The sequence below is a fragment of the Thermobia domestica genome, chromosome 18 (assembly GCF_964235325.1).
Source record: "Thermobia domestica chromosome 18, izTheDome1.hap1.1, whole genome shotgun sequence".
In the NCBI taxonomy this organism is placed as follows: Eukaryota; Metazoa; Arthropoda; class Insecta; order Zygentoma; family Lepismatidae; genus Thermobia; species Thermobia domestica.
In genome coordinates, this window is record NC_137471.1 from 147,883,516 (window position 1) to 147,955,604 (window position 72,089).

At 35.7% G+C, this 72,089-nt stretch overlaps 2 protein-coding genes across 2 annotated transcripts; both read right to left on the reverse strand.

The window, feature by feature from the left end:
* Window positions 1-6,273: 6,273 nt before the first annotated feature.
* LOC145674974 (uncharacterized protein F54H12.2-like) lies at window positions 6,274-8,730 on the reverse strand. The gene is made up of 2 exons (XM_081745292.1): window positions 7,115-8,730; window positions 6,274-6,437 (listed from the first exon to the last, which is right to left on the reverse strand). The coding sequence occupies exon 1, from the start codon at window positions 8,425-8,427 to the stop codon at window positions 7,117-7,119; it is 1,311 nt and encodes a 436-aa protein (XP_081601418.1). The 5' UTR covers window positions 8,428-8,730; the 3' UTR covers window positions 6,274-6,437; window positions 7,115-7,116.
* Window positions 8,731-29,876: 21,146 nt separating this feature from the next.
* Window positions 29,877-43,044, reverse strand: LOC145675715 (uncharacterized). The gene is made up of 2 exons (XM_081746338.1): window positions 42,507-43,044; window positions 29,877-33,730 (listed from the first exon to the last, which is right to left on the reverse strand). The coding sequence occupies exons 1-2, from the start codon at window positions 42,869-42,871 to the stop codon at window positions 32,617-32,619; spliced, it is 1,479 nt and encodes a 492-aa protein (XP_081602464.1). The 5' UTR covers window positions 42,872-43,044; the 3' UTR covers window positions 29,877-32,616.
* Window positions 43,045-72,089: the final 29,045 nt, after the last annotated feature.

A 72,089-nucleotide genomic window follows, 5' to 3' on the forward strand; every position in this document is an offset into this window, starting at 1 on the left:
ACCATAGCGTGACAAGCAGACAAGTGATCGCTCCGGCCACATTTTTTTAATACCAAAGTTACAACAAATGCAGAGACATTTTTGTTTTCAGTGTAGTATAAGAAAATGAATGCATTCAGAGACGCAGGCGTGGAATTGCTAGTGAAAAATGTTTAACATTGTGGCCAGTATTTGAAGCTTGATTCATACACATAATCCCTAACGGCTGAGCTATACGGATAACTTATATTTTGCAGTATTATTATATTTTAATTAGTTTATTTGAATCTGTGAATAATTTTTCGAGTTAATTTTATATTCACCATCTGTTTGCAGTAAATTGAACAGAATATCAACAACTCTGCAGTATGGAAATGGAAAGTAGAATTCACATTAAGGGCGGTGGGATACTGTTATGACTCTTCATAACATTGTTCTGCTTTTATTTCAATTGTTTCATATTGTTCACAATGTGTAAAAACTCACGGAGCTCCTGTTCTACTGTGTTTTACAGGACTATAAAAGCTTTATATTTTACAGGACTATGAAGTGCTTTATATTTTTCAGGGTTAAAATTTTGTATTGATTTTAAGGTTAAGATTTTATGTCGAACCCAGAAATGTGTCCCAGTATAAACCGTTGAACCACTTAAGTTTGACGCGAAACAAATCCATTCCACAAAGCTAAATTATTTCCCTTATATAAAACTGTACATTTTTCGTTTTTCTTCAAATGATAGAGAAAGGTAGTAACATAATTTTATGGATTATTAAATAGACCCTCTACTGTACTTTTAGAGATCTGTTATGTTGCAGCCGAAATAATTTTTCAAATTTCAATTAGCAAATTACTATAGGAAATTAAGGAATTACCATTTTGTATTGCATTGATAATCCTTTTCTATACTATTAATAATTAATATTTCCAATTATTCATTCTGAATCATTCTAAACAATGCTTTTATCTTTCTGAATAAGACACCGTCCTCAGATTCATATTGAAAATAAGTACGTCACTTTATGTGGTTTTATAAACTAGAGAAAAATTTAGTTTTGTACATAAACGTTTATTTCAGATCGCTAAGTTAAGTGGTTCAAAAATTATAAAGCGAGAACAATTCTGAATTGGGCATAAAATTTTAACCTTCAGAAAGGTTAAACACAATTTTAACCCTGGAAACTTTGTCAATATATGGACAACAAAGCAAAAGAGGTTATAACAAATTGAGTCATGGTTATTTCAACTAATAAAGGAGGTTATATTAGACGAGATACTCGGTTACTAGAATTAACTTATCCTATTACATTAACCGAGTAAACGGGTTATTTCAATTAACTGAACAGGTTAAATTAACCGATCTACTCGGTTAAACATTTGCCCTACCTTATTACATTAATCGAGTAAATATATTATCTTAACTAATTTAATTTGTTATATTAACTGATCTACTTGGCTCTACTTTGTCCTAGCGTATTACTTTAACCCAGTAAATGGGTTACCTTCAGTAATTGAATATGTTATATTAACTAAAATACTCGGTTACTGCAGTTGATGCACCCTGTTTCATTAACCGAGCAGTCGGTTATTCCAACATACTAACTAGGTTACCGTTTACAGGCTATGATTGATAGTGGTAACTACGTGATCGGTTAGCGTACCCCTGTGAGTTATTACACTGTAACCTAGCAATATTAACCTGTAACGCAAGGTTGCTATCACCTTCTCTCGTTAACCTCTTTGGCTTGGCTGCTTGGACACACGTCTCTGTTTTCCATATATTGACAAACTAACTTGGTTAGTGTCCACCTTTTTCTTGTTTACTAGAAACTTTTTTTTGCGTGTAGGCTCGGTTTGAATCTCTCCGCCACCATATACTTTTTATTACAGTATTTTTATTTATAATTTTTACTTCATTAATTTTTATTTAAATCTCATTTTCCATTGGGAGTGTGACCCCTGTATTTTAGAAAATTTAGAAAATCATTGACTTTTAAAATTCTTTTTACAATAGTTGATGGGAAAACGACAACCTGAAAAGACCGTATTCCGACGGATTGCTGCGGCTTTTTTTTTTTTTCGAAGAAAGCGTTTGCAACTATCAAATTTCGATTGCATAGAACAGTGTTGTTCCTGGTAGTCGTGATATTGAAAAATGTGCTTTCAGTGGGAAAATGTACTGACTGTTATATGTTTTTCAGTCAGGCCCACAGACATTTTAATTGAATTATTCCTAACGTTCATTATTAGCTGCTCACTTGTTATTTTTAGGTCATTTTTAAGCATTTGTAAGTCATTCACAGATACTTTCCCTCTATATAGCACTTAAATCGTACTGAGAATTGTAGAAATGTACTGCGTATGTACCGAGTGCAACATTACTGATGGGAATCCGCCATGATTCTCATTGCAGTGCTACGCATCTTTTCTGCTCTCTGTCGATTGGTCGGAAAGGCAACTTAGCACCTGCGGCGCCGGCGCATTTTATGCGCTTTTCCGGCTGTTTGCCCACTGCTCGAAAGGATCTTTTTTCGATGTCAGCTTCTCAATTCTCCCAGTCGGCATCCGACCTCTTGCCGCAGTCGAAAAGTAGTCCTTTGTCGACTGGATATCAACCCTTCAGGAAGGCAACATTGTCACCACCTTTTACAGTAGCTTTGCCTAAGTTTGTCTCCGTGCTATGATTTCTCATGAAGGGCATAATTTCTAGTTCTGAAAGTATATAACACTTCCATGTCTCATTCAATTTCTTCTTTTTTGTCTGAGACTGCTGCAAAAAAGCAAAAAGGAACAAATTTTATACTGGGACACACAAAAAATGCAAGTATTTTATACTTCAAGAACTTGAAAGGGTGCTCCTTGTCGAGAAATCATAGCACGGAGGAAGACTTAGGCAAGACTAATGTAAAAGCTGATGAAAATTTTGCCTTCCTGAAGCGTTGATTTCCAGTAGGCAAAGGGCCACTTTTCGACGACGGCATGAAGTCGGATGCCGTCTGTGGGAGAATCGGGAAGCCGACGTTGAAAAGAGGATCTTTCCAGCAGTCGGCAAACAGCCGGAAAAGTGCATAAAATGCGCCGGGGCCGCCGTCGAATAGTTGCCTTGCCGAGCAGTCGGCAAACAGCCGGGAATGCGCATTAAATGGACCGGCGCCGCCGTCGGAAAGTTGCCTTGCCGAGCAGTCGGCAAACAGCCGGTAATGAGCATTAAACTCGCCGGCGCTGCCGTCGGAAAGTTGCCTTGCCGAGCAGTCGGCAAACAGCCATAAAGGTGCAATAAATGCGCCGGCACCGCCGTCGAAAAGAGGCCGGCATAAGGAGTTGGCAGAGGGTCGGAGAGAGGTCTTTCCGACTGGTTTGCCGACTCTGGCGGTCGGCAACAGTCGGCAAACGGCATTTTTTTACGATTTTCGACCGCTTGCCGCCTCGGCAAAAGGTCGGCAATTTTGAACAAGTAGATCATCGTGCCGCAGCGGACGGGTGCCGGCTGCCTACCGGCGGCCTGCCACCGTCGACGGCTGGCAATCCCTCTTGTCGACCGCGGCATCCTGATGGGGTACAGTCTACACATCCTTTTTTTCCCACTTTTGACCTTGACAAGCAGAAGTACCAGGCATTCCGAGTTTACAATCATAAACGGATCGTGTACAGAATACGTTTTCAGTTCTTCGAATGACTGTGCGCGCGAAGAACAAGGGTGATGATCGAACAACTGTATACGGCAGCCAGAAACACCCGGTTGCAATTTTAAATGTAAAATACAAATATAGAGCCTTGACAATGCCGGACAATATATATTCATTCGGAAATATACGCCACAGTCCCCTAGAGTAGATATGAGGCACTATGGCTGAAATTTGATCCCTCCCGTTCTTAGAATTCGGTATCATTTCCTGGAATTGGTAGGCAAGTTTCGACAAGCCTTTAGTTGCTATGGTCATAGCCTTTTACGGCTACCACAGAAGCCCGTGGGAAAATTTTGGTTTATTTGACCCCCCGTCAACCCCTCCTCCTCTTTAGTTGCTATGTTCATAGCCTTTTACGGTTACCACAGAAGCCCGTGGGAAAATGTTGGTTTGCTGTTGCTATGCTCATAGTCTTGGACGCCTACCAGCTGTAAAAACAAGATAAAACATGCCTTTTTCGTGTTCTTGTCGTTTATTGGCTAATAATTTGAATCCCCAAACCCCTCACCCCTCCTGCGAAGAGCGTAAACGGAACGTATGTGCTTGTGTAGATCATTCTGTTAGCAGCTGTTGCAAAGGAAGAAACGTCAAAAATTTTAAAGATGTCATCGTCAATGAGTTTATTAGATAAACTTAATAAGCCATCAATGGTACCCTTTACAAAAATGCGAGATTTGGAGATTGGAGTACCATTTCGTATTGTAAACTGTGAGATAATTACAACGGTATATGGTAGGAAGGCCTGTGTGACATTTGAAGGAGGTGAAAAAGTGATTTTACCTGGACGTTGTACTGAAAAATTGGAAGCAGATAATGGTGCATTATTAACGTATTTACAAAGTGGAAATGTCTGTTTAATATATAAAGGAATGAAGATTAATGTATCTGGCCGTAACATGCATGATCTTGAATTTACTGAACTGGTTTACTCATCGTAAGTGTATGGTGACATGTACAAACAAGATGAAACATGAATTTTCCTCTTCGCCCCTCCTCTTCATGCATGCGCAGTCATCTGTATGCATAGTGTCGTTATTCTTTACTGACCAGTGACTGGAGTAACATGTCTTTGAGTGCTTGTGCGTCAACTATGGATACCAAGAAAGAGTACTTGTTAAATGTTGAATATGGACTTAATTCAATGAAAACCAAATTAATTTGCATTGGACTGGATAGTGATACATTTGAACCAGTGATTCGTGTTGGCAAAGGACTTGTGTTTGGAGTGGAGTTAAATTTGGCAGAGTGGGAGAAACTTGTACATTTAACCCCATTTGTTACGGACTATTTAAATTCTCAAGTGGAAATTACATTTATAAAATCTCTTGGTCGAAAAAACGAACTGGTGGTACGAAAACTAATGGGTGAAAAATTAGTGCTGTTAGAGAAGAAAGGAACACTTCATGCTCCTCGAAACACTGTGTACTTATCTTCAAGTGATTGGCTTTATTTCTTGGAAATATTACCGTGTATTGAACATGCTGTGAAAAACAGTAAAGTTTGTAGTGTTGTGCTACGTGAATATTTTGACTTGTGTACAGATACTATTCGTAATCATGTACAATCGCAGTGTCTTACATGCAGAGGACTTGCCGGAATCCATACCTGTGTAGATGAACAGAGTATTATTAATGGTATGAACATTAGTTTTCCAAGTGTCTCTCTTGATAAGAACAGTAATGTGAACATTGATGGTGAACGATTAAAATTGGAAATGAAAGTATTTTGCAAACAAAAACTTATAGATTCAATAATGGCTGATTTATTTGATAGTGTATCGACACAGCCATGGTGGGGGGAAACCGAAACTCAACCTTCGGAGGGTATCAATGAAGTGAACGACTCTTCATAAAGAAGGAGAAATTGATTTGTTTTTTTTCATGTATGCTAAACAACGTAATAACAAATGTAATAAAAATATATATAGTGGAAAGTGAAATGTTTTATTTGTGTGTGTGTTTTGTGTTCGTTTCATACACCTCAATATGATAGGATTTTAAAGTTTTTTATAAGAAAAAAAATCCTAACATATTTTTTCCTCGTATATTATAAGTGATACGTATAATAATAATAATAATAATAATAATGAATTCAAATTCTTGAAATGAATGTTAAAATAAAAATTAGTATTTGAAATTATTATTATTATACAACATTGTCTTAAGTATGATAGGACTTTTTTTTAATTTTTAAAAAAGGAACTAATATAATTAATATTAAAATTTTAAAAACAAAAGTCCTATCATAATAATAATAATATTGAATTCACATACTTGATTTAATTTACGAAAGAATAACTGATTAAGTATTTGAATTCATTATTATTATTATGTAGTTATATGATTACATCATTGAATTAAAAAATCAGTTTTAGAATTTTTTTTTTAAATCACTATGAAATTCTTTAATTCAATGACTTAAAAATATGTTTTATGATATGTGTATTTAATTACATAACTGATCATAAAACATATTTATTTATTAGGAAACGGAGAAAATAAGAAATAAAACATTTGTTTTCAAAGAGAAAAAATAATACAAATTGTTTATTGTTGATGAAACTATTTACACAATTAAAACGCCGGTAAGTATAGTACATTTTAAAAAAAGAACGTTAGATTTTGTTTCCACTGTCCATGTGTTGATAACTTCACAACTGTCATATACTGTTCACTAATAATACTACTGCTGTTGATGTTGGTGATGAAACGTAGATACAAGTCAATCTGTACATTGAAGATGATGTCCATACACACGATGACGATCTTTTACTCTCTGAAATGAAAAAAATGAAAAAAACAAACTTAAAATTTATTTTATCTATAATCATGAACAAATAATAATACATACAAACACATTATAATAAAGAAGAAGAAGAAGAAGAAATGGCTACCTGCAATAATATGAAAAGAAAAGCAATCAAAACAAACGAAGAAGAAGAATGAAGACATGATTACCTGTAAAAGTAAATACAGCAAACGACGATCATTTTTTTCTGGAGTTGATGAGAAAGTGTAATGAAATTCATTTAATGACTTTCCTTTAGCTTTGAAGCATAGGAAAAGATATGAATAATGCCCACATAGGGATGATTTCACACTTTGAATTTGTTTATTATTAAATGTATAAGAAGTGGAATTTCTACGTAGAAATTGAATATGATGCATTACATATGGAGGAAATCCAAATGTATCGAAGTAGTGGGCACGGCCACCAGTATGAATATATACGGAAATCCAGTGTGTGCCAAGTTTGTTCGAGGGATCTGTATTTATGATGATAGCTGCAGGTAGTGGAACATGTGCTGGTAATTCATTGGCTGCATATACGCCAACGAAATGATTGTGAAATAAAGAATTTGTTTGCAAAGCATTTAATAAATCTAGTGTAGAGGACATCATGTATAAAAATGCAGACATGTACATATATGATATGATATTTAAATAACGTACCTTTAAAAATCCATGATGATGTTCCTCTGATGATCCACTTCTAAGAGAGATTGGAATTCTCCATACACAATGCAGGAGATAGGTGCTGGTAGAGGCTTCGTAAAATGAACTTCCAGACGAACACACCCATGACGTATAAGATTCCAATGCTGCACAGCGCTGGCTTCTCCATCTTGAGTAATGTCGATAACAAAGATAGTGTATCCTTGAGGAAAGTCAAGGCGAGGAATATTGTTGCCATGATTTGAAAAGTGAATGCCTGATCCACAGAATAAGGTATGATATGAGGAAACATAGAGGTTGTTTTCGAAAATTGGTTGTAATGGTTTTGAAGGTACAGGTTTTCCATCAATGTATAGAGAGAAGAAATTGATGTCAAAATGTTTGAAATGAAATGGATTTGAAGTTATTGTTCCTGTATAGGCATCATTTTGTGTAAACGCCACAATCACTCGAGTTGGTAATACTCCCATAAATAAATTATCTATTGTTTTTGATTGAAGATCCTTTGGAATGACGAACGACTTCATTTGCACTCTTGTGAGAGGATATTTGGCTGTTGTTGATTGTAGAAGCTTGTTATGTGCTAGTTTTATTGTAGGACTAACATTAATCTTTTTAATATGTAAAGCAGCGTCTAAAATGTTCACTTTAGCTTCAACAGACGCATCACTAGCGATGAGACAAAAGTTTGGCTTTGCAGGAATTAACTTGAGACGTAATTCTACTCCTTGGATTAAAAATTTATCTTGATTAAAAATATCACAATGAAGATGTCCAAGCATGTCGAATTTTGCACTTTTTTTTGTTAATTCATAACGTTGTTGAAATCCTTTATTACCACTAGATGTTGCATCCATATGTCCAGCAGTATCTTGAAACCAGAATGCACATTGAAGATGAGTATTTTTAGCAGAATCATCATAATTTAACAGTTTTTCAATGTATGATCGATATGGATGATTATGAGATGGAAATGAAATCAGTTTGTTATTTAAATACATTTCCACTTCACTGAACATAGAATTTAAAAAGTCATTAATAGGAGCCACAGCTTTATCACTTTCACCAAATGCTGATCCATCAGGCTTAACGATTTGAGCTTCGATGTAAAGAAGAGTATGTGGTAGATCTATGTATTCATCACTTGTTCCTGGGATGACAAACTCTATAGGAGCATTATCAGCTAGTGAACTGATTGGTTTGTATGTAACAACATGATTATCCAATATACTGGTTTGCGTTGGTTTTGTAGAAAAAATATCTAGTTCACTTTTTACACACTCGCAGGATTGATGATGTAAGAAAGCCATAATGGTGATGATTTAATCAAAGATATCGTGTGATAACTTCCTCTTCTTATAAGACTGATTTTTCTTTGTTTTCTGTGTACGTTTCCTCTTGCCCTTCTCCTTCTTCTTCTTGCGCTTGATGATGTGTAATGGTGAAGGGTTAAAGATGGAATGATGTGTAATTCTTCTTTTCCTTCGTTGATATCCAGATCCTAGCATAGATTTCAGTTTATTTTTTGCTTTGTCTTGCAAGACGGATCTCGCTTCACCCATTCGTTGATGAAAGGATTCGTTAATAGGTTGATTGTCGATGATGACATCAGTAATAACGTTTGCTCCAGATTTTAATAATTCCTTTCCTACTGTTTTAGCTCCTTGTTTTACTAGTGGCATGACAGAACGAAATAATCCTCCAAGGAAACTTCCAATACCATGTCCAACTTGATAAGGGGAGCCAACATAAACGTTTCCAGTTCCAGAAAGAGCTTGTTTTTGATAATATTGTAAATATGGATTATTCATATTTGTCGATGTTGACGCACTGGTCGAAAACGTAGTTTAACGCATACAGTTCCGAAAGTGAATGCCAATGGAGAGCCTGTACTATCTCTTATATCTATTTTGATGTGTTCAAAATGCATCTTCTCTATAGGCACATAATGTGGAGGATTAAAAATTTCTATAACACTACTTCCAAATGTATGATTCACAGGATTCATATTTATGATACGTAATAATGGTGCTACTGTATCTCCAACAAATACAGATTGAATTATATCACAATACACATACATTGTAGATGGAAGTCCTAAACGTAAATTTGGAATGCTTTGACCTTGTTGCATATCCTTTAAATCAACGCTTGGATCAAACCCCAACATCGCACTAACACTTGGTGATAATGCAACGTCTACATCTATGTCTTTATGAAGACGTCGTATAAAACAGGTATTACTCTCACGAGTATAAGAAATATGTAAATTTGTGAATCTGTTGTACGTATTTATTATCTTTATCAATTCTGATATGTCAGTGTAATAACGTACAGGAATAGTTATAAATTTCCATTCATCACTTTTTGCAGGTTTGTAAAAAATTTTATTATTTTCGTCATTAATATTTAATATTGAATGAGGATAATGAATTTCAACAATAGCCACTTCCCACTTTTCATGGAATTCCATTCTTTGATGAAGTTTCGTAGTGTATGATGTTAAGGTGTTGTCAGGAAAATATTCCATAGAACTATTACTGGGAAGCGTAACGTAAAAATCTCCATCAGGTTCCATTGTACTTCTCGATCTTCTTTACGGATGATGCAGGTATCCAGGAATCGAAAGAAGAAGGATATCCTTTCCAACGAACAAGATATTCTTTTCTGCTGCCTTTTCTTCTTGTACGTATGATTTTATCTATGTAAAATGTCTTTGATAACGTCACAGGTTGTAATTCCTCTCTGTAAAATAATCCATCCAGTGGTTCCTTGTTTAAATCTTCAATTTCATAAACAGATGGATCTCTTGGTATTATCTTCTTCACTTTAAATATTTCCCAAGTCCAATTTTGCATATATCCTTTATCAAATGTACGTTTAGTTTTACTAATTCGTACTGTATCACCAATCTTAAGATGTTTTAAGAAATTTGGATTCTTCTTCTTCTTCTTCTTCTTTATTTTATTATCATATTGATTATGCCATACTTGTAATAGGTTATTTTGAGAAACATTTGCAGGTGACATCTTTATGCTTGAATGATAACCTTCATTGTATGATTTCACAAGAAGAGGTAATACATTTAAATAATTATACGTTTGATACTTTGTAAAATACTTCCACATTTTTTCTTTTAGAGTTCTGTTAAAACGTTCTACAATACTAGCTTTTATATCAGGATTTTTAGTTGTAATATGTTTTATTTTGTTGTCCACTAAGTACTTCTGTATTGTTTTATTAGTAAACTCACTTCCTTTATCTGTTTGAAATGTAATTGGTTTTCTGTCTTTGAACACAATTTGCAATGCTTTTAAGACATCATTTGTACTTTTAGATTTTAATGGCACAGCCCATGCATATCGACTGAACACATCTATCACTGTAAGAATATAACGATATCCATCATTAAATTTATGAAGAGATTGAAGATCATTAATATCACTTTCCCACTCATCATCAATGTTATTCACTACATAGAAATCTCTTTTAAAACGACGACGTACAGGTTTGTGTAACGTATATGTTGTTTGTTGCAGTAACCATCTTCTTATACAGTGTATAGGAATTTTCGTTTTTGTAGCTATCCACAATTTTTTAACAGTTGAAAACGAGGCAGGATGTGAAGGGTTGTAGTAAATCTTGCTTAACTGTTTGTTTACGGTTTCCACCTTGACCATACTGGACGTTTACAGGCACGTTTCCTTTTCCTTATAGGAGATATTACTTTTTCCTTTTCTTCTTCTTCTTCTGCTTCTTCTTCGTCGTCTTCTGCAAACGATTTCAGAGGTATTTTTTCCCTTGACGATGATGCTGTTGGTGATGCTTTAGTTCGTCGTAAAATATATGACAAACGTTTTGGATTTCCAATAAGTTCTTAAGGTGTGTTATTAGAAGATAAATAATTACAAAATTTCTCCCATCCCGGTGGATTTGTGTGTTTCCGGGGTCGCGACACATCAGAAATTAAATCTACAATGTGAGATCCTTCTAGTTTATCACCTCTGATGTAAACAGTTCCTTTATTATCCCACGTGATATTATCATCATGTTTCATTCTATGTAGTAGTAATTCAGCTCTTTTACGAAACATTTTGGGTATAGATAATAATATTTCTTCTTCTACTTCAGGCTTCTCTGATTTAGTTGACGTAATTGAAAGTGTTACAGGTTCTTCTTGTTTTCGTATTAAATGTAAATATTTTTGAAGAATATTATTATACTAATTCCACTTTTCTTCATCACTAAGCGATGATAACTGTAAAATCTCTTGCATTTCTTGATCCAAATTAGATTCACGTTTCTCCAGGGCTGATGATGATGATGATGTTGGTGTTTGTATACGATTCAGAACTTCAGGTGGAACTAAAATCATCTTCTTTGCATGTTCCATTGTACTAACGGAATAGTAAACTTGATAATACACCAGTTAAAATAGGAGCTAATAATGCCGGTAGGAATCCACCCTGCTGCTGTACTAATAAATGCTTCTTCTTCTTTTGGATGGAGTTTCCTTTCTTCACAAGATATCGAAGCGTCCTCTTGTATCGCTTTAATCTTGCTTTCTGTGTCTTTGTAAGAGGTACATTCCCTTTTAATACATTATAACAACATTCACAAATACTTCGAATCACTGAAGAGTCTGCATTGGCCAATATAGCTTTACGTAATTTAGGATTTGCTTTGCTCAGCGTACGAAGAAGATCTCCGTGTTTTACTCTTGGAGACATATTGTCAGAATGAAGAAACACAGTTTAAAACAAACATTATAAACACATCTTCTTCTTCTATTTCGATGGAACATAAACGTAATGATAAATATCATCAGGAAAGATATTTGTTTGAAAACGAAGTTCATCTGGCGTATCCTGTTTTAAATCAATAAAGAAATATCCATATGGTAACTTTGCTGCGTCGTTGAAACTTTCTTGAAGAAATTTTGGATTCTCAGGAGTTAATTGATAACTCAAATGTTTAATTTGTGATTTATCTCTTGGATTTTTAAATAATACGAGATAAGAACAATTTAAGCTCATATCTCTGCTTCCTTTTCCCTGATGAAATATGTTTTGTGTAATAAATAGTACACTAAGATTTCTATGATGAGAACCCTTTGTAAAGAAATCAACTATATTGCGGTTCACTTCACACATTTGATCATCAATAATAATAAGATGTGGTCCAGTTTCAGGTAAAAAGTCTTTTGTTCGAGGTAATCCTTCAATAAATTGTACTTTTGTCGAAATTTCTCTGTATGCATTTTGCCATTCTGCATAGTACCAATAAATATGACGAAACGATGTATTAACCATACGTGGTAAATTGGACAGGAATCGTATTACAAAGGAAGTTTTTCCACATCCACTTGGTCCGGCAACAATACATGAAAAGGGATGTTTCCACGTCGTGTCCATGTTAAAGAGTATGATCATTCTTTCCTTATACGTATATTTATAAAGGGCCTTATTACATTTCTCTTCTTCTTTTGTTGGAAGTAGTGTAGCCATATGGAAAAGTATCATATGAATTTGGAATTCTACGTCGTTTAATATAATTTATCTTATAAATTTTTGTTTCGGGCATGCTGACGATAGTATGGTCTTTCCTGCGGCAAATTTTTTTCTCATTGGTAATTTTGACTTCCGTGGGACGAGATTCTTCTTCTTCTTCTTCTGCATCCTCTTCATTATCTACTATCATTTTCTTCATTACATCAAAATTTAGGTGTTTTGAAGATTCATAGTTTAATGAAAAGCCCCGTATCTTGCATACTTGAAACTCCTTCTTCGTGCTGGGATCAAAAATACGTAAGCTGTAATTCTTCGGGCCCGCCGATACATATTCTGAAATATAGGCTTCTTTACCATATTCGAGGACTTCATTTGTTAAATCGCCTAAAAAGTCACCAGTTGGAATTGTACTTTCACCAGGTTTTTGCGTATAAATGACGGAATCAGTATCAAAATATAATACTCTTTCTTGTAGTTGATCTAAATATTTGTACAATTCTAATCTTGCTTGTGCTGTTGTGTATGCGGCTATGACAACATTTACTGTTGGTAGTGAAACAGGAACGTCATCGGTGTATTGCCAATATACATATAACATGTCATCATTTACTGGGAATATTTGATGAACATCTATATCATGAGATGATAATTTCTCATATAATTCCTTGGGTTCATTAATAATGCTGACATGACCCATGTTCTCACGTTGACCAAATTTTCCCCAAAATGAATTTAACATTAATTTAGCTAAACTTCTAAGTGCTGGATTATGTTTAATTTTGTTCTCATCGAGACGTATTCCTTCCTTTTCATAAAATCGCTGAATGTACTTCTTCTTTAATTCATCTGTTTCACACCATGCTGGCCATCCACTAGCTTCTGTTTTTGCTTTCAGGAAGGTGTTTATGTATTCTGCAAATAAGCCACCACTTTTTGTTTTTTCATCATATTGAACAACGTCATATGCCCATATTTCATGAATATCTATTATTTTGTATCCTTTTTCTAATGCCTTTCTTACTTCATCTGCTACCCATGTTCCATGTAGAACTCGATCTTCATCATTGTGATTACAAGGTGCTTGGTTTAATTCATCACAACATGTACGGCAGAGTGGAAACATCAATCTATCATTTGATTTATAAGGGAGGACAGGATGAAACAGTTGTTTTGGAGGCAAAATACTGAGCTTAACTAATCCTTCTACTTCTTCAATGGTGGGAATATTTGAATCTCCAGGCAGGTAGATAGTAGGATGACGAATTGGAAACTTCTTGGTCTTAGAGATAAAAGGATAAAGGGAAATAACATCTTTGTATTTTATGGTCTCTCCTTCAGATTCTTGTGCTTTATGATACAAACGTATGGCATTCACACGTCCTCCATAAAAAGCGTCACGAGGATTTAATGGTGATTTCTTTGTATACGGATGATTACTAACATACTTCTTCATCTCTTCATTTCCTGCCAATTGCTTTTTAAATTCACAACCCCATATTTCATGCACTTCACAGCCAAAATCTTTTAATTTTTGGATTTTCTTCTTTGTTGCTTCATATCGAAATTCCATGGTATCTGTAGCATTGTTATAGATGGGTTTATCTCTGTCGTTAGGGTAGCAGTAGATACAACCATGTGTGAAATCGCCTTCATACTCCCAGACGTGTATTTTTCCTGTGTTGGGATCTGTCCATACACCATCTACTTTCATTGATGCTATTCGTTTTTCCTTACTACGTGCAGCATTGGTAATTTGGATGTTTCTGGTTTTTTCTTCCCAAGCTATCCATTGTACTGCTTCAACTGATTGTACATCTCTCCATCGATATCCGTTCTTTGGTATGATACCAATTGTATTTTCCTTTAAGAAATTTCTACGATATACCAAATTACATGCACTGGCAATTGTAATACATTCAAGTAAGGGATTGACATTAGTTTCAGATTCAAATGTATTCATAAATGAAATACATGCTTGACGTAATACTTCAACATCCTGTACACAATACTTGATGAGTTCTTCTTTCATTTTAAAGGTGTCGTTTTGATGTTCGGTATACCATTGGAGAAACTTGCGTCTTTCGTCTACTTTCATAGTATCTGCTCCATAATATTTAATGTCTGGAAGCGGCCCTTCATAGGTTTGGTTCTCACGTCGATTAAAGAAGTGTGGGAAATATCCTTTGCACGATTGAAGTCCAAATGCACCACTTAATTTACTTAAGGGCATAGGAAGAAAGCTTAGTGAATCGATGAAGGTTACGTTTTCTATTTTAAGAGAGAGAATTTTTGCTCCATTCATGATTACTTCTGGAGTCCAATTCATCTTCTCAACCATGGTCTTAATGATGAAATGTGCGTCATATCCCTTTGAGTTATGGGCAACACAGGTTACTGATTTAATGTTTGGTCGACGTTGTTGAAGATGTTTTAGAAAATCTTCTATTACATTTTCTCCGTCAAAAATATTTTCTCGCTTTCCACAAATGACACAATCATTCTTGATGTTGTTATCTTCATAACATTGGTAACATACATGTTGACTAACCAAGACATTAGGTATATGTTCATATATGTTTGCGTCCTCCTCTTCTATTTTCGTATCTTGTGTGCATTCAATATCATAAAACAGAATCATAGCTTTCTTCTCCATGATGATTTTTTCATTGGCTTTTTTCGATTTTCTTCTTTCATTCACTTTCATGTAACATTCATGATTGGGTGGTACTATATCATAGCAAATGTTGCAATAAGTTTCTCCACATACGTGAGAACCCTTCTCTTTCACTACATAAATTTTCAAACATTGGGCACAGCATTTCACAATGGAACATAAAGGCTTTCCATTTTGATACGGCGCTGACTTGTGATAGTCATAGCATGACTGACCATAAAATTCTCGATTACAATCATTGCAAGTAATATGGGTATCTTTAAAGTCACATGGAGGCTTCTGATGACAACGATAACATACAGCTGTACAATGTTTCAAATGATCATGTTTTTTTTCATATTTCTTATGACAGCTTTCACAATAATAACTACAGCTAAAACATGCTGTCAAGCTTTCAATGACGTTGTAGTGGTTATCTATAAACAGTAAATTTAAAGCAGTTCTCTCATTATCACTTGGTGGAGCTTCAAACATAACATCACTTCCTGAAAATCCCCTATACACTGTAATTTTATAATCCTTTAAATATTCCTGAAATTTACGAATTTCAGGAATTCCACCACCATGACTGAGATCTACATCGGCAGCTTCACACAGATCTTCTACTTCTTGCTGAATTAAATATTTATTTTGATTTTTTACATATCTATTATATTCAGTTTGATTTCTTCCCTTGTATTTTTTCAGTCCTATGGCAACGACGATTGCATGCGCTAAACATCTTGTACCTGTGTTCTTAATTGTGATAATACCACGTTTTGCCTTTACATAATCGTCGGTATTCATAATATGTTGTTTCAAACGACCTTGGCCTCTCGGCATGCGCACATGATGAAAATTCACGATGCAATCTTCATTTATAAGAAAAGCCGCATTACTTTGCAGTACTTTCTCATAACTTATCCATAGAACTTCTGCTGAGAGATTTCTTGCTTCTCTGAATGACAACCAAAAAGGGCGGTGTCCTTCTCTCTCATTTGTAATTGTTATTCCTACGTAATCATGCTGGTCCACATTACGTAGCAAATAATCTATTAGTGCCCGTAGACTTGCTTCAATTGCCGTAAAAGGGTTTTCATCTGCACGCACGGGGGCTAGACGGAATCGTAGCATTCTACCCTCCATATTGTATCTTCTGTATTGTCTTCTTCGTTCTTCTATTATATGAAATCTATTGTGTCCATCATTACGGTTGTTATTTCCGAATCCTACTTGTATATTTGAATTTCGTTGTGCTTGAAATACGGCTAGCAATTCGTCCATTCTTTTTTCTATGTCGTCTAAATCGACTTCCATTTCTTCGTGTTCTGCACTAGCCTCTGCTAATATTTCCATAATTGAGGGATATATTACTTCTTCTTCTTCTTTTCTGGGATCGGGAAACAAATTGTTAATCCAATTTTCTAGTTCATTCGTGTAAAACTTATCATCTTCTTCTTCTATCTTCATCTCTTCCTTATTGTAATCCTCTCCTATTATTTGGGAAAACGTGAGATTTAGCAGCTCTTCTTCATTTCTCCTTTCTTCGACGTCTTCTTCTGTTCCTTCTTGTAACCACTTTATAATTTCTTTAATACGGCCTGATGCTTCTTCTGTTATCGTTCTATTGCTAGCACTGTTCAATATTTGTAATAGTTCTTCTTCATCATATTCTTCTTCTTTTTCTACTGGAATTTGAATTTCAATAGTTTCTCTTTCTTCTTCTTCTTCTGTTGCTGCTTCTTCTATTCTTTCTTCTATTTTCATTTGTTCTTCTCCGGCTTCTTCTTCTTGCATTTTTTCATGATGATCTATTTCCATTTCTTCTTTTGCGTCTTCTTCTTCTTCTTCTTGCATTTCTTCTTCTTCTTCTTCTTCTATCCCGATTATGGCATTTATTTCACTTAAAAGAACTTGCGTTTCGTTATTTACGCCCACTACCTCTTCTTCTTCTTCTTCTTCAATGTCATTAATGAAGACCGTAATCTCCTTCAGTAAATCTTGCGTACTCTCTTTTGCCATTTTTCTTCCTCAGATGTATATATACGTAATGCAATATATGTAAATGGTATATGAATATGATATATAATAGGATATATAAATCTTATTTAAATGGAATATATATATGTATATAAATATTTTGAAAGGGTATATAAGCGTTAAAAGAATATACGAGTAAGTAAAATGTGATATATATAAGTAATTAAAAAGGAATAATAATAATAATATCAACGGGAATAGGGAAAAGGATTACACTTATCTTTATTTGTATGCAACCTAAAATAAAAAAGAAATGAATTTTGTTACTTATAAATCAATATATATTAGATATATAAATATATACTATATAAGACAGAACTTTATGATGGCAATGAAATAATCTCTCATCATACCTTTTAAATATTTTTAACTTTTCTTCCTATTCCACGGAATGAGGAGTGAAACAAATGTATGCTCACAATCTCTTTCAAATGTATTAACTAATGAAGATATGTAGATTACACGTCCTTTTATACTTATTCTGTTTTAGAATTTTATCGTTAATTTTAGTGAACGCGAAATCCATATTTCCTCCTCCTCCTCTCTACATGTCTTTCTTTTATACTGTCATTAATTTTAGCGACCACAAATTCAATGCTATCTTCTTTACAACTTAACGAAAAGATGCTATTGACTTTCCCCGGAAAACCGTTTCTACATGTGTCTTACTTGTCTTATTCATATGCTCCCCTTTTTACGTGTAAGAATACCACCCCCTGGGAGCCCACAACTTTTTACCCCTTAGATGTCATGTTACTATTTTCAAAGTGTCTTTATTGAATACAACACCTTCGAAAACTATGGAATCGGTACTAATATTGTTTATTTTAAAATATTTTACGTGTATGAATATTACCCCCTAGGGAGACCCCGTGAGCTCACCACTTTTTTACCCCTTAGATGTCATGTTACTATTTTCAAAGTGTCTTTATTGAATACAGCACCTTCGAAAACTATGGAATCGGTACTAATATTGTTTATTTTAAAATATTTTACGTGTATGAATATTACCCCCAGGGAGCCCCTCGACAAGTAAACTTTATGTTACATAATATTATTACATGAGTACTGTACTTTGAACTAAGGGGACTCGGTGAATCAGTGGTAAAGCGTTCACTTGTGATGCGATAGGGGACCTTGGTGATTTAGTGTCAACGTCTCATATAGCCTCGATGCTGAAAGGGACGCTATGACAATATAGATGAAAGTATTTTACAAGTACTAGGGGGTCTCGGTGAATCATTGGTAAAGCGTTCACTTGTGATGCGATAGGGGTCCTTGGTGATTTAGTGTCCACGTCTCATATAGCCTCGCTGCTGAAAGGGACGCTATGACAATATAGATGAAAGTATTTTACAAGTACTTATTGTCTTTTCGAGTGCAAAATAATACGCGTTCGATACTACACAGAGGCTTGTAGTGTTTGAGCCCCGTCGCCCAAAGCTTGGACCTCTCCCAACAAAAAATTTCTTAATGCATGCCTGTGTACATAGCTAGTATACGAATTCTATGACGGGAATCTGAGCATTTTAGAAGAAATGATGATAATAATAGGGAATATTTTAACTACTTTCGTCCTTTTAAAGTAATATCACATACAGCTTAGACTATAATATGGAGAAAACTGTATAAAGTTCAACTTCCTAGATCCACTTAAAGAAATGAAGAAATGTTCTCTTATTTGAGAATAGTCAATTGTTTTAACTTGAAGATTTGTGCCCCATGATGAAATCGTGGGGTTCTGTGGATCAGTGGTAAAGCGTTCACCTTCTGTGATTGGGGTCTCTGGTTCAATCCTAACTTTCGTCGTGTGAACTTTGTGATGCATATAGCCTCGCTGCTGAACGGAACGTTAAACTCAAAAATCAATCAACATCATGTGTACATGAGTAACGACATCCGAGATGTATAAGCAACACTAGTTTTGTCAAGTTTTAGATCTCAAATACTGTTTTAATATTACCTAAAACACACACATACATATCTTCGCTTCGTGTTGTCTGAAACCATGACCTAAGATAATGTTGACGCGACAGCTGGAGAACAACATTGAAATACAAAACATGTTCTGTTATCTTATTTTTCTGCTCTTTGCAAGTAGACATTGCAGATATAGAAACTCTCTCTCAGTTCGTTGACTTGTGTATGTGTATTTAACGTTAGATTTCACTCTTATTAACATTAGAAAATTATGAAATTAACTTCAGTGCCTCAGTGGTAGAGTGTTCACCTCTGGTGCATGAGGTCCCGTGTTCAAATCACGTCTTTTTTTTCTATATACTTGTCATTAATTTTAGCGACCACAAATTCCCTGCTTCCTTTACAACTTAACGAAAAGATGCTATTGACTGTCCCCGGAAAACCGTCCTTATCATTTCATTTTACGTTCCAGAGGGCACGGTGGCTCGGTGGTAGAGCGTTCACCTCAAGTGCTTGGGTCCCTGATTCGATCCCAGTTCGTGCCCTATGAACATTGTGGTGGACAAACATCGTATGCGTGGATTTCCCTTCGGAGTTCATCAGTTTCCTTCCACTTTCTTCATTACATCATTTCATTCATTTTTTCATTATCACCTCTCCTTCATTAGCCTAGTAGACGTAACCGTAGGACGTAAAAACTCGGTGGACAAACACCGTGTACGTGAATTTAATGCAACATTTCATTCATTCAATTCTCATCACCACCGTCCCGGCGGGAGCTCATGTGATTCGGATTCCACGTTAATCAGTAGGTCCACGTCTCATATACCCTCGCTGCTGAAAGGGACGCTAAACTAAAATCAACTCAACTCATCAACTCATCATCACCGCCTGCATTAGCATAGCCGACATAACTGTAAGACGTAAAACTTAGTGGTTCAGATTCCACGATAATCAGTAGGTCCACGTCTCATATAGCCTTGCTGTTGAAAGGGACGCTGAACTAAAATCAACTCAACTCATCACCATCGCCTCCATTAGCATAGCCGACATAGAAAGACAGACAGACCTTGTTGGCTTTATTGTTGGACGTAAATCTCTTCATTGTTTAAAAGATTTCATTTACAGACAGAAAGACAGACGTATACATCATATTATCAAAATTAAAATACCAAGTCTACAGACACTTCTTGCGTCAATTGCAATGCGAACCAGAAAACATTCAAGAATTCCATCTTATCATTTTTCTTAGAAGCATCATAGAAGTTCGCTTATGTGTTTTTAACTAGGGCAGTCTTGTTATCTCGTTGTAGTACGTATCATCAAAACATTTGACAATGGCATCTTATCTGTTGCTTTTGAAACTAAACCATTTTAAGATGTAGTTCAATGTACTAGCAAAACAGAGGAAGAAAGAGACTAACAAAACAGACATTCACATATGTGTCTGTGTGTTTTTTTTTAAATGTTAGAACATGAACGGAACTTTGAATAAATACACTTGTTCTTTCAACTGCCTTTATAACTAAATGAAGAAAGAACATATATATATATATATATATTTTACTTACCTATTTTAATAAGAACGAGCGGTATCACAAAACACACATACACTTCAGTTTTAGGTTGAAAACACAATCAATTGATAGGATTTAATCCTAAGAACTTAAAGCACAAAACACTCACTACAGTTTAAGCTGAAAACACAATCAATTGGTAGGTTTCAATCGTGGTAACTGAAAGGACTCTGATGAAGATCCGGTAGACGTTCAAGAGTCTTTGCGGGAGGGGGGGCGGGGCTTGGGAATTCAAATTAGCTAACCAATACAAGGCGACTAGAAAAGGCGTGTTTTTTCATGAACCTATAGCTGATGGTAACCCTAAAAGGCATGTTTCATCTTGTTTCTAGCAACATGATGTTCTCAAAGGCTATGAACATAACAACTAAACAGGAAGTGATATCGATTTACTTAGCATAGCAGATATCATCATGTGAACATTCATATAACACACTTCACACCCTACGTTTTAAACAATATGATATGCTATGAGAAGTTTCCATTATTAGAATTTGCTCAATCAATGGAATCCATTCGCAGGAGGTGTGGGGGAAAGGAGTGTATAGGTATGTGTTTCGTTATGAGACTTATATCTGGTTTCATGTCTCACGTCTTTAAAAAAATTGTGAAATACAATATTTACCTTAGCAACTAAGCCAATTTCGTGAGAGGCTTTGATCATTTGACTATCACGGCTTCTACAGACACTTTGTGGGAATAGGGCCAAGGGGCTAATCAACACGATTTTGCATGAGTATGTGTTTCGTTCTGAGACTCATATAATGTGTCTCATCTCACGCTTTTAAAAAAATCATGACATATAATCTTTACCTTAGCAACTAAGACCAATTTCATACAATCTCCTGAGAAGCTTCGTTCATTTGAATATCATGCTTTCAGTTCATATTCTCCAGACATCTCGTGGGAATAGTACCAAGGGGCTTAATCGCTTATGCTCTTTGGCTTTCCAGGAGGAGGGGTTGACGGGGGGTCAAATAAACCAAAATTTTCCCACGGGCTTCTGTGGTAGCCGTAAAAGGCTATGACCATAGCAACTAAAGGCTTGTCGAAACTTGCCTACCAATTCCAGGAAATGATACCGAATTCTAAGAACGGGAGGGATCAAATTTCAGCCATAGTGCCTCATATCTACTCCTAGTCTTTTTCTTATTTCGGAATGTATCTCGATTCTCTTTGACGTGCCATGTTGGAAATTCCATCGTCTTTACTTTTATGAATAGTGCGAAATCTTTTATTGTTCTGTGAACATCCGCAAAGGAATAGAGTGCCACGTACATTGTTATTTCTAGTAAAAGTGTCCGCGGTAACATCTATAGACCTTAACAAATTTCACCGCAAGTTCCTTCCCCCATTCAGGTAGAAGCTTTTCTTTTGAGTTGGGTTGCTAGCTTTTGGGCATTGACTATGATAGGGTACGCGGTAGGTCACTTTAAGAGATTCGTGGTCTAAGAGATGTAACTTTTTATATGAGATGATACATTCTCTCGAAAAAGTAGAGAGGGCATAATCTACGGTGTTATTTTTACGCGCTTTATGCATATTGTCCTATTCCAAATCGAGCTCCTGAATAGAATAGTCGACGAAGGGGTCTCATTTGTGCCTGATGCTATCACACGTTTACTGTCGATCCATTCTAAGCCCAAATTATAGTCACCAAAATGAACAACTATGTTACCTTGTGACAATATTTGAAAATATATCGTGGCATGTTGCAAGTAAACTTCGATGACTGTTTCTATGTGGTCTGCAGAAAAACTGGTTGAAGTTTGTGTTTATGCACACTTACCCCGGCTCAAATGATTTCACGCTCACGTACGAGATCATTCTGTGCTCTGCTGCTCCATTTATTGTAATACATAACGCACCTGCAAATGTTTACTATCAAGAGCTCAACACATTATAGGCTTAAGACTTTTAGGTTCCAAAACGTTCAAATTAGAATAAAGTACATTTAAGGACATTATACGTTATCAAAAACCTTGTTTAGGATTTTGTTTTAGGATATATTACAGAAAATGACATTTTCGTACATTTGATTACCGGTATATTTTAACAATGTTAGCTATTGTGCACATCAAAACATCTTTTAATACAACAATATTTTAGTTTTAAGCTAACAGTTTTAAGCTAACATCTCTTAAACAAAATAAAATATTAATAGAATTGTCCTTACCTGGAGCTGTTATTCAAATCCGGTAAAGTATCATTGCCAAAGGGGGCCAAGGCGGCGGGTGCTACCCGTAGGCTATACTTGCACCCCAGACTGGTAGTATATATTAATATTGCGCAAATAATGTGAAATTAACCTTTTCAGTATAACCCCCCTCAAGTAAAATGTATCCACCCTTCGATTGTGTCCCCAAGAAATTAAATCTGATACTGTAATTGGTAGTATAGCATATCATAGCCAGTTTAGAACTACAATGAACCTAATATTTTTATTTTACTTATTTATTATTTTTAATTTTCTTATTTTTAAAATCAAATGCACTTCACTTTCCTAGAATCACACTAAGGGAGAAAATAATACCTATATGAGGAAGAACATACCGCGTAAAGGGAGCCTTGTTATTCCATTGTTCAAAACTGTTTGACGATGAGAGGCTAAATCAATATTTCGTGCGTTGATATATATATATAAACGGCAACTTAGGGTATAGATTCTAAACGCGGGGGGACTCCGTCCCGACTTCGAAAAAATATGTAGGCGTCGCCCAGTTCCTAAAAAAATACAATGGAGAAAGATAGGAAGGGGGAACAAGCATGACGTCATGCTGCTACCTACCGTCCTCCTACCTTTTCAGATCCACTTTTACCCCTTTTTATGACCCCGAAATTAGAACATTTTAGATGGTTTAAAATTCTTGTATTTTTGATCATATCAACTTGACCTGTAAAGAAGACACAAAATTTCTCCATTAACTGTATCTGAAGCTTCGACATAACACTCCATTTGTGATGTGTGTCACTGCATGAGACCAATGCGTGGTAGCGATTTGTGTTCATGCAAAGGAAAATGTGCGTACATCTGCACAATACAAAACTGAAAAAAAAAACTATTTATTAATGCTTATTTTCATTACCGCAAACTAAACGCAAATATTACGTTGTGTCGAGCTCGAAAACCGCTAGTGAATGAGGGCTCAGAGCGCTTGAAAAAATTGATTTACACAATAATTTTGTACTCTGAGTCCAGGAAATGAACACCAATAGGTCTACATACATTTCAATTTCTTACTGGTAAATAGTTATCCGGACTTTCGGTATCCAGTTCTCAAACAAGCCAAAAAGTTTGCTATAGTAGATTAATTCATCGACGGTACTAAGAAAGAACTGTTTCAAAGAAACAATACACAGTAATTTTTGAAAAGGCAGTAGATCAGCCTCCATAGGAATGCCTCCGTTTGTCTTTATTCGTGAAGACAATAAATCAAGCAATTTTTTACTAGTATTACCATTTCTTCTATCTACTACATAATATTACACAACTCTATCATACAGGGCATAGTGTTTCATTTCAGTATTCTCCCCATTAAATTGATCACTTGTGACTATAAATATCTATATATTAAAACGCTAGGTTTATATGTTTGTGTGCAAAGAAAAGTTTATATGTTTGTCTCCAATCCTTTTGACAATGAGATCTCGAAAACCACTAGTGGTAGAATCGTGCCACTTTTGCTGGTCGATTCCAAATTTTGTGTAGATTCGCCCAGTTCCAATTGAATATTTAAAAAACGTGGCCATTATTTCTTTAATACATTTTTTAGGGTACACTGTAAGTGTTGACATTTTAAATAATAACACATTCTATAAGTTATACACTCCAACACAACATGTTTGTAAACAGTGGTTGTATATTTCTCAGGCGTTTGTTTCATGACCAATTGATAATGAAAATCGAAGAAAACTATTTCTCGAGTGATGGAGAATCTTTAATATTTAGAATGTTTTGCTAATGAACACCATATATCAGTGGCATTGTAATAAATTGTGTATGTAATGTATTTGCTTATTACATACTGCATGCAAGAAGAAAGGAAGCACTGATCATAGATGAATTAGAAATTCCAACCAGAAGTAGGCTCAATCTTGCAAACGGTGCGAGATATTGAAAAAATAATCGAAAAAATCTCTCCTTTGTGATACCCTTTGCCGATTTTTATCAAGACGTCTTTCATTTGTGTATATAAGGGGACATGTACAGATGTTGTGAGGAATGACAAGAAGATTCGTGCTCATATGTAAATGATGCGCTGTGTAGAGAGTGCAGGCTAAGCTAGTCTAATTAAAATAAATCCAGGTTCTGAAAATCTATTGATAATAAGGAAGGTAATTGTATTCGAAACAACTAGACATTTACAGCAGAGTGAATATTGAATCGAAGAAAAACATGTTTTTAAGCGTAACTAATAATAATAATAATAATAAAGTACCGTTATAACAAAAATCCCAACTGGGTTTTGATGAAAGTTCAAACTGGATTTAAGTAGAAGCTCAAAGGTAGTTCTTGATGAAAACGGAAGCCAATTTGGATTGAAAACTAAGCCGATTTGAAGATCTAAGACATATGTAGACTCTCAAGGAACCAATACCGGATTCGGTAAACATCGCAATGGTTTTAGTAAAAACTAAAACTCAAAACTGTTCTGGAAAACACAAAGAACTATCTGTGGAAAGGAAATGGGTTCCGGAGAACAACGAAAAAATTTCTAGTCAGAAATAGAATCAGTTTTGGAAAAACTGATACAGGTTTTGATGAAAAACTGAACCGGCTTCGAAGAAAACCGAAATCGGTTTCAGTAGAAAAACCGTACCGGTTTTTGAAGAATACAAGAACCAGTTTTGGAGAAAACCGAAACCGGTTTCGATGAAAACCGAACCGAAAATGAAAAAACTAAACCGGTTTCGGTCAACCGAAACCGTTTTTTTAGGAAAACCGAAACCGGGTTCTGAAGAAAACCGATACCGTTTTTTTTAAAAAAAAACAAAACCGATTTTTTGGATAAAACCGGTTACGGTGAAAACAGTTTTTTTTGAAAATTTTGAAAAAACGGTTTAGGTTTTTCTTGGAAACCGGAAACAGAAAAACCGGTTTCTGCGCCTACCACTAGTATATATTGTATGTGTGTGTCGTCTTTTTAAGCGTATGTGTAATTGTATGTTTATCTGTTTATTTATATATTTATTTATTTATGTGTATTTATATATATTTATAATATTATTTAATTATTTATGCCAATTATTTGTTAGTTTAGATTAGTTGTGCCAAGATCATCCTTTTGATGTGTGTGTGTAATTTACAACAGATAGGAAGCCTCGGTATAGGGAAATACGAATTAGAATACTTAAAGTGGATTGGCTGCTGCCAGGAGCCAATCAGAAGCAAGATATCTCAGCTCTTGTGTGTATATGAGACTGCACGTTTCCCATGTATCTCATAGTGTCTGATGAAGCCAAAATGTTAGTTGGCGAAACTGAACACGTATGTAATATTTTTATGTGAATACATTGTTTTGGTCAGCAAATATTTTGTTTGTGTTTAAGTATATATAAAGCAAAGCTTCTACTTATGGAAAATATTACATGTGTAAGGATAAAATAGTATTGTAACGCCGCTAGTGGCGCATCGAGCCGGATGCTTCATATCGTGTGGAATGAGTTGATAGCTGGTAAATTTGCAATTAAGTTTGGGAGTGAGATGCGTTTTACTGATAAGTAAGGTGTCAAATTGTTCCTCGTGTAATAGTTGTTGAAATATGAGTTTATGAGGTAAGTACAAGAGAATGTTGAGAAATAGAAATAAAAGTCATAGTCAAATAACTAGATACATGATCACTATGAAGTTAAAAATTTTTTTTTGGGTGGAGATACATGAAAGTGCAAGTACGAACCACTGTAAGTGTCATGAAAATCGAGGTGGAGAATGTGGCGAGCTGCGTGCTGAACGTGTTTTTATTATTAATGGTTGTGCAAAAGACGAACGTTTTGAAGAGTGTGGGTGACAAATGCTAATAGTTTATGCATATAAAGAAATTGATTAGTCTTTCGAAGTCTCACCTTTTCGATTTTGAACATAATGAGTCAATAGTGGTACTACAAGTTTCGGCCTGAATTCTTCTGGAGCAAGCCGAGACTTGCACTTGTAGCTGTATCTCAGAGGCGGGAATTGATACCAAGTGTTGCAGATTCGGACAGTTTTCATAGGAAAATGAAAAGTGTGCACCTTTTTGTAGGATAACAGGTTCATAGGTTGCACCTGTTAGTAGGATGTACTTTGTTTCCTTGACAGCGTTTACCTGGGAGAGGAATTGGTCGTAATGAGCAAGATTGTTCAAATCGGCATCTCTCCTTGAAAATTAAGATTTATTTATGCAAAAGGTCGTTGATAGTATCCCGTGATGTTCTCAGAATTCGAACTATGTAGGTTGGTCCCTGATTGTTGCGAATACGGATGCATTTTTAAAGGTGTATCCCACTTCAGGAAGTTTACCCTATATATCAAGTGTTATAGATAGACGGACCCCTCGTACTACTATTGACATGGTATGTGGCTGAGGTTGCTAGTGTCGGATGTTGTTGAGAGAAGTTAAAGTCAGTTTTCCTGAACATTTCGAAACTGGATTGTCACGAATTATTTTGCGAAGTTGGCCGACTGTGATTTAATGAGAATCCATTTTTTTGTTTCTACCATTTGCGAAATATCTTTGCGTTGCCAATACTGGAAAAGTTAGAGAAGTAAAACCTTCGAACTAAAGTACTTTGGATTGTAGTTTTGCAAGCTGTAGACAGGCTGCAGAGGAGGATAAGCTGGTTGGAGTCAGAGTTGGAGCTCGAGATGCTATGTGCATTTGTATGCTTCTTAAATGGTGGTGAACTCGTTGATGATGCTTGGTGGTTGCCACTGATCGGAGAACGAGAACTCTGGGAACTTGGTTCAGTGTATGCTGAGCAGGAATGAAATTGTGGAATGAAGAAAGTGGGAGGAAACTGGAGAACTCCGAGGAAACCCAAGGACACGGTGTTTGTCCACCACAAAGTTAACTTGGCGGCAGCAGGGTTTGGAGCCGGGACCCCATGCATCAGAGGTGAACGCTTTACAACTGAGCCACCCCGGCAATTTTATCTTCAAAGGATGTATGAAAGACTTTCCATCGTCAATTATCATATGCGGTGAAATAACCGAACTGAAACAGTATTCAAAACTATGTGATGAGAACAGGATAAGAGTGAAAATGATCATCATGATGATTAAAAATTATACTACTTGTGTACTCCAGCCAAATTACGCTCGTGAAAACTCTCAATTTCTTGCAACCTGTCGCCTGTAAATGAATTAGCATCACTGTGCGCCCACATGAGTGCAATAACTAGGGTCTAGACTTGGCAGCTACGCCTCACTACATGTGCGCCAGCTGAGAAAGTATGTGAATGCACTACGTTTTACCGGCAAATCAAAGTGACTAGCAACCTATGAGAAGGTTACGCCCTCTGTAACGTGAGTGATGGAAAAGAATTTATTTACAAAGTGTAAGTGGAGATCTGTGCTCTATCGAAATTTTACAATTATACGGTAAAAAAACTAACAAAAAATCAAAAAGAAAAAGAAAAATGGGCGTACGGAACTTTGATCCTTAGCATTATAATGTAAGTAAACATATATAACACAACTTAATATAGACAGATTGATTCAATATAAATACAATACAATTAGAGAAAATAAAAAATCTGTAAAGGAATAACGAGGACGGAGAATGAGGGGAGGTGCGAAGCAGAAGTTAACACATGTGTATTGTTAATCAGACAAATGAATGTGTCTTTTGCGTAAGGTCATCTCTATGTGATGATGGAAACCGGAGAAGCCAAACTGAGCAGAAAGTGATAACTGGCCAGGATAGGATGGATGAAAGAGTGGAAGATGCTAATGAATAACATAATCAGATATAACCTTCAGCCCTAGATTAACCCCAGTTCGTGACTTTTTTTGAATTATTTGTAAACAACTGCAACAACAGTTTTCTTAATTGGTATGTTAGCAACTTTGGGTGAGACACTTGTCGGTTTCCGGGGAAGATGTGGATTTCGTATTTATATGCCTAAAAGACCTCCAAAATGTGGAATTAAAATTTTTATTCTTGTTGGTGAAACATTATACTACACAACAAATATAGAAGTGTATGTGAGGACACAACCAGAAGGCCCGTTCCAGATATATAACAAACCTGAAGAAGTAGTAAAGAGATTGTGTCAACAGATTCATGGTTCATCTTGCAAAGACACCTTTTTACAATAATCGGTTTACAAGCTGCAATTTGGTTAAATAAATGGAATGAGGCAGTAAGTTAACTATTATAGGGACAATTCGTAAAAACAAGAGAGTTGCCCCCGTGTTTGTGAATGCCAAACGGAGGAAAGAATACAGTAGTGTATTTGGTTTTCATTAGAACTGCACCATTGGTTCGTATGCATCTAAGAAAAATCTGTGTTTAGCGCTGATCTCAAGTATGCACAATGACGTCAAATTAGATGAGAGTACCAGAGATAACAGGAAGCCAGAGATCGTCACATTTTACGACGATACTAAAGGTGGGGTGGACATAGTAGACCAGATACGTACTGAATATGACGAAGAAAGAAATACTACACGATGGCAAATAACGTGATTTTATCACTTCTAAAATGTAGAACCGACTAATAGTAATGTTATACATTTAGCGAACAAGCAAGGTTTTTCGGATTGACTCTAGAAGATGCTTCTGTACCTAATCATGTAGGAAAGCAAGGCCGATGTTATATGTATAAACACAGTAAGGTCAGATATTTTGCCAAAAGTGCTGTAAGTGGATTTGGCTAAGTCACGCAAAAATGATGTGTGGAGACTGCTGCAGAATTGAAACGTGAATATACCGCTATTAGGAGAAATCCTGGTTTATTTCTTTCTAGTTAATAAATATTTTCTTTTCAGTACCGGTATTTAAGCAATAAAATAGTCACATAATTATCGAACTTAATTTTATCAAGAAAGGTATTGCCTCAATAAAAATGTACACTTTCGCTTAAAGCGTATCCAATGTCTGGTGTTTGTATTTGATATTATAAATATAATACAAATTTAAATCCTAGTTCACATCTTATCAGACAAAAATGTTCCTGGGTCCAGGAGGCAAAATGTTACCATTCATAAAAATTTGTTTTCACCTTACCACTATAAGGTTAAGAACAATGTATCTCACGAGGGTAAAGTGTACTGGCAGAGCGTAAACATTAGGGACAAGGAGTATGCTGATAGCGATTTGGTTGGGGTCTAAAGTGAGGTAGTATATATTGCATGAATAAGGGAGCTGAGTTTGGAAGCGTTTGTTGATATAGGTGATATTTACTTTTTCGATATATTAGTGTAATATGGACAAGTTATGCATTGGTATAGCTCCAGAGTGGGACTACGTAACCGGACAATGAAAGGTATGTGGAAAACTTTTGGTTAGAAGGTCAACAGTTTTTTTATAGATTTTGAATAATGAAGTTATCCACACTGTAAATCTATATGTTAAGTTTGGCAGTAACAAATCTTTGTATGTACTTAGGATCGTCTATGCATAAAATACAAAAAGACGGCACCAAACCAAAGTTCGAGCTACTGCTTCGGGAAAAATATGTGTGCTATCTCTATGCTTTGTCATTTCCATTGTGAACCAAGTAGTATCATTTATTGGTAGAGAACACTCAATTAAAATAATTTACAATGTTCAACTCAGATGGCAAGAAAAGAGTGAGAGTGACTTGGACAACGTGATCCCACACTAGAGAAGTGTGCCAAATCAAATTTTTTTATATTCTGCGTTTAATGTGGTGATGTACAGTAGAATGGTGCTCAAAAGTGCAGTGAACAGAAAACCACCTTTAAACTATACTATAAAAATGTACAAAGAGTTACAAACAATTTTACAGACTGTACCGTAAATATGGTTGTTTAGTGGTGAGCGAAACATGTCTGAAAATATCAATAAGGAACAGTGGAATGTCGTTTCTCAATCAATTCTCTACATAAAAATAAGACCGCAAGACCATAAAGGCGGATTGTTTGTAGTATTAAAATAATGGGGCAGCAGAGCACAGAATGATCTCGTACGTGAGTGTGAAACTATTTGAGCAGAGGTAAGTCTGTCCAAAAACAGTCTTCGCAGGGTGTTTCTGCAGACCATATAGGAACAGTGCTCTAAGGTTACTTGAAATATGCCACTAACATTTCCAGATGTTGTCAGAAGGTGACAAAGTTGCTCATTTTGGTGACTATAACTTGAGCTTAGATATCGATCTACAATAAACATGGGATAACGTCAGACACAAATGACATCCCTTTGTCGACTGTTCTACTCAAGCATCAATTTGGGATAGTACAATTTTCATAGCACGCGTAAAAATAACAGCGTAGATTATATCATCTCTATTTTTCCAACAAAATGCGACATCTCATATAAACTCTCCGCACGTGTGAGATTTTTGTCCTTTGTGGATTATCATTTACTTTGCAATATGTGAACCTTGAGTAAACGCCTTGCTAAGATTTTTGCATCTCTTTGGTGACTGACTTCTGTTCAACTGCGTTTCAACGTTTGAGCGTAGACTATATCGTCCTCCATACCTCTTACGTGTGAGGTTTTGATCTTGTGTGGCTGAACACGTATGAACGTTGAATAAATTATATTCCAGGATTTTTGCAAGGCGAGATTTTGCTACTGTTTGGATTCACATGTGTGTAGCCAATTTCGAACGTAGATTAAATTCCCTACCACACTCTTGACATGTGTGACGTTTTACTCCTGTGCGGGTTAACATTTCTCTAACCAAACTTCAACGTTTACCAAATGACATACCACACTCAGGGCATATTAATGCATATTAACATATGTAGCCAGAGTTGAACTTCGATTAAACTTCTAACCACACTCTTAGCATACGTGACCTCTTTTTTCTGTATGGACTAACATGTGTGTAACCAAACTTAAACGATATTTAAATTCGCCGTCACACACCTAGCATGTGTGATATTTTGTTCCTCTGCGGATTAACATGTGTGCAGTCTAACTGGACCTCGACAACCAAATATGAGCGACGAGTGAATGCCGTACCACACTCCTGGCACGTGTGTGATTTTCCTCCTGTGCGGACTAACATGTGTGTAGCAAAAGTCGAACGTCTACTAAATGCCTTACCACAGTCTTAGCAGGTATGAGGTTTTTTTCCTGTGTGGATTAACATATGTGTAGACAATTTTGAACGTCGATGAAATGTCTGACCACACTCTTGGCACGTGTGAGTTTTTTCTGCTGTGTGCATTAACATGTGTGTAGCCAAAGTCGAACGATGATTGAATGCCTTACCACACTCATGGCACAAGTAAGGTTTTTCTCCTGTGTGGATTAACATGTGTGTAGCCAAATGTGAACGTCTAGTAAATGCCCTTCCACACTCTTGGCACGTGTGAGGTTTTTCTCCTGTGTGGACTAACATGTGTCTGGCTACATCTGAACGTCTATTAAATGCCTTACCACACTCTTGGCACATGTGAGTTCCTTCTCCTGTGTGGATTAACATGTGTCTAGCCAAAAGTGAACGATGAATAAATGCCTCACCACACTCTTGGCACGAGTGAGGATTTTCTCCAGTGTGGATTAACATGTGTGTAGCCAAATTTGAACGATGAGAAAATGCCTTACCACACTCTTGGCACGTGTGATATTTTTCTCCAGTGTGGATTAACATGTGTGTAGCCAAATTTGAACGGTGATAAAATGCCTAACCACACTCTTGGCACGTGTGAGATTTTTCCCCTATGTGGATTAACATGTGTTTGGCCAAAGTTGAACGTTCAGTATATGCCTTACCGCACTCTTGGCACGTGTGAGGTTTTTCTCCTTTGTGGACTAACATGTGTCTAGCCACATTTGAACGTCTATTAAATGCCTTACCACACTCTTGGCACGTGTGAGATTTTTCTCCAGTGTGGATTAACATGTGTGTAGCCAAATTTGAACGTTGATAAAATGCCTTACCACACTCTTGGCACGTGTGAGATTTTTCCCCTATGTGGATTAACATGTGTTTAGCCAAATTTGAACGTTCAGTATATGCCTTACCGCACTCTTGGCACGTGTGAGGTTTTTCTCCTGTGTGGATTAACATGTGTGTAGCCAATTTTGGACGTTGATAAAATGCCTTACCACACTCTTGGCACTTGTAAGGTTTTTCTCCTGTGTGCATTAAAATGTGTCTAGCCAATATCGAACGATGATTAAATGCCTTACCACACTCTTGGCACGTGTGAGGTTTTTCTCCTGTGTGGATTAACATGTGTTTAGTCAAATTTGAACGATGAGTAAATGCCTTACCACACTCTTGGCACGTGTGAGGTTTTTCTCCTTTGTGGATTAACATGTGTGTAGCTAAATGCGAACGATGAGTAAATGCCTTACCACACTCTTGGCACGTGTGAGGTTTTTCTCCTGTGTGGATTAACATGTGTGTAGCCAAATTTGAACTTCGATTAAATGCCTTACCACACTCTTGGCACGTGTGAGGTTTTTCTCCTGTGTGGATTATCATGTGTCTAGCCAAACTTGAACATACTCTAAATTCCTTTTCACATACTCCACAAATGTGACATTTTTCACCTGAATGCCCTAACTCACCACTTGACATAGTTGAACTTTTACTAGAGCGTTTATCACTAGTTTCGGACGTATGACGCTTTTCACTTTCCTGTTTCACCATATTTTGTGTTAAACGTGATCGATGAAATCCTTTGCCAAACTGCGTCGAAGTATTAGATTCATCATAGGAATGAGAAATGGATTTATTTAATGTAGTAAACGTATTCCCTTCTCCGTGGAAAGCAAAGATGTTATTGCGCCTGTAACAAATTCAACAAACAATGAAATGTAAATGGAGATAATGATTAAGTAGCAAGAAAACATGTAATCATTCGCTATATTACATGTTTTATTACATTAAATATTGTAGAAATATGAAATGGAGTACCATATCACCATTGTCTCAAAATAAGTTGCTGTAGTTTGTTTCACTATATCAAATTAAATTATCATTTATATCGTGGCGGACAAAAGCGTATGACCAGGTATTGTCGGTTGTCTTGGCACAAATGCACAGTATGAAAATTAAATCTGTCTTATCTATAGATTCGTGTGGAGAAAAAACCAACTTGCGATCCAAATGTTTAAGAACAACTCAACGTATTAATAGAAACTGTACCGAAGATAATTCACTTATATCATCATAAGAGGAACACGAAAGACGTTTTGAAACCAATTAAAAAATTACATACAACTTTCCAAGCTGAGGCAGCGAAACTTTGAGTAACAAGGCTAAAGACGAATCATTTACAGCGTTGTGATCGTGGTTCAGTGGTCTAGGGGCTTGACCAGTAATCTCGAGGTTCTACGATCAAATACACGTCAAGCATTTTTTTTTTTAACTTTAGGAATTTTGATGGAAATAGATCGGCGATAGAAAACGCTTCATTACATTCAAATATTTGAATACTTGTTTGTTTCAGCACTTGAACTATCAAATTTTCAGGAGTAATACTTATAATAATAACAATTATCTCGAAGAATATTTAAAAATTAAAAACTTATTATCGCTCAGGTCGTACCATTACAAGCAGAAACGTTTTATTAGGCAAAACAAATATTTCGGTTTTGTGTAATGTTGCCCATGAAAAGACGAATTTCTCATCTCGATTCTAAAACAAACCAAGCAAAATCGGGATGAAACATTTTAATTCGAGACGGGACAAGGTTAACTCACATTATAGTCATGCTTTGGAGATGAGAATCGAGACGAGACCAAAGCTATCGTAAACATTGCTCATCTTATCTCGATTCTAGAAATAGTGTATGCCACTCTATAAGCAACAATTGCTGTGTAGACTGAATCTTATACATCATTTTGATAAGATTTCAGAGCTCACTGAAATATGCTCTGTGTATATATTTTTGTAGCAAAGCTTTTTTAATTAAATCTGCAAACTTCACTAGTTAGTTTATCAGAAGCTTTAGTTTTCAATTATATTCAGTTCTTTTTTTTACAGTTTTTTTCCTGAAAACGTACAGTAGAATATATTCTACACGAAATATTAGCGGAAATCTTTCGTTTAAATTTGAGTAGCTGTAGAGGTGTCTCATGATGGTACGGAACCCCTTTCCCGAAACCCCTTCGACATCTTCCGTAGCTTAGCCAGCATAACCTCACTTAATCACTACCTCACATACATTACTTAAAAACAACTGTAATTACGGCTCTTGTGAGTTCAGAATCCCTACTTTCTAAACCAAAATTACCTCGAAACTTTCCGTTATAACATTTAACTTTCCTTTATAACATTTAGCTAGTTGTAGGGAAACTTTCCGTTATAACATGTAGCTAGTTGTAGGAACGTATCTAGAGGGTATGTGCTGTTGGTCCTGACACTTCTCTCCAATCCCGACTATTTTGTAACTTATAACTTACGCTACGGGTTTTTTTACAGGCTTTAATACATTGTGTCCTCATACGGAATTTGTTACCTATACTATTATTATTATTATTATTATTGTTACGGAATATTTGAGACCTCAATATTACGTCACACTGCCGTAGCAAAGCTGAGATAAATGCAATAAACAAGTGACAAATCTTGGGAAAAAGACGAAAATCAACGTGAAGGTTACGATTATATTTACAAGAATCTAACAACTACCAAAAAAAAACACGATTTCAACCACATTGCGACCGTTTTCCGGATTAAATTATAGTAATCTTAATACAACTGCTTTTACAATACCATTAGTTATACAGATAACGTGTTGAGTTTGGATCTGATTAGCCTAGCGTCGACAGTCAATTTCTATCAGATCCTCGGCGAACACAATTAATTAAAAATAAAGCAAAGTGATAGATAAAAACAAGAACTGAGTAATGTAGATTTTTCATGTAAGTTAAGTAAATATGTTTTGACCTTGAGAGCAACAGAGAGATTCATGTAGCTCATAAAAATTTTTCTTGTTGATTTTTAATTCTTTGTACAGGTGAGTGGATAGCAAACAGCAGATTGAGTATACACACATACATACATGTTTTACACTATGCACCTTCATGTGCATTTATGAATAAGAGTAAATGTTTTAATACTAATACACAATAACACACTGAGCAAGGCTATGTGATAATATGTAAAAATAAAACAGTATCACGTGACAGTTTCAACACAATAACTGTGCAAACAAACAGAGAACATATAGATAATGTTTCGGAAAGCAGGAATTAGGACGTACAGGAAAAGAGGAAGCAGAATAATTGAAGTAGTCAGAAGAAAAAAGAGAAAAGCAATAGCGAACAAAGATCAAAGGGGAGTAATATATAGAGTAGGATGCGAGGAGTGTAAAAAATTTTCATAGGAGAAACAAAAAAAATGCAAAAAAAGGATTAAGCAGCACCAGGAAGTTGTAAGACTGAAAATGGACAACAATGCGATATACAAGCATCAGAAAGAAACAAACCACAGGACAGAGTGGGAAGGAGCAGAGGTCATAGAAGTAGAGAACAGGACTTTGGTGACAAAATGGAAGGAAGCCAGAGAGATTATGAAAGCAGGACGCAAAGTGATGAGCTGGAATGCAAGATTCTCGATAAATAAGGAGTGAGAGAAGATTCTGCTTAAAGAAAAAGGAATAAAAAGGAAAAAGAAAGAAAGAGAAACAAAATAACAAGGATAATAAGGATAATTAGAGGACAGGACGCATCCAGCGGAAAAAAGTAAACCTTTAATTGGACACGTGTGCAGCTAAAAAGTGAAAGTGAAAACCAGACATGTGTTATTTTTTAAAGAAGGGGCGGAACCTCATTAAAATTGATCTCCGGCCAGTATATATAAGTGACGACCAACTCCCAGCAACAAGAAAGAGTGGAAGTCTGATTAAGACACAGTTATTGTGTAGAAACTGTCACGTGATACTGTTTTTCAAATATTATCACATGGCCTTGCTGAATGTGTTATTGCGTATTAGTACAAAATGGAATCAAAGCCTGATAGAATAGTTATAGAAAATATTTTATATATGGTACTAGTTTATATCTGTGTTAATTTTATATTGAAGCACTTCGCAAAATGAAACCTGAGTTGGAAAAACAAGGATTGCTTGTTAATGGTCGTAATATCAAAATTCTTAGTGTTTCATGTTTTAAGTGCATGTTTCTTATTTTCGTATTAAACTCAGACATTTATATTTTTGTACTTTGAATTAGTTGCTCGTATCTCATATCAATATGGAGGCTAGTGTTTTAGAACAATTTCAAGCAATGTTGACAGAAGAATTAGAGAAAAAATTAGAAACCATTGCTCAAAAATGGTAATGAATATTGGATGCCTAGGACAAAAAATACATGAATCAGTAGGTGATCTTCAAAAGCCTGTAACAGAAACGATTATGAAGCGTAAGAAAGAGCAAATTGAATGCCAAAGCAGACAGCTTACGTATTAATATCAAAGTAGCCAATAACTCCTTAACTGAAGTACTCTCTGAATTAGTTAACGCGGCCAATCATGTTGATTCAGTAACTGATGAGTTTAAAAAAAGTGTAGCGGAATGAAAGAAAGGTCTCACTGTGTTCTATGAATACATGCGAACGGCACAGATTGAGTGTAGGCAAACCAACAAAATAAAAGAGTGCAAGGCGGAAGAGAAACCGTCTTGAATTCGTGCCAGCCCAAGTTGTGAAAGATATGTGCCAAATAAACCAGAAAGTCGATTACAGTCAGGAAAAGGAAATATGCAGTGTAGAGATAGCAAAAAAGAAGAATCGTTACGCGTACCTGTAAAAATACCGCGTTTCTAATGAAATTGTTTTGCCGGCAAGGGATTCCGATGTTTCACACATGATAAGCGGTAGCGTTCAGGTTGCGCGTATCCGCCCTCTCGAAAAAGCCAGGGAAGTCTTGAGAGTTCAATTGATGATTTTGTGTGATAACGAAGTTACAGTGTTGTCGGTTTTGTTTCGCAGGCAAATGGTTTTGCGCGAACTAACAAATTCAAATTTGTCTTTGTAACAGTGTATGTCTAACGTAAGTTGCATTTTAGTGCTGCAAATCCATTCCGACTTTATCAGCTTTGAGTATTGTAGAAAGAAACGACTTCAAATTCACAATAGACCCGCCAAGCGAACTCCGTTTACGTAGCGAATGTCTCGTACATAATATATCGGTCGGAAATGTTTACCGTAAACAAGCGTAACACTTCCAAAAAAGCACACGCAGTCGAAAGTATATTTCTGTTATAGAACCGAAATGTAACACCAAAGTTAAGAAGAAAAATAAGATGGTCAATGATACCCAGTTGAGTTTTCGTAATACATTATTAACGTAAACTCGATTTCGAGGAGCATAATCAGTAGAATTAAAATGAGCAGACGTCATCATATCAGTACATCAGATGCAACATTTATTAATTTTCAGTTGCCGAAATGTTTGAATTTTCAAGCTAGTACTTCACTATTGCGAAATTGTAAAAAGCGAAAGTTTAAGTGTAGTGCTACACAAAATGTAGACATGTTGATTGCTCATGATGAAAACAATGTGCGTCGACCTCCACGTACAGCGTATTCTCAGCACGCACAACCACGCATTAGGCGTGCAGAAGGAAATAAGTTGAGAATAAAAGGAAAGTGCCTTGGTAAGCGTAATTCGGAACGCACTAACCTCGGTCAAAGACGAACTACATGCAAATTAAAGTCGAGCTGTAGGCGAGGTTGTTTCGAGTCAAACATGCGGAAGAAGTATACATCGACTCCGAAGAGCACTAAAAAGCTTAAGTTAAAACACGTGCGAACATTGTATAGTAAACTACATGGCAAAATATACTAATAGTAAGCGCAAACCTAAAAAGAAATTTATGGCAGGTATCGCAATGCAGCGTAAATCCAAACGTCGCAAAGGAAGGCGTGTCATTACGTGGAAGTTTAGTAAATACGCTGCAAAGAGGAGAAAAGTTCCCAAATTAAACCAACTAACTGGAAAAGTACACGTAACCGTGCTAAATTACAGCTTACAAGCGTAACCGGCACAGATGGAAAAATAAAATATTAGCACAAAAAAAGCGTAAACTTCACCCCAACTCGGGTTAAACCCCGGAAGAGATGAGAAATCAGAAATACCGAATTTGAACTTTTTAACTTTTAGATTATGAAAAAAGGATTATTGTTTATTTATTTGTTTATTTCCCCGAATTTCGAAGGTTACTTTTCATAATCAAAGTGTGTGCCCACCGCCACTGACGCACCAGTCCAAGAAACCATCAATATCGCTTTACAATCAGGTACGTTTACTTAGATGTCATATTTTGTTGTTTCCTTACAGCATTTGGAGATGAAAGATGAATGTGGAAAGGAGAGGAAAGACAGCATTGGAAATTTTAAACAGGTAATTGATTTAGAACGCGATTTCCGACTTTGAAATTGTAATAATACCGCACCACTTTTGAAAAGTATGGCTATCCCGTTTTGGATGCGGACTTTCAGTATCGAATTCTTATTAGGATGTTTAAGTTTTGCATTTTTTTTCAGGTATTTCCAGTTTTGGGAACCATACTTCATAATGAAATTTTATTATCAAATTTTGCTTGAGTTTTTAATCATTCTCCTTTATGATTATATTAACATTAACTGTCCCCATACAATCAAGCATTTAGAGACATGTTAGGCAATTAGATATAATTACGAACATAATTAGAGAAGTACTAGTAATAACTACAATTAATCATAAAGTTAAAATTTTGGGTAATTAAACAAATGTGCTCTTCAGATAGTGAAGTTTTTCATCTGATGTTGTGATTGTATAATGAGAAAATATGTGAAAATTTGTAATGTAAGATCAAGTCGCCGTCAAAATACTGTAAGTTAAACACAATTTAGTATAATATTGAAAGTAATTGACAATAACCTTGAATTTGATAAAGTTGCTCGTTGATTTGTTCGTCGTTCGATATATACATGCAGTCTACTATGAAAAGTCAATGTGCATTCAATGTGACTAATGATAACACAAGTTAATTGACTTCAGAGAAAGCGATATTATAAGTTAAGAAGAGTTGAAGGTTAAAATATATTTCATCCCCCAGGGACATCTCTACTTTCGTTATAAAATTAAAGTGATGAAACCAGTCCGACGCCTGGTTGGGTCCCAGCTAATGTGCAGATTCGGCAATTGACTAAAATTTCAAAATTTTGTTATAATTTTTAATGTTTGGCATAATTAGAGAAAAGTATAATATTAATAAAATTTATGTTCGGATTTTATATTTTGATATAATAATTAGTTTTGATTTGGATTTATAGAAAAGAATTAGTTTTGATTTGCATTTAGAGAAAGTAAATTAAATGTTATTCTTTTTGATATTTGAAAATAACTCTTGTATTCTTGTGCCGGGAATCATAAACCGATCTCGAGAAAAAGAAAAAGGGAAGACCGTTTACGATTCCACGTTACCCTCTACTACGACAAACACCGGATACTATGATGTATCGATAGTACGGAGTGCCTACGTCAGTTACGCAGTATATGGTAAAACTAAGATTTATGTTATGAGAACATATTAAGATTGCTACGTACGAGTAGGCGATGAACAACAATAATGTTTAATGAACAAGTTAATATTACTGTTATCTTGTGTTTCACTATTGTGACAAATGCTCTCGGATGTGACTTTATTCTCGATAAAGATAAGTGCAATTGCTAGTAAACCACACTTAAGTATCAGCTAGCGCTCTTTAAAAGGTTACATTTGTGAACCTACCAATTTTGTAGGTACGAGCGGGCCTGAAGTAATACTAATGATTAAAAAATTGATGAATTGAAATGTGAGGCTGTAGCATTAAATCTCCTCCCAGGGTGTATTTCTTGTCGTCCTCTTCACTATATTTATTTTCTTAAAATGCCTCCTCAAGGCCTGAATGTTGACAGCCCAATTGGGGTTCGGAAATTAACTCTGATTTGTAATGACTTGAATACCGAAGGCATGCAACTAGGGTGGTATGTAAGGTCTTAGGGTAGAAGCGATTCATTCGAATCGTCAGGGACCCTGCAAGCTTCAAATGTAAGAGATTGTCAGCACCGTTGGTTTTAGGATCCAATTCATTAATCTGTATTTTTAATGAATGACTTACAACCTGTGTTGTCAAATAAGTACGCAGAGAATGGCGCTCTGTAAGGCATAACCGACGTTTTACTAATTAATTTGTATTAAAATGTTCAAACGGTTATTAGTTACGTTGTACAATGCAAGTTACAATGATTAATATAACGAAACTTACTTAAAGTTGACGGAAATTCTTTAAAAATTTGGCGGTCCTTAGAGTGACTGTTTTTCACGCCACTACAACAACAAAGCCTTCCTGTAATTAGAACTGATGCTGACCCCAACATTAACACCAAAATAAAGTTACATGTTCTATCGTAGGTAGTTGAAACTTCGTGTATACAGTTCATGGTTTTACCGAGGGAGGACTGTGAAACTCTCTTCATATTTTGGCGAAGTAATGCCCGATGTGCAAAGTAACCCCTTGTCAAGGTAGCTAGTAACCACTGTAAGCGAAATGAAGTATTAAAATTTAGTGTGGCAAATCATAACACGGAACTATGAAAATGTTTGTGAATGAAGGGATCCATATGATTAAGAAGTTACGTCCCTAATGTATTGTGTTACTTTGGAACACAAATATACAAGCAAAGAAAGCATTTCAGCATGTTACCTATAAAATACTTAGGAACGTACAAGAACACATTCAACACGTAAGACGTGTAAGTCATCCTAAATACAGAATCTTTTTTTACCCACATTCTGCGTAATGCCCTAATCTGCATAGCAATCTCATTTTTACCGGCCATCTAGCACATGCTGATTAGCGTTGTTTTTACAATAATTCATATATAATGCACGTACACCAAGCTCCTAAAGTGATCCCATATTGAAAAATGCAAGTCCATACCCTAAAAAAGATTCCTGGGAATGGAAAATGTCGAATTCCTTGAAAAAATGAGTGCAGTTACGAAATGGACTGTTGTGTGGACCCCTACAAATAATGAACATCCATTGTTGGTTAAAATATTCTTTATCTTGTATTTTACTTATGCCTTTCGAAGCCAGCCGGAAAAATCAAGCTAGACCCATTTGAGCTAAATCAAAATAAAATCACAAACGTCCATAGTGTATGTTCGAATATAATACATTACAGATTTATATTTGTAAAATTGTAGGATAATTACCATTCTCATTATTTGGTATTTTACATAAGTCTCTATATAAATAAAACAATATCGTCTAGCACCCATATTTTAAATATGTGAACAATTAGTGGGAAATGTGTAACCAATAATAAGGAAATAATTATTTTATCAAGATATGAACTACATAAGAATTGTATGGATCGTATCAATCTTGTTATTATTTTTATTTGGTATACAGTTTGTCTATGTGTGCCATGTCATTTCCAAATTGTAGGCTACTAACTTACGTTCATGATATCTCCCATACCTAAATATTTCTCGTGAAGTATTGATTTTAACCAACAAAATTTCCAAAACCATGTAACCGTATTATCAATCTGAGCGAATTAGTTAATGAAAAATTGAACATTACCTTTTTGGCCGAACTGAATTTAAACTTTTTGTTGTTAATTGTTGGGAGTCAATAAAAAACGACGCGCAAGTCTCCTGAACCACAATTTTTCTTAGCGTTTCTATATTACTTTCAAATTCAGGATCTTCTTCTAGTGCTAATTCTGGTTTCACCCTATCAACGTTTAGTTTCACATCCAAAGAGCACATAGCTTTATCCTTGTCCACTGATACATCTCCTTCCGTTGTAGATAATATTAACTCTTTGTTGTCATTCATCAGTTCGTATGTCCACCCTCTCCCTTCGAGCGGATCATCATTAGGTAAGGCATAAGCAATTTCTTCTTTGCACATCAATTCCGACTTAACAGACGCTTTACCAGACATTGTGAAGTGAAATATAATAAGAATTTAACACTGTTCTTATACTCCCCTTATATTTTACACTGCCAGTGTTAATGAAATTAATTACAATTACGTTCACAAGAGCAACTTTATATTTCCAATCTTCTTCTTCTTCCTCTTATTCTTCTTCATCAACCACTACTCCTCTCTAGTGATGGGTAAATTCCAGGGAAGATATTTTTCGGGAATATTCCCTGGGAATATTCCCGGGAAGATTCCCAAAATGGGAATTTATGTACAATCAGAAAGAAAATTGCATTCTATTACTATATTATAATTTCAAACTTGAATTAATTTTTATATCACAGCATATGATTACTGTTTCCCCTGAGGATTCTTTAAAATGTATATTTTGAACGGTACTATGTTACTTTATTAACACTTTATTATATTTAGAGAGTACGCATAGATGTATATTTACTTACAATATGTTCTATCAATTAAATATGTGTGAAAAAATATATAGTTAAGTCCTAATACTTTTAAACCGCTAAACAGTTTAAATTTATATGTAAATGGATTTGCTAAACCTGACTACTACTGATATTATAAACACATTAAATTTATAAATGCTATAAACCAATTAGATTGGGTAAATGCCAGAAGATACATGTCTCACCAATTTATCAACATTTGCGCATACATATTTATGTTCACAAAATTTGCAAGATACTTACTTATCTTTATATTTTAGCACGTAACATTGCCATACACGACCTTTCATTCTACCTATTTCTCGAAATTCCTTACGTTAATTCACATGTAAGAGAAGTCCGAGTACCTCTTCAGAAATTAGAGTCAGACATAGTGATTGGCAAATTCTCGGGAAGATATTTTTCGGGAATATTCCCAAAAATGAAAATTTTCCGGGAATTTATGTACAGTCACAAAGAAAATTGCATTCTTTTATTATATTATGATTTCAAAAATAAATTCGCTTTTATTCACAGTATATTACTGTTGTCCTCCGAGGAGTCCTTAAAAATGTATATTCTGAACGATGTTATGTTATTTTCTTAATATTCTATTATATTTAGAGAGTACGCATAAATGGATATTTATTTACAATAGGGTCCTATATAAGTAAATATATTTCAAAAATTGTATAGTAAGTCCACATATTTTTAAACCGCTATAAAGTTTACATGTAAGTGGCTTTTCTAAACTTGACTCTACTACTGATATTATAAGCATATTAAATTTTTAAATGTTATAAACAATTTTGTCAACACTTGCGCATAAATATATATGTTCAGAATATTTGCAAGATACTTTCTTATCTTTATAATTTTGCATGTAACATTGCCACACACGAACTTTCTTCCTGCCAATTTCTCGAAATTTCATGCGTTAATACACATGTAAGAGAAGTGCGAGTACCTCTTCAGAAATTCGATTCAGAGAGAGAAGACAGACCTACGTCTATTACTAACGGTGGTTCAGGATTTATTAATAGTACCTCATCTCTATTTCTACATTACTTTACAAAATGGTTCCTTTTCATCATTTGTAAATTAGTACTCTGCTAATTTTGGCTGTTGTTTAGCATTGGGTGCCAGCTTTTGCACCTACTTTTTTTGCGATATGCTATTCCGATGCGGTTGTTTTATGGTTTCATACATTAAATTATGTTACCAACATTAAATTCAGACAGCATTCAGAGCGAGCGTTAGCGAGTGAACGCGGGTTAGAGCCCCGCATGGCATGTTGTTTTATATCTTCGTTACCAACAATTCACTTTCTTTTCTCACATAAATATTTTCCACTTACGTTTACAGTTTGTACAAAACCTCTACTGCCCTAAAAAATGTTTTTGATACTTTCTTGACTACTTGAACATCACTATCTACTCATTTCTTCCGTAAATCACCCTACGTTTTGCTAGTTTTGGTCTCCCAATACTAAACATTACCTTACTTTTTAGTGCAAATGGAAATGGAACTTAAAAAATCATATTATTAGCTATATAAGGTACAGTCAAATAATTTTAAATTTCTTAACCTCCAAATTCTTTAAAACCTAGAAGTAAATCATAATATATTAAAATAAACTAATTAGTCATATGGTTCTTATAATTTGGAAGATAAAGTAAACAATTGGAAATAAATTCCTTCCCGGGAATTTATAGGTCAGGGAAAAAACCCGGGAATATTCCCACTTTTTAAATTCCTTCCCACCGGGAATATTCCCACTGCCCATCACTTATCCTCTCTCGGCAATTGATTGTTTGTTCGTTGTAAGCATTACAAAATTTTTGCATAGTATCATTATCACTGTATTGAACAAGAATATCGGCAATTTAGAAAGGTAATTAAACGTGTAAAATGTACAGATTAGAATAGTTGAAAAATGATAAAAAAGTAACAAGATGTGTACAAAGTCATAAAACAGATAGAAAGTAGTAAGTATGATAAAGCGAAAATACGTGAAAAAAGAAGTGTCGCAATCGGGAAAAAGTCAAATTTCAGGTTCAGGTTCAAGGTATTTTCCTTCCTTCTCTTCGGAAGTTTGATTCCAGAAAAAAAGAAAAAAAGGAGAATGTAAGTACTGCCGTTTTTTCATTTAAAGTTTTCCATTTTCTTTTTCCACCAAAATTCAAGACGTTCTTTGTTTTTTTCTATTTTTTTCTCACTTAGTTCCCTTCCAGTTACATTAAAGCCTAGCCTCCAAGCTAATTTAACCAAATTTCCTTCCTTTTTCATTTCATCGATCCATTTCCATTTTTCCCTGATTTTTAGGGATTCTTCACAATTTAACAATAAGTGTTCTAATGTTTCATCTTCTTTAAAACATAATTGACATTTTTCGTTCACTTCTTTAAATTTTTTCAATCTTACCCCTGTTTCAAGACTCCCTGACCTGGCTTTGAAAATAAAAATGCTTCGCAAATCATTGTTCATATAATTTATTTTCTCATAACGCCTTTTATATGTGTATATTACTTTTAAACTGCTCTTTTTGACTACTTCTTCATAACACTTTTCCTGCGCTTTCTCTTTAATTATTTCTTCTGTGATTTTTTGGAGAGAAGTATGGTACAATAGGAAAAGGTCAGAATAAGGAGAGAATTTCGAACAGATAAAGGGGGCTGAAGGCCAAGTTCAACAGAACAAGAGGTAGAGAAAATTGAGGAGTGTAAAATGGCTGGGAAAAAGTGTAGAAAAAGGAGGGAATGTATGAACGTGTAAAGGAAAGAAAAAGTGTGTAAGTTCAGTAAATATGTATAGAAAACCCCACACAACTCTCGTCATCACAGGACACACAAAGCACGATGCACTCGCCATAACAGCCACTCTACTCGATATTTCATGGATACTCTCCCGGCAATTATAGACGGTACTTGCAATCAAATATACGATCAGGTTTTAATATGATACAGAAAAATTGCTTATTGAAAAATTAGTTCTTCTTCTTATTCTTCACAAATATAAAGCCTGACCTGGCAAAGACCATTGCAAATTTATAATGTGTTTAAAGCCACTGTTGTATACATGTTGAAGGCATGAGCTACCACTGACTTTATATATTATTATTATTATTATTATTATTATTATTAATAATAATAATAATAATAATAATAATAATAATAATAATAATAATAATAATAATAATAATAATAATAATAATAATAATAATAATAATATGCATAACAATGAACGAAAAGTGGTTGGTGTGTTTTCTTTGTACTTTTGTTTTGATATCATTATTGTTTTCCACCGTAAATTAAATTGCACTAGTTATTTTTTTCGTTTATTCTATTTGTAAAATGTTAACTTTTACCAATGTCAACTCATTCAAGAATAGTTTTAGGCAGTGGGAATATTTACGGTGGAAAGGAAAATAAAAAACGGGAATATTCCCGGGTTGTTCTCTTGCATATCAATTTCCGGGAGGAATTTATTTCCATTTCTTTATTTTATTTTCCAAATTATAAGAAAAGTATGACAAATTACTTTATTTTCATTTATTATAATATACTTCTAGGTTTTAAACAATTTGGAGGTTACAAAAATTAAAATTCGTTGACTGTATTTTATATAACTAGTCATATGATTTTTTCTAACAAGGGACATGTTTCGGTTAAAACGCGATGATCGGTATAAAACTTGGTATACATATACAGGACTAAGTACTGAACACTGTATGATAAGTCATTCCCGTGTAAAACTCGTTTTCCGCCGACAACGCCAACTATCCTTCGAAACACTAGCAGTTAAATTCCTAGTTATAGGTGCTGAGTGGCGATCAGTCTGCCGGGCCAGTGTGTCGTAGCAAGCTCGAATTAGTGTTAGGTCAGTGTGGAAAAAATGGGACGGGCTGCTGGCATTAACCTCCTTCATGTAAGTGAATTGTTAAAAGATAAACTAAGGCGCAGATTATGAATCAAATATCAGTTGGAGCAGAAGATGAGTGATTTGCAACACTTTGATGCAATTTAATTATCAATGAGTACGAAAATGAATTAGAAATGATCATACTCGTCAGAGATGATAAAAAAAACTGGGCCATATGCAGAGTTCTTCTGGCTTGTGATTATTACCATACTAAAGCGTTTGACTTACATATGCTTCCTGCAGATGTCGGGCGTTTAGCATGACGCTAATCATTTGTCAAAACGACTTGGCATAAGGCGTGTTAAATTTCTAAATGTTATAAACAAATTAGGTTGGGTAACTGCTAGGACACAGATACCCCACTATTTTGTCAACATTTGCTTTTAAATATGTATGTTCACAATAATAGCATGTCTTTCCTGTTTTTTTTTTTTTTTTTTTTTTTAATTTTGCATGAAACATTGCTACACACGACTTTTCTTCCTGCCTATTTCTCGAAATTCCATGCGTGAATTCACATGTAAGTTCGAGTACCTCTTCAGAAATTCGAGTCAGAGAGAAAAGGCAGACTGACGTCTATTAAAAACGGCAAAATTTGATGCAAATATCTTAGAACTGTTATATATATATATATATATATATATATATATATATATATATATATATATATATATATATATATATATATATATATATATATTACTAGGGTGCTATTCACCAACTCGTGTGTGTCCATAGAGAAGAGGCAAGTTAGCTGTGGTGGGTATTACGCGTGCAAGTTGTCGAAAAATACTAATTTGTTAAAGGTGGCCACTACAAGCTAGTTTTGGTTACAATTGAAGCAGTGAACCGTTTCTATGGTTACAAGTTACCTATATAATTTCTCTTAATATTGCTGTTCCTTTCTAGCTTGACACGTTTCAGGTTGTAAGCCTGTAACAGCACCTCCGAAAAGAATGAAAAGCATTTCATCCTTGACCGTCCACAATTGCTCCTTCTGTGAAGATTACTTTCTACATAGTGTTCGTATTTGCTGTGTCAGTTCTTCACTATTACTTTTCAGCTATGTCGCCTGAGTGAAGTAACTATTCTGCATGGTCGTTTGTTGTGACGTGACTGATTTTACCTGGAAATTTCCAAATACTGGACCCCTTCTTCATTTTAAGCATGTGTCATCTGATATCGTAAAAACGGTTTATGCAGTGCGATCCATTCCTACGCGATTGTGACTCAAAGCTACTTGTTGAGACCGCCTACCATAGGGTATGGGTGTGTTTCTCAAACTCTTGTTATTTTCCACATAAACCTATCATTGTCATCTCGACTACTCCTAGGATTACACCCGAGCTCAGTTCCTCAAATTCCCTTTGCTTTAAATTGAACTAGACATAATAATAATAAAAAAAAAACACTTCTGGGCATCTTGTAGTCGTGTATAAGCATGCATATTATACATTTGCACACAATAGATGCACAATACTCAAAAAATAAATAAATAAGAGAGCAGAATATATCAGAAGATAATCAGTGAACTTCCTGGTACCATCATTTAACCTTTGTTATGGACATGCGCTAACCAAAAGAAATCATTATGACAATAATTCGTAAACAAATAAATTTATTGGTTTTTGGTGATCTCTTACGAATATCATGAGTCTTTCAGAGCATAAAGGAATCAAGTCTTCAGAAAGCTGAGAAAGTAAGAAACCTGTTTGTAGGTACTTTTATGTATTATCTGTCAGCAAAGTAAATGTACACCTATTTTTCGAGTCTGGCATTCCTGCGCTCCATCCGTGGAGAGTATGAGAATTAAATCAATCAAATGTTTACTGAGGGGCAAAAAGAAAAATTCAATCTGAATAAGACACTGCATAGGGGCACAAGCTGTGAATAAGAATAGTGCATAATGTAAATAAAGGACGACAACAAAAGAGAAAGCCAGAAACAGCTGTTAAACTTAGAAAAAAAGAGTACAAATTGTCGAAGTGGGAACATAAAACATAAATACAACAAATACGCCGACAACTAAACGTTCACCAGGCCGTGATCTTGGTGTAGTGGTTAAGGTGCTGGCTTACAAATGCAAAGGTCGCCAGTTCGAATCTTCGGTGGGGACGTTTTTAAAAATTTTTGTTAATAATACATGCAGCTCGTGAGAGATGGTAAAAGAGGTCGTATTTAGTTTTTCGTAGCAATTATTATTGGTAATATTTAGTACTGATAATACTTTTTGTCTTTGCGTATTGCTTTTATTCTTGCCTTAATTTTGAAAGAAAAGAAAATCCGAACAAATGCCACAAAAATTCCTCATATTTTGAATGTAAACGCCATTTGCAATTTGTAAAGAATAAAATTTGAACGTTCCGATGTAGCTGAAAAAAGTAAAAAGAAAAACATGGAAGTGGAGTGTTCGAATCCATACTCATGGTTATTAAAAATACAATTTTTACATGCCTTACACCTCCCGACCACGTTTCTACGTTAGCAAGTAAGAGGTTTCTGTTTAGGTTAGGCTGCTCAATAAGTTTTGCAAAGGGGCCTGGTGTAGCTCTGACGCACCACAGGTGCGAGAAGGGAGCAAAACACTTTTTCTCTCTTCCTCTGTGTGTCTATTTATCTATCTATCTGTATATATATAGAACGCTATTTGTGAATGCTATAACCACCCTAATTTTCAGCGGATTGAGACGAAACTTGGCAGAAACATTAAATGTTGAAATATCTTGATGAGTTCGTTAACCAGAATAATCAGATGAAAATGTTCAAAATGGTGCCCCTTCAAACTTTTAAAAACTTCCAAAAGAACCAAATTTCGCCCATAAATAGGTATTCAGAAAGTTTTTCACGCCCTTTCGCTACGGTAGGCTTTTGTTTTTTTTTTTTGTTGTTGTTTTTTTTTCCAGAAGGAGGGTTATTTTTCTTTCGGAACAAGATGATTATTAGTGATGATATGGAATTACACATTGAGAGTGAAGTAACTTCTGAAACGTGTTATTTGAAAGAATAATATAATAAATGTGCTATCCTCTAATACAGAGAACTGTAAATCATGTATTTCGAGTTCGGGAGCCTGAATGGCGAGGAGTGTTATTTGATTTGCTTTTTAGTAACACATTGCATTGCAAATAAAGGTAGGCAACATTAGTGGTAAGTAAAATAATAATAATAATAATAATAATAATAATAATAATAATAATAATAATAATAATAATAATAATAATAATAATAGGTGCTGTTTGTGGCAAGGGAATATCTTTTTCAATTCTTCTTCAAACGAAATGATTGTAACGCCATATCTCCCTTACAAACAAAATATTAGCAATTTATATAGAGAAAACGGGAAATTGTAGAGTGATGGGAGCAACGTTGGACTGTATGCACTCATATTACTTAGAAAAATAAGCGATTTCAATGCAAAATGAACGAAGAGTCATTGTCATGGGTAGTCATGGGGCCACGGCAGAGCCCTCTTTAGGCAAAATGTCAATAACTTATATCGAGAAAACAGGAGGTGATAGTGAGATGGGACCAACGTTGCACACCGTGGACCCATAAGGCGCATCGAAAAAAATTAGGGGGGCGGGCGCCAGCCAACCTTACTTCTACATAATAATATAAAATTATATTGTCGAAATACACACACGAGTTAGCTAGTAATATTTCATATTATTAATATTAACAACTGCGTCTTTTCATTACGTGTATATTATTGACATGAAGCTAAAGAGAAGATCCATCATTCGTAGAAAAAATGAGAATAGTCAGTTACTTTAACTGTGAACGACGAAGAAAAATACGAAAAGAGTTGCTACCTGTAGCGAAAACAAACAATACTTTCTCTCAAATGGATAAAAATTCAAGCCGAGATAGATTCAAACTCGCATGGACGGCGCAAAAAGCTAGTGCTTTGTCCAGTTTTTTTTAACTGACTCACCGAAAGTGTTTCAGTAACTTACTTATTGCTAATTTTACTTGCTTCACTCGTTTAACTTGCTTTTTCTAATAACTTACAACGACAGAGACACGAACACAGAAACATCGAGGACAGTTAAAAATCAGAGATGCTCTCCCGCCGGGAATCGAACCCGGGACACCATACATTCGGCGCACGTTCTAGCCACTAGACCAGCGGGGAGGAAACCGCTTACGTCCTGTGTCGTTAGGGATTACGACCAATGTATTGCTAGCTATCACTTCTGTGGGTTGTATAATATGATCACATGTTTCTTCTTTGCTGGAAAAGTTAAACCTACATTCTATGTAATACATGAGGTATTTAGGCCTACATGCTCTTCATATAATGTAATAAAAGGGTCATGCTGGGAATAAGAAAAAGAACATTCCTTGGACAAAACGGAAACTATTGGCATCAGAAATATTTATCTACGAGGCATGCGCGGTAATATATTATAGAATAGTTACTGTTTAGTTCAGTAAACGAAGAAAGGGGTAAAAAAAGCAAATATGTTGCTTCAACGAGATTGATCAAAGTTGACAGAGGCGGAAGGAAATGTGTAGTAATACAACAACTTGATTAAATTGATAATTGGTTCTGTATTCTGTAGTAGATCGTATCACAACTTTACGGGAGAGCAGAGAAAGACTTACTAACGCTGTCATATAGTAAGCTTTAGTAACACGATCATACAGACACAAATGGATGTAACTGTGAGTACTACAACTTGGATTTAACGAAAGCCGTTTAGATATTCGGTGGTTTGCAGGGTTGTATAAGACACAAAAAGATAAGACACAATACAATTCTTCATACCTCAGCTTTCAGTAACTAGATAAATGTAATTTCTAGTTAGATACTTAAACTGCTGTCGGATTTTATTACATGACGTATTGCAGGATACAAAATGCTTTGCATTACTTGTTTGTTTGTAGACAGCTACTAGCTTAGTGTTCTGAAAGGTTGTGTAAAAACTAGAGATAGCCAATTCCGGAATTATTACTTCCCGGACTCCCAAATGTAAAAGCGGGCAAATTTCGGAATTCGGAATATTCCGATTTTGGAATAATTCCGGATTTAGAAATTTCTGATTTCGTTAACATTCCGGAATTCGGAACAATCCGGATATTTTCAAAATCCTGAGTTTTTCTCAATTCCGGAATTTTCTAAATTCCGGATTCTTCCCGAGTTCCGGAATTCTTCTGAATTAGGGAGTTTAAGTGAATTCCATAATTTTCCGAAATCCGGAAAGTGAAAGTTCCGCTTCCGAAAAATGATTTTATTTTTGTTAATATGAATCGTGGCGGAAATAAGTCTTTGACTAGGTAATGGCGACTGCTTTGAAAGAAATGGGGTGTATTCCATTCAATTCAATCTGTCATATTTGTAGTTTCGTGTGGAGAAAAACAAACTTGTAAACCAACGGTTTAAGAAAAACTCAAGTTATTAATGTAAATTTTTCGGACATCATAAAAGAAATACGAATGACATTTTGAATCGAAGAAATATAACATACTAGTTTGCAAGTGGAGAAAAAGAAAACTAGCATAACCATACTAAAGACGAATCGTTTACCGCGTAGCGATCAAGGTCAAGCTGGTTTCGAGGGCGAGTTTCGAGTTGAGTCGAGTTTGGTAATGGCTCGCTCGCTCCTTCAGCTCGTTTTAACTCGTTTTGAAATAATGGTCTGATTAGACTGGAAAGCGAAAGCCATGAGAAATGTAAGCAGTAATGTGGAATACTTTTAGTGTTCTCACGACAGGGTTGCGTCTCGTCTCGTAATTTTAGTACATCTCGTGGGGCAATTTTAGTGTATCTCGTCTCGTCTAGATAACGAGAAGTCAAACAGTTTTTTTATTATTATTATTACGAGACAGCCTCAAACGTCGTAGTCACCAATATAAGTATATACGGTAGTTCTTAAAATCAAGGTTGAGACCTTCACTGTCGAATTCTTGAGCCAAAGCAGAAGACCAACTCGGGTAGTGACATCAACCGGCTCGGCTCGTATAAACTGAGCGAACAGCTCGAGTCGGTTCGGTTGGGATGAGCCGATGACCCGAGCCGGCTCAGTTGGAACGAGCCATCGACTCAGCTCAATTGAGCCAATGGCTCGAGCTTTCTCAGTTGGGATGGGTCCTCTACTCGGCTCATGTGAACCGATCCAAGCCAGCTAAGTTGAAACTAGTCCATCGGCACGTTTCGATTCAGCCCAACAAAGCCGATGGCTCAAATCGGCTCGGTTGGGCGAGCTGTTGGCTCGGCTCACGTCTCGGTTCTGTTCGGTGTTAATGAGCTGTAAGCCGAGCCGTTGAGAAGCCTAAACCCGGTCCCAGCTATTTTGAACATGTTTGGCTGAAGCCTATAATTTTAACAATTTTTGGCTCGAGCCCGAATACTTGTTCCTTCGGAACTCAAACCCAGAGCGTGACCGCTGTCCTTCCCTCCTGAAGACATCTCGTCGACCGAGGTCGACAGTCAGTTAGTGTTTATTATTCAGATACAAACCGTATATCTTTTAAACATTATACACGGTGTTGATATAATAATAATAATAATAATAATAATAATAATAATAATAATAATAATAATAATAATATTAATAATAATAAAAGTTTTAAACTTGCCGTTGAAATTTGGCAAATCTTACTTAAAAGTAGAGATTTCGGGGAAAGGGTTCCGTACCTTCAAGACACACCTCTGCAACTACCAACATTTTAAACTGCAACGTTCCATTGAAGTTTCATGTAGAAAGTATTGTACTGTATGTTTTAAAGAAATAACTGTAATAAATATAACTGAATATCACGCAACAGTACGGCATATAATAAACTAATTTTTAGGATATGCAGAGGTAAATATGAAAGCTTTGCTACAAAATACCTACACAGAACATAATTCAATGAGCTCTGAAATATAATGTAACGAAATAGCCTATGAGATTCAGTCTACAGAGCAATTATTACTTCATTAATGGACATACACTATTTCGAGAATCGAGACAAGACGGGAAATGTTTACCATACTTTTCGTCTCGTCTCGATTCTCATCTCCAAAGAGAGACGGAAATTTTGAGTTAGCCGTGACCCGTCTCGAATGTAAAATGTTAATTCTCATGTTATTTTATTTGTTTTAGAAACGAGATGAGAAACTCCTCTTCTCGTGAGCAGCATTAAACCAAACCAAAATATTCTTTCCAAATGTCACGTTTCTGCTTGTAATGGTATGACCTGAGCGATAATTAGCTCCTAGCTTTTAATCTTCTACGAGATAATAATAATAATTATTAGTTTATTATTATTACTTTTTTATTGCTGAAGATTTGATAGTTCAAGTATTGAAACATCCGAGTATTCAAATATCTGAATATAATAAAACATGTTATCGCCGATCAATCGCCATCAAAAATCCTAAAGTAAAAAAAAATACAATGTGCATTCGCACAAGCACCATGACCACTGAACCGCGATCGCTACGCGGTAAAGATTCGTTTATAGTCTGGTTACGTTAGGCTTCTTTGTCTCCGCGTGCAAACTTGTATGTTATATTTCTTCGATTTAAAATGTCTTTCGTATTGCTTTTATGAAGTCGGAAAAGTTTGCATTAATAACTTGAGTTGTTCTAAACCGCTGGTTCACAAGTTTGCTTTTTCTCCACAAGAAACTACAAATATGAGAGATTGAATTCTCATACACCCAATTTCTTTCAAAGCAGTCGCCATTACCTGGTCAAAGACTTATTCCCGCCACGATTCATACTAACCAAAATAAATTCACTTTTCGGAGGCGGGACTTTCACTTTTCGGATTTCGGAAAATTATGGAATTCAGTTAAACTCCGGAATTCAGAGGAATTCCGGAACTCGGAAACAATCCGGAATTTAGAAAATTCCGGAATTCAGAAATCTCCGGATTTCGAGAAAATCGGATTTTTCCGAATTCCGGAATGTTAACGAAATCAGAAATTTCTAAATGCCGGATTTTTCCGAATTCCGGAATTATATCAAAATCGGAATTTTCCGAATTCCGGATGTTGTCCGGTTTGACCTTCGGGAGTCCGGAAAGTAATTATTCCGGAATTGGCTATCCCTAGTTTATCCACAACCTTTCAGAACACTAAGCTAGTAGCTGTCTACAAACAAGTAATGCAAAGCATTTTGTATCCTGGAATATGTCATGTATTAAAATCCGACCGCAGTTTCAGTATCTATCCAGAAATTGCACGTATCTAGCTACTGGAAGCTGAGGTATGAAGAATTGCATTGTCTTATCCTTTTGTGTCTTATACAACCCTGCAAACCACTGAATATCTAAACGGCTTTCGTTAAATCCAAGTTGTAGTACTCACAGTTACATCCATTTGTGTCTATATGATGGTGTTACTAAAGCTTTCTATATGACAGCGTTAGGAAGTTTTTCTCTACTCTCCCGTAAAGTTGTGATACGATCTACTACAGAATAAAGAACCAATTATCAATTTAACCAAGTTGTTGTATTACTACACATCTGCTTCCTTCTCTGTCAATTTCGATTTCGTTGGTCGATTTCGTTGACGCGACATATTTGCATTTTTATACCCCTTTATTCGTTTACTGAACGAAAAAGTAACTATTCTGAAGTATACTACTGTGCATGCCTCCTAGATAAATATTTCTGATGCCAATAGTTTCCATTTTGTCAAAGGAATGTTCTTTTTCTTATTCCCAGCATGACCCTTTTATTACATTATATGAAGAGCATGTAGGTCTAAATTAGGGATGGTACCTAGTCTTGTTCTCGTCTCGGTCTCGTCTCGATAATTCGAGACGAAACCGAGACCGAGACGGACTTTGGTATACGGAGACGAGACCAAGATCGAGACGGACTTTTACATACCGAGACGAGACCGAGACCGAGACAGACCTCTATGAATCGAGACAAGACCGAGACGAGACCTTTTTCTGTCTCGGTCTCGTCTCGAATTATGACAGCTATTTTGCCTTTACTCAAAATTTGTTTCGCTGCTGTGTTGGTTGACTAATGTACAGTGGCGTAATTAGGGGGTAAGTGTCGGTCTGAAGCCCCTCCCGAAATGAATTTGTGAACACTTTTTCGCATTGCACGTACAACAGAAATGTTTCTTACCCATTCCTCATGCTTCTCCCGAAACAAAATCCACTGCTTTTGTATATAATCTTATATATATATATATATATATATATATATATATATATATATATATATATATATAGGAGCGGATTCAGGATATGATCAAGGGAGGGGTTAAACCATACTTTGCCTCTTTATCCAGTGTAAAGCAGATTTGAAGTTCATTTTATTCCGTGTATACCTGAGCGTTAAGGGAGGATATGGCCCCTATACCTCTTCCCTTGGATCCACGCCTATATATATATATATATATATATATATATATATATATATATATATATATATATATATATATATATATATAATACTGAAAATTTGTACCATGTTGTGTGAAATATTGAAGGGAAAATTATTCTAGATACTCTGCAATATCACTAGATAAACAAGCAGTGTTGGTAACGCAAAATAAAGTTGTATTTTCTCAAATTGCACTATGTAAGGCATTACCTACTGCTTATTTAGATATTAAATAAAACCACAATACCACATACATTATTCATTGTAACAAAGGGCAATACAGTATCACCAACATCAACATTTTGGAGATCTCTAATAACTCAAATGGCATAGACGGTGCAATGTGCATCATTTGTATCTTAGCGTCAAATACTATGATCATGGTATAATGTATTTCGAATGAATGAAGGATCAAAGTTACAAGGAATGAAAAAAATAACTTTTTCTAAAGACTTGACTTCGAAAACGTGCTGACATATCACGTCTCATCATGTAGATGCTTCCAAAAGACTTAAGTGATCATAATGTCATTTACAACAATTGTTATTTCAAACCGTTTCAGAGATACCAAACACATGGATAGTGATTGTTGTACTGCTTAAAATAACGTATTTGTGTTAAATTTTTATAGTGATTGTTGCTTTAGTTTGTTTCTAGAACATTACAACAATAGTTTTTAGTGGTTTTAATTACAAGTCGCAGTTCCATTATTTTAAGTAGTGTTGCCAATATTATTTTAAATATATATTTCTAGTGCAAATAACGTAGCTAAACTGCAAAATATTTTTAAATTACTCGTAATTTATTTTATGGTGCAAGAATGTTTTCAAAAGACGATGTTTTTCGTAGTCTTTAAAATGTTAATGTTAATGTCAAAGTTTTGGTTCCAGCAATACACGTAAATGCAAATTGTAACTGAAATTAAATGTAACTGATAATTTTTTAGTAACCCTGGTTGTTTCCCTAAGCCTTAATCGTGATATACACAAAACCATGGGTAATTAAAAGTTATAATTCCACCCTAGTTACATTTCACTTGTTTTAGTTTGACCACCGACAACCTCAAACTCGATCCATACCATAGCTGTATGCAGTTATTCAAGGACTTACAGTTAGTAATACACATTGTGTTGATTTTTGGTTTGGTTTGTTTTAGTCTCACGATTATGCTAGGGCGTCTAAAGGAGACGTGGAGCTAATGATAATAATGGAATCCGAACCACTTCGGTCGTTCAACTGTACTCCCACCGGAAATCGAATTCGGGACCACGCGAACCGAAGTCAAGCGTGCTAGCCACTAGACCAAATGGAGTCCTCACATTGTGTTGACTTTAAGCATTGAGTCAGTGTTGTCAGATTCGAAGATCAAAACCTAGCGTGTCTGTGCTCCAAAAGTAGAGGATTTGAACTATTTGTAGAAGAAATATATACAGTAGAAATGAATTATTTGGCAACTAATGACTAGTACTAATGAAATGATTTTTAATATGGGCTGGAAAATGTGCTGGACATATTGCAAGAAATTATGATCAATGAACAAAAACAATTCTAGACAGGATACCACAAGCTATAAACAGCCTAGAAAACGTTCTTGTACAAGAAGGTTTGACGAAATCAAGGAAAACTGGGGAGTAACCTGAGAAAGAAAGAATTGCTCAAGATAAATATTTGTAGAGAAGACTTGGAAAGACCTTTACCTAGGAGTGGGCTGATAATGTTGATTAAGATTGTATTATTTCTGGACCTCAGAGTTAGACTAAACCAAGTCATAATTTCGTAATTTTACAAAAGAAGCGAAAAACCAGTTCCTTAAGTAAGACCTATAGTACTGTTTTTCAAACTATAATAAGTAGATACAAAGTAATAGGATGCTTTTAGACTTATATTATTACACCACTAGAAAGAACATAATCTATTAAAAAGTATTATTAAATCTGTTTCGACCAAAAAGTGACTTAGCATAGTCTACCTCTAAAATTCATATATATAAACTTTTACTGGGTAAGGTAGGGTAAAAAGCGATCCAAAAATTAACGAAATTCGTACAGCGATAAAAAATATATACTTTGTTGACTCTTCATATTGCAGCAAAACTACGAAAATTAATAGAAAAGAAAACTAGAAAGTTAAGAATCACTCGTATTGCAGGGACAGAGAAAATAGATACATATAGCTCGAATTACCTATACACTTATATAATATGTATGTTCATGTTTCGAAAGTAATTTTCAATCAATATACAATTTCAACATAATGAACGCACGATTAGTTTTCTCGAATAAAGATCACATGCACCGCTGAGAGTTCAGGAATAAGCTTAATTTATGTTACGGCACTGGATATATGCTTATGTAATACCTTACGACCTTATGAACTTGTATAAGAAACAGAATGTACTTAAATTGAGACGCGAACTATACGAAACATCGGACTTTGAATGTAAGTTGTTTGGTGATCCAAGCCGAGACCACAGATAGCAAAGATGAGTGCCATAGCTCCCACCACAAGGTTAAGGAAGTTTCTGTTTTAAAGTGTCAATTAAACACTGAGATTTAAAACGGTAATAAAGCATTTGATCAAATTGAAACAAAATATATTATAGTAATAATTTACTCTATTTGTTAAGATAATGAATATTATATTCTGTTTTCAAAATGGCAGCCAAAGCAGAATGTATTGGATAATAACGGAGAAATTGTAAAATTTCAATTTCGGTACGATTAAATACATTCGTGCTGCTATGTGTTGCGTTATCCGTTAGGAGGTATTGAACAATTCTGATTCAAAGGAAGAAATTAAACTACTGTATAGTACTGGGGTTAATTTAATAGATTTTGATTGTATAGGCAGTACTAAAACTATTTGAGACAAAGAGAAATATGAGTTACTTTCAGGGTTTCATCCCGGGTATGTTATACCCACTGATGATTGAACCAGGAACACACACATGGAAAGCATTAGCGCTAGCAAATTACCTATGCAGAGATACATCTTACCATAATTCTAAGTCAAGAATGAAGGCAAAAAATAAGAAGCGGAAAGGACAGACTTACAATAATAATATTTTCACACTTTTAATTTCACACTATATATTTCGAGACTTTCGAGATGAGACCCGAGACGAGACCGAGACCGAGATAGGCATCTGTTAACCGAGACGAGACCGAGACCGAGACGGCGATTTTTGACTCGAGACGAGATCGAGACCGAGACCGCTACTTATCAACCGAGACGACACCGAGACTGTATAAAGTCTCGTCTCGTCTCGTCTCGATACCATCCCTATTCTAAATACCTCATGTATTACATAGAATGTAGGTTTAACACTTCCAGCGAAGAAGAAACATGTGATCATAGTATACAACCCACAGAAGTGATAGCTGGCAATACAGTGGTCGTAATCCCTAACGACACAGAGAGTGAGCAGTGCCTTCATCGCTGGTCTAGTGGCTAGCACGCGCGCCGGATGTATGGTGTATGGTGTCCCGGGTTCGATTCCCGGCGGGAGAGCATCTATGATTTTTAACTGTCCTTGGTGTTTCTGTGTTCGTGTCCCTGTCGTTATAAGTTATTAGAAAAAGCAAGTTAAACAAGTGAAGCAAGTAAAATTAGCAATAAGTAAGTTACTGAAACACGTTCGGTGAGTCAGCTAAAAGAAGCTGGACAAAGCACTGACATTTCGCGTCGTCCATGCGAGTTCGAATCTATCTCGGCTTGATTTTTTTCTATTTGAGAGAAAGTATTGTTTGTTTTCGCTACAGGTAGCCACTCTTTTCGTATTTTTCTCCGTCGTTCACAGTTAAAGTAACTGACTATTCTTTTTTTCTACGAATGATGGATCTTCTCTTTTGCTTCATGTCAAACATGCACACGTAATGAAAATACGCTGTTGATAATAATAATAATATGAAATATTACTAGCTAACTCGTGTGTGTATTTCGACATTTTAATTTTATATTATTATGTGGAAATAAGTAATGCTGCCTCCCCCCTAATTTTTTTCGATGCGCCTTATGGGTCTACGATGTCCAACGTTGGTCCCATCACTCTTTAAGTTCCCGTTCTCTCGATATAAATTGCTAATATTTTGTTTGTAAAGGAGATATGGCGTTACAATCATTTCGTTTGAAGAAGAATTGAAAAAGATATTCCCTTGCCACAAAACACCTATTATTATTATTATTATTATTATTATTATTATTATTATTATTATTATTATTATTATTATTATTATTTTACTTACCACTAATGTTGCCTACCTTTATTTGCAATGCAATGTGTTACTAAAAAGCAAATCAAAGAACACTCCTCGCTGTACACGCTCCCGAACTCGAAATACATGATTTAAAGTTCTCTGTGTTAGAGGATAGCACATTTATTATATTATTCTTTCAAATAACACGTTTAACAAGTTACTTCACTTTCAATGTGTAATTTCATATCATCACTAACAATCATTTTGTTCCAATACGAAAATAAACCCCTCCTCCAAAAAAAAGCCTGACCGTAGCGAAATGGCGTGAACCTTCTTTATGCGATTAATCGGGTCCAATATTTCAATAAGTCTCTGCACACAAATATTTCCGTAAAAAAGGAAAAGTTATTCAAACTTTCTGAATACCTATTTATGGGCAAAATTTGGTTCCCTTTGAAGTTTTTAAGAGTTTGAAGGGCAGCCATTATGAACATTTTGTTCTGATTATTCTGGTTAACGAACTCAAGATATATCAACAATTAATGTCTGTGCCAAGTTTCGTCTCAATCCGCTGAAAATGAGGGTGGTTAATGCATTCACAAATAGCGTTATATATATATATATATATATATATATATATATATACAGATAAGTTGATAAATAGACACACAGAGGAAGAGAGAAAAAGTGTTTTGCTCCCTTTTCCCATCCGTGGTGCGTCAGAGTTAAACCCGGTCCCTTTGCAAAACTTATTGAGCAGCCTAACCTAAACAGAAACCTCTTACTTGCTAACGTAGAAACGTGGTCGGGAGGTGTAAGGCATGTAGAAATTGTATTTTTAATAACCATGAGTATGGTCTACTTCCATGTTTTTCTTTTTACTTTTTGCAGCTACATCGGAACGTTCAATTTTTATTCTTTACTAATTGCAAATGGCGTTTACATTCAAAATATAAGGAATTTTGGTGGCATTTGTTCGGATTTTCTTCTCTTTCAAAATTAAGACAAGAATAAAAGCAATACGCAAAGACAGAAAGTATTATCAGTACTAAACATTACCAATAATAATTGCTACGAAAAACTAAATACGACCTCTTTTACCATCTCTCACGAGCTGCATGTATTATTAACAAAAATTTTTAAAAACGTCCCCACCGAAGATTCGAACTGGCGACCTTTGCATTTGTAAGCCAGCACCTTAACCACTACACCAAGATCACTGCGTGATGAACGTTTAGTTGTCGGCGTATTTGTTGTATTTATGTTTTATGTTCCCTCTTCGACAATTTTTACTCTTTTTTTAAGTTTAACAGCAGTTTCTGGCTTTCTCTTACAGTGTCGTTATTTATTTACACTATGCACTATTCGTATTCACAGCTTGTGTTCCTCTGCAGTGTCTTATTCAGATTGAACTTTTCTTTTTGCCCCTCAGTAAACATTTGATTGATTTAATTCTCATACTCTCCACGGATGGAGCGCAGGAATGCCAGACTCGAAAATAGGTGTACAATTACTTTCCTGACAGAAAAAACATGGTTAGAACAAAAACTTTTTATTCAGAAGGTATTTACAATATCTTCATATGAATCTATAAACAATGAAAGGAACTTCAATTAAATATCTCAAACATGAATTGCATCTAAAAGGAACAAACACCAAAGTACTTGATTCTTTTGTCCTCTCAATGCACCATATATGACATACAACCAAAACTCAAAATATTTATATGAAAAAACCTATATCTATATGGACAATTCCAGAGAGTTCTGTATGTAGTTAATAATAGCCTGTGATATATATTTAGAATTTCACTCTCCTAAGAGTAGTGTGAATAAAATAATGCCGTCTAACATGTTAAAGCTAGCTAAAGCAACTGCAGGATAGAATATGCATATCATGTAATACCTCTGAACATTTATTTCACATTATATCCCATCGTCTTACTTAGCCGACGGGATAGAAGAATAGAATGAGAATACTAAAAATGCAATACAATTAAATAAAATAATTCCATTTAAAAGGTCAAACTTCGAAGATTCAAAATAACATTTACATACATTTCGATAGACTATTTTTTTATTTCTTTTTTTATTTTACAATCCAAACATATTTAACATAAAACGTTCAATTTCTATGGCCTCATCATTATCATCACCACTACCAAGTTGTAATTAATGTACAATAATATATTTTGCTATGAAGCCAAGAGTGCGAATCTGTTACACGTTAATATTCTTTCAATAAGCGTATTGTTTTACTCTGCGACTAGTTTAAATCAATTTCAGTCTATAAAGTTAGTACAATGTAAAACTTTACAATTACTGTTTCTACTAATACAGACAACTCCTTCTTAAAACACGAAGATTTATTTTTCACATTCCAAATAATCACACAGCTACATTTGTTGTCCTCTTGTGAATAATTATTTATATCTCCACTAAGCCTCTCTCTCTCGGACTTAACGATGGGCGTGAGTGTTCTACACGGATACTCATAGTCACAGAGTAGAGGACACCGCATCCAATCTTCTTCCAACTTTCTTTTAAAGTACTCTTTTGGAAAACTGCTGTCACGCATGTTATTGAGATACATGCAATACTGTCCATGGTATCCATTCCGAAATTCCCCACTGCCTGAAAGGAATGAAAAAGATATAATTCACATTTTGAGTACAAAAGTAATATGATACATAGAATTTCATATTTTCAAAAAATTAAGCATTAGATAATTGAATCTACTTTGCATTACATCACTTGAGATTTATTAAGCAATGTACTTCAGGCACTCCTGGAGCCACATATCAATGTTTATTCTACTACTACATTGATCACTAGAACATGGCTATGAGGGACAGGAAAACACAGCGGTAGAGCACTTACCTCTGGGGCATAGGGTCCTTGGTTCCATCCCCAACCAAGTAACCTTGTCGTGGAGAACATCGTGTCCGTGGGTTTTCTCGGGGTACTCCCGTTTCCTCCTATAAAAAACGTTTTAGTGAGCGGTATAGTAGTAGAAAATGCATTGATAAAGAGCCAAGAGAAGACCTAAAATAATTTGCTGTTATGAATCTCAAGTCCTAAGATGCAACAGAGGCACTTTTTCACTATCAGGTAGTTCAAAAGTAGTGAGCCTTTTGCACAAAAGATGGTGTGAGTATCCCTAATCTCAGATTATATGAGTCTCAGCGAGTAAGGCTTAACATCATTTGTTAGCCGACGGTTGAAGCAAGTATATGGAAAATGTATCGAAATTCTCGCATTCAGACGTAAGATATGTCGTGAAAATATGTGTGCTTTCGGCAAAGCTGCATTACATCTTACGATTTTATTGCGATAAAGATATAAATGCTGCGAAGGTCTGCAACGAAATTAATGTTGTTTATGAACAAGATACGTTGAAAAACAGCAAAAACACAATTCAGTCGCTTTCGTTCCAGAAATTTTGATGTCCAGAATGCAACTCGCTGTGAGCGACCAACCACAGAAAAAGTGGATGATATTCTGGGAAATGTCCAGAAATATGATCGGCACTAATGACATTACCAATGACCTAATGTCCATCATCAAATAGTATTAAGTCATTTGGATAAAGCTAGGTAGAAAAAAGAGCACGACACTTTAGTAGCGTATGAGGTGACTCAAAGAATTATACACGATTAAATTTTATCTGAAAATCTTACTGAAACGTAACGAATTCGAGCCATTTTTAATACAGTTGATCACAAGTGATGAAAAGCAGATAACCAACGTCAATATACGGGAAAGATTGAAGGCGAAGAGGCCAGAAGTTCTACAATCTCTGGCAAAGCTTACACATCACCACGGTAGATTAAGCTGTGCGTTTAATGGAATTGAAAGAGCATCTTGCACCACGAACTGATGATGTCGGGCAGAACGACAGACTCGGACCTGAATTGTCGACACTTAATGCGAGTGTGCCTAGGAATTCAAATTAAACGGCTGGAACTTATCAACAGCAAGAGTGTGGTAAACCAGGCTAACATCATTAGTGCGCTTACATACTTGACCTATCAGAAACTGAGAGAACTCGGTTCAGAATAGATGACCATACGAGCAGAGGCAACTTGCAAACTGCATACTGTAAGCTTGCATTAGAAATCGGTAAGCTTGCATCCAGCTTGGTTGGAAAGCGTGCAAGCATACCCCAAACTGGATTCCAGTAACAAAGTTGCATAGGTGCAACCTTGCATTCAGTGTTCCATTCCAGCTTGACTCAAGAGTTTTACGGAGTTACATCAATGAACTACCAGTGATGCTATGACGCTCTGCGAATCATCTAAAATATTGCATGCAAGTACAACAAAAGGCAAACTGTATGAAAGCACGTGTTCATACAGCAAGCGTAGAAAGCCTAAAGCCACACACGCACCAAATGGCCGAAAGCTGTCTTGTTACGATATAGCACGGACATGGCACTGTTAGACTATTGTTTGTTTCGATGTCTGGAAAATTCCTTGAGCAGTGTAACTTAAGATTTAAAAAGAAATCTGTTGAAACCGTGTGTCACAATTTTTGACCAGAAACTACAGAAGGTCTCTAGCAACGGGATTACGGTGTTGCCGAAGAAATGACAAAAATTCATTGACTAAACTAGTGCAAATATGGTTCGTAATATTTTCTAATCACAACTAACATACTCTCAATTCTACCCTACAAAGGTTCGATATTTTTAGACTACCTGACACTTGCAAACAACTTCCTTTATCTGTATACTTACTAACATGTTTTGAGTTCGGTGTCTACAGCTGCTGCGTACCCATTTTGCTCACTAATGCATACGAACTGGATTACGTTAATTGCCCTTAGGTTTGGACAGTTTTCTTTAGCTTTTAAAATAGTTCCTTACGTGATTACTTATATATGCTGTAATATGTATTAATTTGAATAAAAACCCACTACTTCAAACGACGTTTACGAATTGTTCTATATACAGTTTCCAAGAAAAAACTTCTTTGCCAGTTACAAAAGCGAACAGTCGACCAAATGTCAATTTTCTTCATCGCGAAAGGGGTGCGACCAACTTTTAGTGTAGAACACCTAAAGTTTGTATTCTAATGCCTTATTTTATTAGCAGTCTTTAGCTATGGGCTATTACCTAACCTACTGGGTAGATGATGCAATAAAAGTAGTCAGACATCCTTAGGGGGCGCAGAAGGACAGATGCGGGCGCTTTTTGTTGTTAATACTTTTACTCATAAACATATTGGAGTAAGTAATGAGCTTGCAGTACACTTGCAAACTTGTTATATATCTAAAAAGACAAATGCAAAGGCTGAACCAACCTGTGCTACTTGACCTGCACAAGGTAGCATTACATCTACTACGAATCAGAGCAAAGCGAGCTTGAACGACCTGCTCGCGCGTCCTTCTCGAACACGAACGTCAGTGATGATGGATGTACTCATAAAGAAAACAAATGTGAAATCTAAGGACTAACTTGTGGTACTTGTTCAAATAGGTAGCTTTGTATTATGACTCCATAGTATTTAACTACATTTTTTACGCTGTTTTTATCTCTACATATTACTTACATGTTCTCTATTTTATAACCCGACCGGGGTTCGATTGTCATGTTCGGGCAGTTAATTTTATATTTAAAGCGGACTTAGTGGTTAGAGGGAATAAGTACTTCACGCTGGAGGTGGGCGAAGTTAGAGTAAATATCATGCAAGCCTCCAAGTTAAATAACAAATCCAAATAAATGTGACAGGACACGCTGCCCCCATCAGCATTTGTATACGTGTTGTTTCCGCGAGTTTTGCGTTTCGCTCACTTCGAGCGGTGTGACTGAGCGCTCCGCTCAGTAACGTTCTGAACTCTACCAATGTTGTCTAAACTTCACTGGCAATATTGACAACACAGGATCAGCAGTGTAGAAAGTAAGAACAGGTGGGAAGGTATAAAGAAAAGAATAAAATAAAATGCAACTATGAAGAATTATTTGTAAGTGAATTAATAATGGAACAAGAAACTTTTAAGGACTTGTTTCGTGTTAACCTACAAGTCAAGGTAAGAAACTAAAAAGTGGGCCGTATTCGTGAAGAAGAAAGACACTGCAAGAAAACATCACACATTTCTATTGGGCATCGTCGTATTGAAAACATTTGCATTATATAGTTTTTTTGCATTCGTCATCGTAAAAAAGATATATATATATATATATATATATATATATATATATATATATATATATATATATATATATATATATATTTAAGCAATTGAATTTAGCACGAATTCACATACTAATGTCTACGAAAAGGATTAAAACAAGTGATATGTGTATACGGTATACGATACATTAAAGCATGCTTTGTACTCGTAACCTTATAGAATTCTTTTGATATAATCGTTGAAACATACGCTCATATAAAAAGTAAATTTAAAACATTGATACAGTATTTACCTAGAGCAATATAATAATATTCATTTCAAATACTTCACTCATAACCTAATCTATTTTATTGAATACAGCATATCAGTGATACAAGGATTAAATATTATTAAGTTTCTTGCGCCAGTCAGTATTAGTAGAAGTCAATCACTTGTATACACTCTAGAAGATCAGTAAACATAGAACGTCATGTATATAATGAGCGCACAATACGAACGCATTACTTTGTATTGAATTCTTTCAACCTTAAGCTCACATTTGGAACATATATCCAGATCTGGAACGTATAGCCAGATCTTTTCAAGAATAGCAACTCCCAACACTCTCTGCAACGCTGCCATTAAACAAGGTCCACCATTCTTGTAACCAAAGGGTACTCTGCAATGACGATACATCTGGCCTTCAAAAGAGAATGCTACAAGATCCCTACAATCTTCAGTTAACTCGATCTGGCAGTAGGAATGCACCAGGCCAAGGGACGTTGCACAGGTCATCCCATTAAATCTTGCAAAGAGGTCCTCGAGGCGTTCGACCTTCAAATTTGTCAAAGATACGAATTTATTAAGATGGAACAAATCAAGATAGACTCTAACATCATCTGAGTTCTTCTTTCTGACTATTTACCAGGGGATGGTGATGTTTTGACACTGCAGGCTCAATGATACCTTGACGCAACCATATTTGGATCTGCTCCCTCGCCTTACCTCGATAATACAGTGGAACTGGGTAAGGTCGTTTCACAATTGGATCTTCAGTGGTAACCTAGATTGTATACTTGTTATATTTTCCTGGAAAATGGGCGAAAACTTTTCTTCTCTTCATCAGCACATTAAACAAAATTTCCTTGTGTTCCGGAGCAATAGGAGTTTTCTGCACCACTTCTCTGACTTCTTCTAGGGTAGCGTAGAGACTGTTCAGTCGCTTTTTCCCTGACTTCCAATCTCTTTGGACAACAAGCCGAACATTGAATCTCCTGAACAAGCGGGTCATACAAAGATTCCACAAGAGCTTGATCCATTATTTGTGCCAGCGTAATTCGTCTAAGGTTGCAATCTTCTCTTTGCCTTGACCTAACTACATTATACGAATCTTCTTGTTGAATCAATACGCTGTTCCACTGATTTAAAACTTCTTTCAGATTTTCATAATCGCATCCATATACCTGTGAGCCGCATACTTCCTCTGGATGGCATACGCATTCACTCCATTCTTCTTCTATGACGGTTACAGAGAGATGGTAATCCACACTCAACTCATTAATCGTATTATTACATGTATTTTCTTCCTCCTTCGCTACAACCATGGGTACTACGACTTCTTGCTCCCCAGTTTGAATGGTTACCATGCCACTTCCAAAATTCATTCTGTCTTGAAACTTGCTCATGTAATCACGACCCAGTAGATCTTGGTTGAGCCCGTCGACCACAAAAGCTCGAACATCCGTTTGTATTCTCTTAATTGTCACAGGAAGATATGCTTCGCCTTTCACCATTTTCTTCCTGGTTCCACTATAATCGAAAAGAAATACGTGGGGTGCTGGTTTCAATTCCGGGTGTGATATAATCTTCGTAAGCTTTCTCCATAACTCTAAACTACACAACGTCACCTCCGGACCGCTATCAACAAGTGCTTGCAAAACTTCATCGAACACACACACTCGTATGATACCAGACCATTCTTTTATTCGTTCAAAGTCAGTCTTCACGTCATCAATATTCTCACAATCTGTGCTATACTCCCACTCTTGTCCAGCTAAACATTGAAATTTAACTCGAAAAACATTTACCTCACTCCTACACTCATACTCACGTACACATAAAGGACCTTATACATCACTATACACTTCCTCAGGTATATCCTCACTTGCACTTTTCTCATGGGTCTTCTCACAAGTCGTACCTACCTTCGACCCGCGAGGTGGATACTTCATTTAGTTTTTTTGAATCTGAACTTCCTCGAGGACCCCTACGGTGCTGAATATCCTCTTGGGAGGATCTCGGGTCATCTCGTTCATATTCCTCGTGTCTGTACGATTTCCTACCTGGCCGTCTACTTCTCCTCCAAGAACGTGCAACACCACGTCGTCTGCCTCGTCGATAGTTTTCGCGTCCTCGTGCACCATCTCGTCCTTCGTACGGTGATTCTTCTCTTGTGTTCGCAGGCTCTATCTTGTTATCCTCCTGGTCCTTCGATATAGCTGCTACTTTAGCTTTACGAGTAACCACATCTTCACCGTCCTTCCACCCTCTAGCAGCATCTCTTCCTGTCTTCCCTCTTGCTTCCCATGTGTCGTGAATCAGTTCAAGTCGTCGGACTGTTTCAAGAATTTCTGCTAACTCCTGGCCTCGTGTCGAAACCGTCTCTGATACTGAACTGGTAGTAAAGTTATGATAGTGTTGCAAATCTGGGCTTCACTGCTCTGTGAATCCAAGTCCCCAATCTGGCAAAATCTATTTGTAACAAAACGTTCAACACTTCCATCAACCTTAGAGTTGAATGGTATAGTCTTAAGGTGCGTTAGCCTAGCACATGTCACGTCTTCTGAATGATAATGTCTTAAAAACATTTGCTTGAAGTCGGCATACGTGAGGAGTTTGTTGACATTTGAATAATACCATGACAGCACTGCGTCTCTTAGTATGAACGGTAATACCTTAAGCGTCTTACTAGGTCGCACACCGATTAGAGCACACTCTCGTTCAAACCGTACAATGAACGCTTGAGCTGACAAATCACCTCTCTCTGGTGGATAATGCGTGAACGATTTTATATCCATTAATCGCAATTTCAATTCCTCTTCGCCTTCTTCATTTTCCATTTCCTCCCTATAGTCCTGAGCTGCTTCCGAATACGCTCCGCGACGGTTCGTTAGTCTTCTGGCGTTTCCATTCTCGTTGCCATTAGAAGAGAGCTGTATTCTTTGTCGTTTTCTTCTTCTTTCCGTCATCGGGGGCCATCCATCTTCTTCTGAATACCCGCTCTCATCAGACGAACTGTTCTTAATTCGTCTCCTCCGTCTTCTCCGATAAATTGGGTGCACCTCAGGTTCCTTGCTCCAAGAAGCCGGCGTACTATTGAGGGCACTCCTTCCACAGCAGGTACTACTGGAATCACTTCTATTGCGCCTTCCATCTAGGCTTGGAGATTGAGCAGGATTGTATGTCCGCTTCACTTCTCTTTCCTCTTTTACGCCTGAACTATGTCTTCGTTATTCCTCCTCGATCCTTTGTTGAAGTGACGCTTTTTCTACCTCCTGACATGCCAAATTTTCTTGTACTTTCCACAGTTCCGAAGTGTTTTGCCACATGACAGCCTTCGACTGACTCACTTCCGCCCGACACTCTTGCAGTTGATTATTCATCACCGCGTTGGCCCTTATCATTCTTTCAGAAACCTCTTCTATCACCTTTCTACATTCATCAGTCTTCTGCAGGACTTTTAACTCTTATTTGGTTAACGATTTTCTATCTGTGCTGTAGTCATCTGCAACACCTCATGCTTCACTTCTGCAATCTCGTCCTGCATCCTGTCCTGACATTGTGCCATACGTGCTTCACAGCTCTTCGATACCTGATCGATTCTTTTATTTACTTCTTCAAATTGCTGACTCACCTTTTTCTCTGTTAGTATTGCCACTTCGAGTTTAAAAACGGTATATAATAATATCAGTCACGGTGACGGTAACGGTGGAGGGTGTTGGTGAGTAAAATATTAAACAAATTTTTAATAAGCTCCCGTTATCCGGAATCTCGGTAGCAGTAGCGCACGCTCCGAAAACATTGTATCAAGAAATAGTTAACTCAAATAAAAATACAAATATTAATATTACAACACACTTGGGTCGTATTCGACAACTTACCATTTAAGCCTTCAATATAAATCTCCACACTGATGTTATTCACGAAGTTGTTAGACGAAGCGTGGACGTAGAAAGATGATGCAAGAAGCAGAATTTTCAGAATACACTTGCGTAAACTTGTTATTGAAAACCATGTGTATTTATTTATTATATTTATTTCTATATTACCACATTCTATCACAAAACGGTATTCATATACACAAAGGATAATCCTCACCACAAGTGAACAATATTTTGACGTAAACAGTCGCGTCAATAATGACTTGGTAACATCCCTAACTTTAATTATTGATACCGCTCAACATAAAACTGAGATTGACAAGTACTCAAAAGAGATAAGATATATAAAACTAGGATACATACAAAATACTATATACAACAAAAATAATAATAATACATGCAATAATGGTCCTCTACGATACTTCTACAAGTCTTTTCAGAATAAATGGAAGTCCAGACGACAGTAACAAATTATGTTATTTCATATGTCTAGAAAGAATTGTTTTAGAGAAGCTTAATTTTTTATTTGTTTTTATATTTATTATTTTTAATGAATTCCTTTTTACTGATGCACTGAACTATTATATTGTACTGGCCACTTTGGTGTAATTGTTTATATCTTCAGTTCTGTCTTTACCCGAACAGATGATTCACTAGTGCAATACTGCTTTATATACAAAGTGACTAACTAAATGACACTTGATGGTCGCGACTGGCAAACTTTTAATTAGATCGAATTTAATTTAGTACTGATACTACAAACATTCTTCACAGATAAATAGGTTAGTTAGCACAGTTTACAGAAACAATACATTTATGTAACGATGTTATATTACTACTGTAGTTGTTAGATATTTTTATAGCTATAAATTGAAGTTATGCTATTATATAGGCCTATATCAAATATAGATTGATTTTCTTTCAAGCGCTTTTTCTGAATATGCTCCAAATTTGAGCTTAAGAAAAAAAGAATTCAATGCAAATAATGCGTTCATATTGTGCGCTCATTATACACACGACGTTCTATATTTCCTTATCCTCTAGAGTGTATACAAATTA

Coding starts and splice junctions, on each gene's coding strand:
- LOC145675715 (XM_081746338.1), bottom strand. CDS start 42,871: ATGTCTGGTAAAGCGTCTGTTAAGTCGGAATTGATGTGCAAAGAAGAA. Junction 33,731..42,506: donor AATTCAGTTCGGCCAAAAAG/GTAATGTTCAAT, acceptor AATTTGTTACAG/GCGCAATAACATCTTTGCTT.
- LOC145674974 (XM_081745292.1), bottom strand. CDS start 8,427: ATGGCTTTCTTACATCATCAATCCTGCGAGTGTGTAAAAAGTGAACTA.